Source organism: Ischnura elegans, chromosome 3, assembly GCF_921293095.1.
Source record: "Ischnura elegans chromosome 3, ioIscEleg1.1, whole genome shotgun sequence".
NCBI lineage: Eukaryota > Metazoa > Arthropoda > Insecta > Odonata > Coenagrionidae > Ischnura > Ischnura elegans.
The window spans coordinates 116,932,601-116,999,671 of record NC_060248.1 but is presented as its reverse complement, the minus strand read 5'-3'; the positions used below and the strand labels follow the sequence as shown (position 1 = coordinate 116,999,671).

General features: G+C 39.1%; 1 protein-coding gene across 1 annotated transcript; it reads right to left on the bottom strand.

Moving 5' to 3' along the window:
• Positions 1-11,834: 11,834 nt before the first annotated feature.
• On the bottom strand, positions 11,835-49,204 carry LOC124156415 (glucose dehydrogenase [FAD, quinone]-like). The gene is made up of 4 exons (XM_046530959.1): positions 48,976-49,204; positions 16,265-17,921; positions 13,854-14,080; positions 11,835-12,788 (listed from the first exon to the last, which is right to left on the bottom strand). Exons 2-4 carry the CDS (start codon positions 17,588-17,590, stop codon positions 12,383-12,385), a joined length of 1,959 nt encoding a protein of 652 aa, XP_046386915.1. The 5' UTR covers positions 17,591-17,921; positions 48,976-49,204; the 3' UTR covers positions 11,835-12,382.
• Positions 49,205-67,071: the final 17,867 nt, after the last annotated feature.

Genomic DNA, 67,071 nt, shown 5'->3' with positions numbered 1-67,071 from the left:
AGTAACTATTGCAGTTGCTCCTTGTCTTGATATGATCTTATAGTATTCTTAATGATGTAAATGCGTCTAAAATATGGTGTTTAAGTGTCTGTCAAGCCATGGCCGCCATGCCATGGGGAAAATTGCATGAATTGCCTTTGAGAAACAAAAATGTTTCGGAGAAATTCATAAAATATATTTGATAATTTTCTTCGATTTAATGTGATCTCCTAATGATTCTGAGCTGCTTTTCGGAGAAAAGAATTTGTTTGAGGGGAAATACGCCGACAATAATAGGGAGAATGGGATAAATTCTCCTCCGTGCTATTCTTACGGTAGCGCAATGATATCTATATATTTAACTTCATCGAGCAGGCATTGAGTGCATTCTTCTCGAATTTACTCTTGAGATTATCATTTTCGCCGACAAGGTTTCAAAAAGCGCATCGACATCAGAAACGTCCTCGGTATTTTTTGACCCCTTGGAAGCGGAATTCCCAGGAGGAATTTACTCGGTAATTATCAGGGCTTGCCTATAAATAACCCGTATGAATATTCGGAGGTGCCGCTGAACCAAGCCCCCACCGGAAACAACAACGACGCTTTTGGATGATCGGACAGATTGAGTACTCCAAATGATTACAGTAAAAATTTACTATGCTTTTAATTTTAATCATCAATTTCCGAGAGAATAGGGCAAAAAGATATTTTGCTTAAATTTTTACGTAACTCTTTGCTTTGATTTGGTGAAAACGTTACTGTCTGGCTGCATTAGCCAATAAGCCCCTAGGCAGGTGAATTTAGGCTTCTATATGCTGGGGTATTGTTCAATATTTATGCACTTTTCTATGCAGAACAAGGCTGCGGTACCAGCATCATTCCCTAGAGAACGTGTCGTACATCGAAACGTCGGACATAATGTATTTTCTCATCCGGTTGGAAACCCGTGTGCACTCCTTCCGATCAATACGCCAGGAAAGCCTAAAAAGTTCTCAGAAAACCAGTTCTTCTAAGTGTTGGGTACATGAAAAAGAAACAGCAGTCATAGGGAGAATTCTTTCATATCGTTATATGATATTTAAATTCCTTCTTAATATCACACCAGCCGCCTTCACTCGCTCAATGGTTTGACCCGAATGTTTGTTTGGAAAGGTGAGTCTAGAGCTCACCTCGAACCAAGCCACAGGCGTGAGCATATCGCACATTCCGGGTAGGGGGGCAGTTCCTTGCCATTGGCCAAATCACACTTCTATTGTTGGATTCACAGGAGTTTTGTTTCGAGGTGTATGAAATCCTCACCGGGGATATAAACCGTGGACCTCTCGATTAGCAGCCAAGCGCTCTACCCACTAATCTACCACGCTCTTTATCGGCTTCAGTATCTATCCATTTTTCTTTACTTACCTGTCTAATGCCATCCGTTTCTGAGGCATTATATCTATTGCTCTCTGTTTTCTCTTCCACGAAGTGATTTCCGGTAGGATACAGTTTTAGGCTGGCTACGATTTTTCCTTCTTTTTCTAAGGTCTAATTATTTAATTATTACCGTTATTGTAACTGAAATGGTAATTTTTGGTAATTTATTGCGTCGCTCTGCTGCACCGCTCTAGAAATTCACATTTGCGTTGTTGTTTGTTTCCGTGGCAACCATGTTATTTACTCTTGTGTATGCGGTGGAAATTATCCCGTTATGCACTTCAGGATTTAGAGAAATTCCATTTAAATTCGCTCTGAAATAGCCGGTATCTGGGATGGACTTTTTTCTTATTGCCTCTTGATGATCTGCATTCTCGTTATCCTGGTGGTCAAAGAATGGAACATAGTTGAGTATTGTATGTATTGCATATCAATAATGGTTATTTCAGCCACAAAAATGAACGGAGTTCTAACATTTTTTTTATTATTCTCTGAATCACAAATAATAATCACTAGTTGTGCAGTGCATTCAACCATGCGATCTGCAGACTTTACTTATACTTACTTGCTGCTGTCCACCGTGTACCTGGCCTTCCTTCATTTCTCCATTTCATGCAATTTTATAGCTCGTGGCTATCTCCAGCGTCTTCCTTCTTTCTTAGATCTTATATCACTCCATTATGTACGAAACTTGTCTCTTTTTCTCTCTTTTGTGTGTCTGAAGGTATAGGTAGTTGATTTATACGTGGGTGTAGAGGGTTTTCCATGCGGGGTATTTTCTGAGTCCTCTTGATTTTTTGTGCCTCAACTAATGGAACAAGTTTCTCTTCCAGAATGACATTGGTTTCCTTCTTACTTCTTTCCTTGCTTGCCTTCAGGCATGCTCTACCGTCCATCTATATCTTTGAATTTCAATGTTTCCCATAGATTTTCTCATGATATTACCGTTCATGTACATTTTTATGTTAAGTACTTCGATGATTTTAATGACATGAGCTAATTATCGGCGTAATAATCTCGATTTATTTCGGATAATTTTGTGTTAAATCGTTTATTTTTTATGGGCACAATTGAACCAAGTTTCCACGAAATACCTGATCGCATAACAGTTTAATATGTAAATGAATAGTTTAATATTTATACTCGTCATTTGATGGATTTCACTTCATTTTCAGCGGTATTCCCTCTTCCGTCCGTCATTTTCTCACAACGAATTAATATTAAATATTCTCTCGACGAACGCTTTTCTCTGGGTTGAGTCATGGCTTCACCGTCGAACTTTACTTAAAGGGTTAGCAATTTGGTGGGGTGCATTATTTCTCGCTATATTCGCAGGCGAGCGATATCGTAATTATCACTTCCATTGTGATTTTACCGTTTTGGAAAGCGCTCTAGAAATTCACATTTGCGTTGTGGTTTGTTTCCGTAGCAACCATGTTATTTACTCTTGTGCATGCGATGGAAATTTTCCCGTTATGCTCTTCAGGTTTGGAGAAATTGCATTTAAATCCGCTCTGAAATAACCGGTATCTGGGATGGAATTTTTTTTCTTTATGCCTCTTGATGATCTGCCTTCTCGTTATTCTGGTGGTCAGAGAGTGTGAGAGGATTTTTACCAATCCAGTTTTACCTGCTTTTCGACCTATTGATCCGATTTTCGCTTTTCTTGTCGTCATTTTCCGAATGTGATACGGATAAAACCTCCCCTCTTCGCTCCCCACCCCGTTTTCCACCCCCTCCCTCTCTCCTCCTCATTCCTTTCGCGATTAAAAATTCACTCACCACTTTCACACGCGAGCACGATTCCGAGTCTGCACCACGGTCCCTACTCTGATTCCTCATTTCTCTCCCGTTCTTCTCCGGGATCCATCCTCGGGTATTGAGCAACGTCCGCGTCAATATACCTTCGTGGCCTCCTCACCTTTCTGCTCACGAATTTACGTCGTCGTTTGGGTAGGAATTTCCGCGAGACTGCTCGGCGAATATTAATCTCTCCGAAAAAATTAATATTCTCCGCGCCTCGATCTTTTTTCTCGTCGCTGAAATAGCTGTTGAGACACCTCTCTCGCTGGCTGCGGTGCAGATAAGGAAAGTCAATAAAGTGATATCGATATGATCGATATTGCCTCTTTTCTTATTTTCACTATTCTAATAAAAGAGTTCTCAAACCATGGATATTCTCTGCTCTTAATTATCGTAGCTATCTCTTAAAATCAAATATATACTTAAATATTTTTAATTATTCAATTTATTTCCAATGAAATAGTAATTGACTAGTAGCTGATGCATATAATCGATTTGTTCTGCTGACGGAGCAAAGTGGGTATTTTTCCATGCACTCTGTGAAAAAATCTCTTCGATCCCGAATAAAATTCCAATAGTATGGTATTTGTGCTTAGCTTCTAATTATACGTATCAATTTTACGTAGTCAAGTATAAATAAAGCCTCTGAAATGAATGATTTAACATATACATAATGCATCCCCTCTTTGTCCTCTAATTTGAAAATTTATATTGGTGCGCATTGGTTTGTTCGTGAGCATTGAATAGAGTTCGTTATTTGCATCTTACAGTTAAGTGATAAATTTAATTCACTCTGCCTCCTTTTTGTCCTGTTCATTAGAGTGTGTTTTGGCGCTAAACATTCTCTCTATATGAGCTCTTTCACCCAATTCCACTATAGTTAATCCTGGTATTAGTTTATTTGCTTGTTAATTATGTTTTTGAATTTCATTACAATGTATTTATCTTCCACGACTTAATGATTATTTACTTTGCGCTCATGATTCGTATTGTTTTATATGGTGCTATTTAGTTGTGCTCCTATTTTTTTAAAACTAACTTCTTTGATTTATTTTGTAGTGATTCATATTCGTATGAAAAAGTCCTCCTGTGAAGCTAACAGACTAAAAGCCGGCGAGACTGGAATAAAAATGATTCATATCCAGTATAACCTCTTAATTGCAAGATATCATTGCCTCAACTCATCAAGATATTTTGCGGCTACGTGAATTTATCGCTCCCATATTTAACGTGAATTTATCGCTCCCACACAAAAACCCGGGTGCGTACGAGGAGTAAGTGGCTCTTCTTTAGCTTCCGGAGTTCTCTCCTGCTTCACATATATTTCTTTCGCCTGGGTACTAGTTCTCGTGTGAGAGAAAGGGAGCATTTGAGATGCAGTGGTTGAAAATTGTCGGTCAAGTGCAAGGTCAGACATCTCGGAGAAGCTTTGGTTGTCTTGGATATGCTATGAAATGTAGAGAGATCGGGCTGGTCTTTTTAACGAAATGTGGACGTGACGCGTGTCAAATTAAGTTTGAAATTTTTTCGTGTGCTTAAATATGTCAAATCTTTTTTTTCCCCTGGAACACGCTTGTCATCCTAGACGAGCTTTCACTAATAGTAATAATTATTCCCTTCTCCATTTTTGCGAAAGACTTTTGTTTTGAATTGCGAACTAAAAGGTTTACTTCGAGCGCCATGACGAGAATGAATAGGCAGTGAGTGCAAGCATTGTGTGTAGTACGATGACCTTGACTTGTTTTACATTAAGGGTCTTCCTCAGAAAGAAATGCTGGAGAGTACACTCATGCGAAAGGTGTATGTGCGATAGCTTATCATGCGAGATCTTTCTGTCGGGGTATACTGCCTAATATCTTTATGGCTAAATCAATGAGTTGGTTCTTGCTTGATTTTTTGTTTGTTCTAGTGGGTCGTACACTTCAATGGGATGGGAACCTATGGTAGAGGGACGGGGAGAATATCAAGATATGCTCAAGGGCTAATATGAAGACCATTTGTTTGCGGTAAATTTTGCCATGTTCTCTAATTTTCAAAAATGACCTTACTTATAGTAAAACCGTTCTGTAAAACCAAATATTTCAACTATTTATAAGTACATCTTGGTTTTATCGAGAAGGCTCATTTTTTTATTGAATTTATGGGATATGTGAAAGTTGACTGTGAGCTCCAGGAATTAGGAATTTTAACAAAGTTCTGGTGCTTCTCCGGCGAGTAGACTCGATGAGGTTTTCTCACATTTCCAGGGTGAGAGTATCAATTTTCTCCAACGTTTCGAGGTCCATCTCGTTCGTCATCATGAGGGAATGTTGGTAATTCAATTGATTCATGATAATCGTTCCCTGATGATAAGGAACCTGTCGGTCCTCGAAACGTTGGAGACAATGGACACTCTCACACGGCTGAAAACCCGAGAAAATCTTATTCGTTCGGAAAGTTGGCTTGCATGTTACCTTCACTTCTCTCCCTACGGAGCACATTCTCTCACACGCGCGCGCACCCTCCCCCTGTGGTATCACGCATCGCCTTTCTTTCGCCTGATTTGGGAGGTCGCCACTTTCACCCCGTTTCACTTTCACACCCGCGTGTCCTTGCCTTGTCATCCACCCGGAAATCGCGCTCAGCCACCCGAAGACGCCCCCCGCTGCTCTTGAGCTGCATTTTGACTTTTCATCCACTCACCTTGGAGGGGTTGTGGGAGGGGAAGGGGTTGTGGGAGGGGATGTTGAAAATGATGTTAGAGGGTAGAATGTTAGGGAAACGAGGGGGGGGGGGGGGAGGAAAAGAATAGGGTTATTAGATAGATTGAAAGGGATTAGGTCTTACAGTCCTCGTCGTCATCCCATCCTCGTCGCCAGAAAAACGTGGGCTCACACTTGCGTCTGTAACGTAAGACGATTAATTTTCAGAACCTTTTTTATTTCCTTCAATTCTCTCCACAATACTCCACAAAACCTCTCCTTTTTACATCTCACTCAACAATCCCCTCTCCCCAAACAAACCCTTCACAACCAAAATAACAACTTTCAAAAATCAGACGTTACAGAATTAAAGAAGGCAGTGCTGGAAGGAAAAGGAGGCTCCCAGATCACTTCTTGAATACTCCATGGAAACCTACCTTAATCGGTTGAATACTATAATAATAATAATCCACTCACCTTAGGTGTGCTAGCGCTGGTGGAAGCTCCCACCTATCTTACACTATTGGTAGCCTCAACTGCTGCTGGTTTTCCCGAGTAATGCGCAGAATGTCGGCGTATGGATGACTAAAATGCAATTTTTCAAAATGCATTTCAATTGCATCGTTTTCAAATGAATTTTATTCCGTGAGAAATATTATTTCTTCTGGGTTGATTATTTTTTTTTAAGGTTTCATTTATTCTTACACCACCGAATTCTGCTCATGTTGGCCACTTCACGTTGGGGTGTTCATCAACTTTAATAATTATTCGTATGTGCACAACCATGCCATGGAAAGGGGAAACCGGGGAAACCTACCCAGGTGAGACTGGAACCCGTGAACTCTTGTTTTCAACCCACCCAGGCGAGGACTTTACTCCATCGCCACCGAGGTTGATGTTAACTGTGCTATTGAAATCGTTTCAGCCATGAAGCCTGAGAAAAAGGAAAGTGTTATTTTCTGTGGTTTTTTTATCTGATCCCGTAAAATGGAAACAAGCGTTTCCGTTATTAATATTTTTTAAGGTTCTTTGTTGTGTATGAAATTTGAATACAATATGTGGGTAGGTAATGATAGCGGGAATTAACGGAATATTACGAATACCTTATTAGAATCATTTTACAGTCGATTCGTATTTATCTTTGAGGCGTAATTTGTTTACACGTATTAGCGGAACTTAGCTGGGTTTTCTTTTGGGTTTTCATCGTTTTCAAATATTAATGGGGGTGGAAGCATATCTTATGGGTTAAGGAACGAAGGAGCAGATAGCTGATCAAGATGTGACTTTCTCATAGGCAGCTTGGATGCAGTACCATGTCGCTCGGCTCCCACTCCCACGAGTTTACGGCCCATCAACTAGTATCATGGCACTTATTTATTTGAAAATTATCGTAGCTTGTCATCGCTATTGTGCATTCCTTAGTATCATTATTTTCTTGGCGTTTTTTTATTTGTTAATGCGTTGATTCCAGGGGTTGCTGTTGAAAATGCTCCCGGAGTATACCCATGCATTTGAACCGAAGATGTTTGACGGGCGCCACGACATAGATTCTTTTCGATTACTACTTTTCATTTGTTTTTTTTTTGGCGTATATTTATGAAGTGACCCTAGATGAGTTTTTTTTAGAAGTTTAATTGAGGTCCCTAGAAGACAAGGGTTGTTGCAATTTTTATAACTTTGAAGATAAGTGCAGATAATGGTTGATGGGGTACACAATATTGTTGTGGCAACGGTATAATAATGAATCATTGATAAGTGTATGTATATTTTTTTCAATTGTTGTCATGCATCACTTTTTGATTAGCTTTGCCATATCATTGTTGCCAAAAAATGAAACGTGAATTCGGTAATACACTTGATACAGTGACTTTTAACTCTCTCCCATATTCAGTCTTCATTATCTCCGCGAAAGTTTTTGAATGGTTTGGACGTGGTCATGCAACCTGTTACCAGGTAATTGGTTTCGTTGAATCTCCTGCTGGAGATTTTGAAGTGATTGTATGCTTATTATTTCCATATAATTTTCGAAAGTTTGGAAAGAGTTTCACGGGTCGCCATTTAAAAAAATATTGAATTGCATCAAGTACATGGACGCGCCAAAAATCCTGTTGCTGAATTTATGCAAAATTGAAAAGGGAATTTGATAATTGGAATATAAATATTGATATATTTTGCTTTGCGGAATTCCAATTAGAAATTTCCCCTGCCTTCGGAAAGAGCTGTGATGAAATGTGTTGGAATGGTAACAAAAGAGGAAGTCTACCCTATGGTTGGCGGGCAGGACAGAAAGACAAATAGCTCAAAGGATGGAGCATTTATAGGCATCGGAAAGGTATGGAATTTGATCAAAGCGTAAAACATTGTTCAAAGTTGCGGTAATGATTAAGGGCACACCCAACGTGGGCGTTCAGAAACTTGGTTGGTTGATCCTCTTTTTGAAATTCGGGCCAAGTTAAATGCAAACACTGGAATGAGACAGGGGTTTTGAAAAATTGTTTTCTGGCTACGATAAATATCTAAGTTGGAATGGCGATGATGCTGAGAAGTAGCTAGATAGTGTTTCCAAGCATTGCAAATAACTAATACTTAAATTTCATTGTGTTTTTAATTGTATGACCAATCGGACCTTGAAAAAAAGACCTTTGAATATCGCTCTGCAGGTATATGCTGGTACACCTGCTCAGGAGCTTACTTAGATGGCTGAAAACATGTGGTAACTCAATTTCGTAAGCATGGTCATTATTATTTCGGTTCTTCAAAATATGTTACTTGTAATAATTAAGCCATTTTTATCGACTTTCGGTGTTTATGTTCAGAAGATATGTTTAATTTCCTAGAAATTGCAGTGTTCGTGCATAAGAAGAATGGCAACTCTGATGTTAAGATTCATTGAATGGATTAGATTAAATATTATTTATTTACAAATATAATAATCCACAAGTATGACATTTAAAATCCACATCAAGCGATGAATAAAGTTGAAAATTTCACATTCCTTTTGATTGATAGGAGCCCTGGGGGCTTGAGAGTGAAAACTCGCTTACACAAGGAAGAAAGGGGCTTTCCTTCAGCCACATATCCCGGTTGCCTGTGAAGAAATTTTGCATTTCTTCGGAGTTTGCACATTTAGAAACCTCGCTGAAGTCTTATATCCGTCTTCCTTGGTTTGTTGTGGTGATGCCGACGCACTTATAGTCAAGTGTGGCGCGTTGTGTCATCGCATACAACCCTTTGTTCGAGTCTCCGTTATTCACACGATCATTTACTCTTCTCTGGGTTATCACAGGGATGGTTTTCCCCATTCGCTTTGGCATGCAGTCTCACACACATTTACTGCCTGGGAGAAACCAACTCACTCATTCTCTCCTCTTTTCCTTTCCCTGTACGTCGTACATTTGTTGAAATTTCCATTGCTTTTGAACGTATGGGAAGCATTCTTGCCATAAGTTGTATTCTTTTCGCTGTATATTACAGTTTTTTAATAAGTGGATGATTGTTTCGGTTAGAGCGAGTTGTAAAATATTACATTCATGCTTGCAATGGTTATGGTGGGTGGTATTTCAAATTATTCGCTATAATTTTTATGCATGTACTTCATGATAAGAGCGTGGCGATAGACTCCAATTTATTCCTTCCATTTTTTGTGCTAACAAATTCTTTGATTATCTTTTTAAATTAAATGAAACGAGATCTCGAATTTTTTGGCACTTATTATTGAAAGTAATTTAAAAATTCATAGCGAGATGTCAGTTGGAGGATGACCAGCTGTTTTTTTTCAGTTTTGGCATATTGCATTGGAAATGCTGGTTTTGTTATTTGGTCTATTTTTTGAAAGTCAAAGGAAAAGCTTTCAGTTTCATCTTGTTTCATGCTTCACTGTTTTTCTTTCATTTTCCTAAATTACGGGTATAAGTTCCTAAACTTATAGAGGAAATTTATACTAAGGATGACGAGGCAGGACTCGAGTTTCAAGAAATAATATTATCCGAATATCAATATATAAGAATCCATAGGGAAGGGATACATGTAGTCCTTATTTTACCGTAATTTATAAGATGGAAATAAGTTCCCTTACGCTCCTTAAATCGACTCTTTCTCTTACTCCTCTGCACCACCGTTGGTCTTCCATCATTCTGCTATGCCTTTCAAGTTTGTTGACCTTACGCTGAACGGAAGGGGTCGCGAATTTTGGAGCGTTGCAGTTGCATTTGAAAGTTCTCTCGACTCGTTTTCCTTCAATCTGTTCAGATCGGGACGTAACCGTGAAAACACCCCCACGGCCTCCCCTGCTTTCGTTTCCTCCATGCTCTCCGCCGCTTTCCCCGGTTTCTTTCGAAAGGGAAATAAGATATTCGCCGCGGATTCGCCACCACCGGAGAAATCCTCATGGCACCCGGCGCTCTTTAAATTGCACGCTTCCTTATCGCTGAAATGGAGGTTGTCGACATATCCAGATCCTCACAGGTAAGGCTGCTATGGGAAGATGATTCCTGTGGGGTGAGGTGCGTTATTTCCGGCGAGATTACAAGGAGGCTATAGAATTTAAGGAGGGTTGATCGCGATAGACACACTTATCTCAAAACAGTGGAATGCTTTTCGCTATACACCGTCCACGGGATCAGTTGAATTCTAGCCGAAGCCGGTCCAGGATCTCTCAGCATGGCCGAATGTAATTCATTTTGGATTGGTTTGGTTTCGTTTGGATTTGGTTGGGATAGTGAGCAGAATTCGAGAACAAAGATGGTATTTTGAGGCGCAAAAGCAATTCAATTAGGTCGTATTAATTTATCTCCAAAGTTTAAATCAAACCCGAAAAGTATGAGCGGAGAAAATATTTTCAATCTCGTAATTTCCCGTGCATTTAAATGGAGGGCAGTTTTCTAGACGCCCTCTTGGGCTTCCCTGGGGGAATGGAAGCGGGGGAAGGGGCAACATTTCGTTTCATTGATTGAAGTGGTTAGAATGCACGCAATGTTCGCTTTGTGAGCGTTGTGGTGTGTCAAAAAAGAACAATTTTTCGAAATGAAACACGAAATCCTTATTATTCCTCTTTTTTTCAAAATTTCGTCTCAGGTTTCGACAAATATGTTATTCAGATTCCTTTTCGAGAGATTATTTAACTATGAGGCGTGGTAGCCTTGAATGTTGGCCCGATATTAGTTTTACGATTACATTTTTCGGTTTGAAGCATATTGTCCCTATATTTGTGGCGCGGCGCCATGTGGACGGTATAGTGCGCTTGGATTAGGCAAACTAGAATGGGGTCTAACTAGACTATCTCTCTCCACATTTGGTCGGATACTTCCTCTTCCTTTGAAGCACTTAGTGTGTTCTTTTCGCGACGCAAGAAAAAACTCATCCAGTTGGAAGATGGGAGAGTTACCCATAACCACATGCAGACTTTTTGCTGACGCCGACAGGCCGCCAGGGCGTCTGTAAACACATATGTAGCACCACTATTTCACTGCCTTTGCACATGCTATTTGAGACTCACTTCTCGAAGCCTTGTTCCGTGAGGATTTTAAGTTCGTTCTAATGAATACAGTCATTCACACAGTCCAACTTGCTCGAGGAAAAATAGGACGGGAACCGGTACGAATTATTGCATTGGTGCATATCTTGTCTAAAAATGTTGCTCTGCAAGATGCAACATGTCCTGCGCCTCGGTAGGTACAGTTTGCAATAACACCTGGTGAATTAATTGGAGGGATTTAAAAGTACATGAATATGCAGGTCTTCCGGGAGTTACTCTACGTTAGTGTATCCTTACGACGACTGTTTCGCCGGTTTTCCGGTCGGCCTCTTTAGTGAAATGCAGTCGACTGCAACGCCGACGAAACTTCGTCGAAAGGAAGGTGGAGCAAGGCGGAATGAAGCCCGGAAGGCTTGTATCTTCATATCCATCAACCCGCGGAAGCTGAAGTCTAAATCACACGACTAATTTTCTCGTACAAGTATAGAGTGATCATTTCAGCCATGCTTTTCGAAGAAAATGTTGACTTGCGCCAGCATTTTATGTGTCACACGATCATTTTAGGCGTCTTTGATGTTCACTACCTATGTTCCTTATCATTAAACTCAATTTTGTCGCGTCTATGTGTGTTTAATCTCGTGCTGCTTTATTTCTCGCACGTGTTCATTGTTAGGTAACGCGATTGCAATAAACGATGGAAAAAGGGACGGTGATACCTATTGTAGCTGCCATCCCTGAAAATAAAGTCGTCCGGCCATCATCATTGGATCTCTCATTATCACCATCCCTGAACTTGTACGTGAAAATTATCTCGTGATTCAGACTTTATATAGGGACTTCATCGCACGCCCTAACGCATGTAGTCACTAGCACCGTCCATCATGTCTGAGAAGAATTATAACGTGAAATATTCTTGCTCACACCAATGAAATGGGGGATTTTCAGTCTAAATTCAATATGTGCACTTGGAGTTGGACAATGCATTAAAATCCCCAATGGTATTCCTCTCGTGTCGGGGAAATGCCTCTCCTTAAGCCCTGCCGCGCTCCGACGAGACGGTCCCTGTCTCCCAGTGCACCCTGGCCTTGTTGTATTCCCTTTTCTTGCGCCTCTTCCTTCGCGTCAGCTCGAGCCACGTGTCCTTGATGAGGTCGGCGCCCTTCTCCCCGATCATGATGACGGGCGCGTTGATGTTGCCGCTCGTGATGTTGGGCATGACGGAGGCGTCGATGACGCGGAGGCCCGCCACGCCGCGCACCCTCAGCTGCGGGTCCAGCACCGCATCCACGTCCCCGTCTGGGCCCATGCGCGCCGTGCAGCACTGGTGGTAGATGGTCATGGTGTACTGGCGCACCACGCACTCCCAATATGGGTCCGTGAACATCTCGTACTGCTTGCAGCCCTGCACGTGGGCGCGGTGGAAGCGGGCGCCATACCTGAGAACATAACGCGGGAGTCAGTCAAAGCCATTGGGAAATGATTTTAATCAAAATTAGGATGCAATATCAGCAATGGGAGAAAGGATTGTCCATGAGCAACTCACCAAACTAAAATGAAATGAGAGTAATAATTATGTTTTTGGAAAACGTCGAAAAAAAAGCAAATCAAAACGATATTTGCACAAAAAGCATATTCATGACTGGGTAACTTGGTGCTCCTTTCGTATGCAGCCATCGAAGTCATAAATTATAATTCATAAATGTCATTCAATTAAGTCTTAAAGTATAAGCCATAAAATTATATTTTTTGCTAAAATATATGGCCTCAAAACCTCTAATCTTCCATAGCATTAATATATTTCGAGTCACATTTTAGGTGCCGATGTATTACTACTTCGCGCAAATTTAACCGTTAATAGTCACAGACAGCTATACAACTTTTTTCCCAGTATCATTCCGTGTATGAATGAGTATGTGACGACGCATGTTTATGCAATGGAAATATTGGAGGTTAATATAGCGTTAAATCAGAAGCGAAGACTTCTGTCATCTGCATCTTTAACTATGTACATTAAATAAATTAGGATAAAAGGTAACATTTTTGCTTACATTATATAATTAAATTTTTTAACTAAAGGTAGCTCTTTAAACCATAAAAATTTCGCGGTCCATGTTTGTCAATATATTGGCATTTGAGGTAAACCTCGTCAAGATTTTAAGTGGCGAACGTTTCCTCTTCTCTGCCTGACAAGGGCTCATCAGGGCTAAATGCCCTAACTGAATCAAGATTTGAAATGTTAGCCATTTGAAATCATGACGTGGGCTACCCCAAAAGCCGCTAATGCTGACTTACAATTGGCTCTGTTTTAGCCTAATTCTCTAATTCTGGCCACATTGGTTGGGGATTTATATATTAGCAGTAATTATTATTAAAAATAATGTTCATCGTATGGCGTAAAAAGTTGTTTTTAGCTATCTTTTGAATTTCCGGAAGAGGTAGGCTGCATTAGATTTTGACTTAGACTCGTGCGAATAGGTTAAGGCGTACGCTGGAATTCCCACCTTTTCATTGACTGGGTCTCTCCGAGGGCGATGGCCGTCTTCACGCCCTCCCGCATGACGGCCACGTCCAAGGGGTCGGTCAGGTAGTTGTGGTAGAAGAGCGGGTGGTGGAGGGGGTTCTTGCTCCTCAGCCGGATGTAGCCCTTGCTCCGCGGGCGCAGGATCATCGGGAAGATGCCGAACAGGTCACGGTTGTTGATGTTGCCGTACACTTCGTTGTAGAAGTCCTGTGTGAACCCAAGAGGAGAAAATAGGGTAGTTTCCTTCATCAAAGAAAACGAAAGGCATTGATTGCGATTCGTTACCCACGATTAGTGTATTCATAATATACAAATTATTTGGTTTTAGAAATCCCAGTTCAGACGAATGGCAATGGTCAATTTTAACCACATTTGAAAAAGGCCAGATTGGCGCCCATGCGATGCCACTCCACGTGACGTCACAGGAACCTAGTTTCTATACGAGTAGATAGGAGTTTTACATCGTCTGAGATTACCAATGCATGCATGAGGCACAGAGCTCAGGGAAACATATCTTAATAATCACCTATTAAAACTACCAAAGGTCGGAAAGTTTCCCTCGTTTGATAGGGTATAAATAATCCTAATTTAAGCCGAGCGCTACCTATTCGAAATCTTCTTTACAATTCAAGCGAACGTAACGTGAAGGATTGCAGTGAATGACTTTAAAGCTATGTAAGCTGACAAAAACGATAGTTTAAAAAGTTTTCAAATAAAAGTCAAATGACTGCATGTTCCAAAAAATGTAACTTATAAAGTTCGATCTCATTCATCCTTCTGTACGAGTTCAGAGTCGTTTTCGTATTGAGTAATTTAATTTTTGGTTTATTTTTTGTTAATCCTCGGTAGTTGTCTGAGTTTTAAAACATAGTGCATTCTGAAAATGTACACATTATTTTCGAAATGTGTCATCATAAATAGCCTTTGATTTTAAACGTGGTTTTTTACTCTCCCCACTCTGTTTTTCCATTAATTTAATATTTGTCGTGTAGATTTCCTTCTTACATTTTAATAATGCAAAGCAGTACATATCTTTAAGTATTTCACTGAATTCCACAGACTTAGCATTGATTGACACGATGAAAAAAAACACAATTTCTCCCGACAGAAAGAGAGAGTGTATTTTCACACGAATAATAAAATAGCACCTTCATGACAGCAAATATTTTAACCCACTTTCTGAGTGGAACTTGCTATTACGTGGCGTTGTATATGTGAACAGTGTCGACTCCCGCGTGACATTATTTCGACGCACGTTGGCCGTAATGGAAAGCACTGGGCGCCTAATTGAACTGTCGAGGTTCGATTCCACATCGTTGCTAATTGTTTTAGTCTCAGGAAAATTCGCGTTAATATGACGCCCATGATTAGTTTTTGGGTTCTCTTGTAATTTCGTATCACTAATGTTTTTGCTCATTGCGCATCTGGGGGTATTTTGCTAGCCTTCTCCAGGGAAATTGTTACTCAAATGATCTCGGAACTTATATCGGGACTTATCGGGATAGGGATCTAGACCCTTTGGGCATGATATCATTATATTATATCACTTAAATTTCATAGAATATCTGTTTGTATTTGGAGTAAAATATCCATTTACTTGTAATCTAATTTTTCAAAGCTATATTTATGATTTTTTGGCATTTTTGTGCGAACTAAATTACAGAAAGTGTGGCAAATGTGGTTAAATGTGTAAAGAAAGATTTTAGTGGCAATTTTATGAGTATTATTCGTAATGATACATTATTGTCTTTGATTAAGAGGCTGGGTATCCATGATACACTCTTTTTGCAAAGTTTCAAAAGTGCTCTTGAAGTATTTCTGATTCATAGAAATTGATCTGTGCAGAGGAGGACAGCACGTTGTGTAAAATATGTTTGGTATAACTGGGACTAACTAGGTTACCGTTGAAAAATCACAAAAATAAATAGCCACTGGAGTTATATTTATGGTCATGCCAAGGCGACTGTTGAGGCATTTTGTTGCGCAAATGTAAAACATGAGGCATAAATTTATGACCGTATCAGATTCCAGAAAAATAAATTTTTAAAAACTCCATGGCTTCCGATTTTATGACCGTTGAAACTATTGCTGAGATTTTTGTTAATTTGAAATGAGATTCTATTGTTAACGCTTTATCTTTCGAATAAGGAGGAAATTCCATTCAACTATTTACTTAAGGCAACCGTATATGCTTCAATTTTTTCTTTGGTGGTAAAAAATTATTTTGGATTTTTGAAGCACCTGTTGTGGATAGGTAGGAATTTGACTTTTTAAAATTTAATTCGGAACACAATTGGACGACAAGTTACCCTTACGCTTCGACTGTTAATTTTCCCATTCTTTTCTGCTTTTATTATTCCCATTTTAATCCTATTTTGGGTTAGTACTCACGTCTCTCAAACCGTGGGCCTTCTTCACGTGAGTCCCACCGTCCGACGGCGTTGACGAGGAAGTCAACATGAACTCGATGTCTGGCCAGTCGTCGTTGGGATCTGCATACTTGGTGTTTATGAACCCCACAGCCTCCAGTCCCACGTTGGAAGTCAGTGGGCCGTCTTCTGTGATGGCGTACCTCAGCGCCGTGTTCAGATTAATCAGACGGTTGATCACCAAACTTATCGGCTGATCCACAAGGAAAGCCAGACCTCCCGTCGCAATGTGATCTTGGAGGTTGGTCCCTACTCCGGGTAAATCCTGCACTACGTCGATTCCCAGGTCCTGCAGGTGTTCCTTCGGTCCGATACCGGACAGCATGAGGAGCTGGGGCGAGTTGAGCGCCCCAGCAGAGAGGATGACTTCCTTCCTGGCCATGACAGTGTGCTTGACCCCGTCTCTTATGTACTGGACGCCGTAGGCGCGACGCGTCGCTTTGTCGATCAGGACCTTAGTCACGTGGGCGTGCAGGGCCACGTGAAGGTTCTTCCGGAGCCTTACCGGACGAAGGAACGCCTTGGCCGTGCTGCATCGCGTTCCCCTCCTCATCGTGAACTGCCAGAGGCTGAACCCTGTCTGTTTCTCCCCGTTGATGTCCCTGTGCTCGTAGCCCAGCTCCTCCCCCGCCTGGACCATGGCTATCCCCAACGGGCTGTTCCAGGGAGCGTCCTGTATCGTCAAATACCCTCCGGTGGCATGGTACGGGCTCCTGGCAAGGTAGGGATTCCTCTGGTCCTCGGACTTTTTGAAGTAAGGCAGTATCTCGTCGTAGCTCCAACCCTCGTTCCCACCAGCTGCCCACTGGTCGAAGTCCCTCCGGTTCCCTCTTATGTAGAGCATCGTGTTGAGGACGGAAGACCCGCCGATGACTTTCCCTCGAGTCCAGCAACATCTCCTGTCCTTCATCGCCCCGCAAGCCGTGTCGGAAGGCTGCGTTCTGTATTTCCAGTCGAGAGCACTCTTGTGGAGGTACAGGGATAATATGGGCACGTCGGATATCTCCGTCTCCTGTCCCCCGGCTTCCAGGAGCAGTACGCTCCACTCCGGTACTTCGGACAGTCTGTTGGCGACAACGGCTCCAGCTGACCCGCCTCCAACCACTATGAAGTCGTACTCTGCGTTGAGATGGCGCACGTTGATTGGTTTGTTTTCGGGGTCGAACAGGTCGTAGTGGTAGTACGCCAGGGCGAGGAAGAAGGTCGGTAGGAACCAGAAGTTGAGCCCGGCGAAGGTGGTCGCCGTTTTGATAGCGCTGAAGATCACTGCGGCGACTGGTATGGCCATTTTGAATTCGGGTGTGATGAAGTACTAATAAAAAAAATCTTTCGAAATTACTATTCCCATACACTTCCTTTCCGTCAGGACACCTTACTATTTCTTTGGACTAAATTAGCCAGAAAGAAAGCACTTTTACAAGTCTGAATCATGTTTATTCATCAGGGACTATACATCTTGAGTCGATCCATCCGAGTTTTAACTACACCATTTAAATTCACGTGTCGTACCAATGTAGCACTTGTCACTTACACATCACTGGTGCATGGGGATGTCGATTTCGATTCGAGTGAATGGAAGGTGTGCAGTTTTGAAGTCCTTCTCGACGGGAGTGTGAAACCTGAAAAAAATAAATGATTATTGTTATTTAATTATGTTGAGGGAAACTTTTTTTTGGTTTAGCGTTTTATTTAAATATTATTAAAGTTTCAGAAAGTGAAAAGCACGATCTTTTCATAAATTTATTACAAATTATCGCTATAATAGAGAGAATTCATTGAGCATATTATACTAATTCCTCGATTAATTGTATTTGAGTTTCCATTCTCCCCAATTCAATGTGTAAATATCCATTTACTTCTGATCTTTAAATTTTCTGCTGTAAGATATCACTGTTAAATAAATCATCTGTCAGATGTGTGCATAATATACGAGACCATAGTATAGAATAACTAGGTGCTTAATGTATTATTCTTCACCGACTATCGGTGGCGCCAATATATTAAATTGAGGACCTTGTCTCATATTTATTTGAATCACGAAGTTTATTGTATTACTATCCAGTCGTAGGAATAGGGATAAATTGTAATTGCTCTAATTGCTTCTAGATCTTATCGTTAACGAGCCAGATATTTTATGAATTTTTGTAAGAAGATCCAGATAAAATGGTAAATATGATTCAGTAATTAATTTCAATTTAATTACAAGTCTTAACCCAAGTAACCAAGTATAAAAAAGTGCTATCTAGTGGTGTATGAACGAAATTTTCTGTTAAAGGAATAGAAAGCTAAGGCTCCAAGGATTTTTTATTCGACCTCTGTTTGGTACCACCAGGTGAAAAAATCCTTGGTAGTCTATGTCACGAAGAAAGGTATAAGTTTGCTACATACTTTCTATTCTGGTAACCAAGTTTTCTTTTTTATTTGAATTTCAATCAGAAGTTGAGATGTGTGAGCGTAGAAATATTTCCTGCCATCGTGTGACGAAGTCTTACCTAAAAAGATTGCACCGAATGTCTCATTTGGTGGAATGTTGATATAAGTTAGATAGATCATAGCGATGATTCAAATCACCCGTCTGAGTTCAGCATCACGCTTTTAAGATTATAATCACCAAGGATGAAATTCCCTATGTGAAAATATTTTTGGCGCATTCTGAGATTCGCATTGGAAAAAGAAGTTTTGGTGGTGTAAATGGTTGCGTTCAGAAAATCGAGAGATCCAGGTTCGAATCCCAGCGAAGTTATATAGTTTTCTATGGCGATTTTCATCCTTGGTGTTATATAGTTTCACATACGTGCGTGTGACTGCGTACGAAGTTACTTTTTTCATGCTCTGCTTTGAGTTTATCATGATTTGGGTAATGGGTGCGAAATGAACGTTTTTACTAGAATTTTTTGGCTTTTGTATTCGGCTCTTAATTAATTTCCATTGTTGGCAATAGCACTTCAATTTTTTCCAATAAAAATTACCGTAAGGGGATCAATTATTAAGTATGATCCTCTCCAATAGAGAAAATGTTACTTTTGTCACCGGGTTGAACTATCGTTACCTCCCCCTCCTGAGTAGACTTTTTTATTCCATCATTGTTTTCTATCATTGTTTTTGTATTAAGCCCATATTTTTGTATTAAGCGCAAATATTTTCTTTAAATTTTAACAAAACTCCCCCTTAGCCAATCCTCATTTATTTCTCTAAAAATTTTCTCTAAAAGAGTTTCTCTAAAAAAGAGTTTCTCTAAAATTCTGGCCAAGAATATTTGGAAAAGTATTTATGCTAAATTTGCTCGATTCTTTTAGGGATTACAATTGAGAATTATTTTCCCAATCCGAAGGAAGCCAAAGAATACTTATTCATAAATTATTTTTAAGGAATACTTTTCCTGTAATGTATACGTTTTTTGAGATGTCTATATCTTTTTGAACTCTACGTACTCTATCCCTCTGTTTTTTTATTTGGCCCTCCCACTACCGTATAGTTAGAGCCTAATGCGCTATTTATAAAAAACGGTAGGTGCTGGTGCGTTAATAATTCTCTACGTTATCACAATGACGGAATTTTTTGTTGATTAATCGGTTGATGGAAAGCAGTACCGATATCTTGAAGGTTGTTCCTAAAAAATTGCAAATAAAATTGTCGATTCGACTTTTTCCCATCCTTCGGCATTAACCCTTATCCATTAAGCATTTTTCGCAACTTCACGTCTGTGTATAACGTCTGCTCCTAATTACATGCAGCCCCGCAATCGCTAGCTTAGTTTTAGCTTTCTCCGAGTCGGCTTGCCTGAATTGATGTGCCCCCTCCCGTTGCTCACGCAATCCGTCGCTTTCTTGTTATTTGCCTTGTCTGTTCTCTCTAGATTGGGATCCTGCGCCTTGCTTCGTACGCGACCCGGAAGATGCGCTCTGGTGGCCTCGAAGGAGTTTATCCGGATCTTTTCAGGAAACTGCATTCCGTTCCATACCCTCGCAGACGAGTGGGTTGATGGACACGATTTGAAAATGCTCGGATCGACTGCGTGTAGCAAGTTGGTGCTACCGTTTCTTAAGGCCGTTTTACACGGTACACGGAGTTGCGCAATCTGACGTACGTGCGAAGGCGCAATCAAAATTGCGTCGTGTAAAGCGGTGAATTGCCAGAACACATGCGAGAATGCGTGGACGCGAGACGGCAAAATAGCCCATGTTCTAATTTCGTTCATGCATTCGCGCAATTCCACGCCATTTTAGAAATTAATGCAGCTCTAACCTGCGCAATTCCGTGTACCGTGTAAAACGGCCTTAACTCTTGTTATGCTGATGATTGGGCGAATTCAGAGAGTTTTGCGAGATATTCCAGGACGCATTCGATATTTCGATAGTAATTGATTCTGAGGTTAATACGCTACACTTTGTTGCTATCATTTTTTCAGGTTTCCACCGCGTTGTTTGATGTCTAAAGACGACAGTTTTGATAGTATCTTCTGGTCAGAAGTGAAATATGACGCAAAATGGACCGCAATTCATTCATAGCTGTGATTGCAGTCTTTTTTCAGTCAGATTTACCAAAGAATGACCGCGGTTACCACCACTCTTACGCGTATATACGGCCCCCATTCTGCTTTTAACTCCGCTTTTAACCTGATGATGGCGAGATTGCCGTCAAAACTGTCGCATCAGGTATAAAAATACGTGGTGAACTCCCGGAATACATTAGTAAATCTACCACCCAGCAATAACGATAATTTTATTCATAATTAATCCCTTATCCTATTCTTTACGACCATCTTTAAATTTAGTCGTGTCTGTTCTTTCCATGTTCTCAGAGAAATAACTAATTAAAGCCCGTATGACACTTGCCAATTTATTGGCCAATCCATTGGATATTGGATTGTGTACCCACTGACACACGCCAATTTCTAGCCCAATCTCAGTTTCACAATATTGGGCACAATTTCTTGGCCAATCTACAATTTAGAACAGGTTCTATTTTCTCGAGGCCAATCTCCAATCAGAACTCAGTCTTGTCGACTCCTAGTGGCCAAAACTAGAAGCTCTTTGCAAAACATTTCACCTCGGAATTTTAATATCATATATAAAAACTTTACAAGCATAGCAACCCATAAAATAGCTCAAATAATTAATGTGTACTTTGAGAGAATATAAATTCACAAACATCAACTGTCTAAAGTGGGTAATTCGGAAATAACATTTGGGATATTTAATGAATAAAAACGTCGTGTTTCTCCACGATAGCGTCTATATTTTGTTTATTTTACAATTATTAAACTATTTTTCATGATTTGAGCGCTAAAGTTTCGGGTGAAAGTCCCAATTGATGACACAATCTCTGTTTATTCGATGAACATATTCCAGCCAAAACGAGCCGCTACGTTATCTTGGCTCACCTATGAGATCACCATATTGCCTATCTCTCATCATTCAAGGAACTCACCCGAATGAAATTTCGAGCAATTCGAGAATATCTTTGCAGCCCCTCGAAATAGTTATTAAATTTACAATTATTATGCCACCTCCCATTCTGTAGCTCATTGTCAGTGGCAATTAACCTGCGTCTTGAGATGCTCTTTTGTCATTTTGTGTTATGTGGCGTTCTCTAGTGGGGTATTAGAACACTATAACGGCCAATATTGGTGTAAATATTGGTACGTGTCATACGATGCGTAAAGCCCAATATTTTTACCAATATTGGGCCAATTTATTGGCCAATATATTGGCCAATAAATTGGCAAGTGTCATACGGGCTTAAGTGTAGCATAATGACTTAAGCTGCTATTTTCGTGGAAGAGGTGAAATCTATCTGATTGTGGCTCCTTTAGATACGCCCTCTGCGCCGTAAGAATCGCTGCAAAGTAAATTTTCCACGAGATGTTGTAGAAGGGCTGTCTCTAATGACACGGCCGGTACATAAGCACACATTCAAGTAATCGCCAAAAGCCGGAAAGTGGTAGAGTCTTTTAAGAAATTCAACGGTAGAAAGTAACTTTTCCCTTCAACTTGATTGCTGCGAAATTATTGAGGACTTTCAAATGGCTTTAATTGCTGAGACTTGCATTGGCTGGCATTTAAACGAGAGTATGAGATAAGCCAGTTCAAAGTTATATGAGTGGGTGAAAAGCCAAGGGGTATATGTGATTATTTTTCTAAACAGAGTTAGGTAGAGAAATTGATAGAATCATTTTAGAAAAACTAGGCGGCCAAGGGATACAAGAGAGTCTCTTTTCTGCGCTGACATCGAGTGAAAAAAATGCACTACTAAATATGTAATTAATCTCGCTTGTTTTCTTTTCCTAACTTCTGTAACTAACTATCTCCTTTTAGAAAAAATCACTTGTACCCCTCGGCTTCTAACTCCCTCATATGTAATGTAAATTACACTATTATATAATTTGTACTACACATATGTTTTTATGAGCTGCTGTAATATTACGTATGTATGAATAAAATTCACTGTTCCATAAAGTTATGTACAGTATTGAGTTTGCGATTCCGTTATGAACAGTCAGTTGATTTTAGTCATTAAATTTCAGTACTCACGCTTTGTCAAACTTGTGCGCTGTAGTAAGTTTGTATCTAAATTAATCTTAGAAGTGATTTGCCCGTTTGGGTATTGTTCATTTTTTTAAAGCCACATCTCCTCTTAGACCTCCACATTACGTACTATTCTTCAACCTACTGCGAACTTTGGTGTAAGTTCGCATCTGGTTAATTGATAAATTCACTTATTCTCTCTCTTCATATTTCTTCTATGTAGTACGATTGTCGAGCACTTCGTCCGTGCAAACATTGAAATTCCGACATTTCTTTAAAGTTTAACAAAATTCCCCCGTAGTAAATCATTTCCTTTGTGGAACACCTCAACTACATCTACCTACCTCCCCGCAAACCGCCTCATTAGGCGGGGGTATTAGAACATCAGACGTTGAAACAAAGGGAATACTCAACCGAATTTTCGTCAGGTATTTATTAAAATCTTTTAGTGTTCGGGGAAAAAGAATTTCCATACCTTCCCTTCGGAAAAATGTCTGCCTTAATTTATCGTTTCTGTCGGACCTGGAAATATTGTGGGCTTTTAATTTTATGTTTACCGTGTCGCCGTGAAAGATATCTGAACGCTTTCTGTACAGCCGTAGTAGTTTATGACGAATCGCGCAGTTCATAAGTTCACAAATTAAGTCTGTTTGCGCCGAATCCCATATGCTCCCTGTTTGTTCAAGGTGTAGTTAATAGAACCCCGTGAGAGTCCTCTTTTTTAATCCTTATATTTTTTTTGAATCAACTTGATTTGACTTGACTTATGCTCAAGAAATTGTATTTATCTTGTCATTCAAATATATTTGGTCCCTATTATTTTTAAGTGAAGAAATGGTGTGGGTGGAACGAGAGATAAAATTGTAAATATCGTATGGATACAGATATTGTGGGTGTAATAAACTTTTCTGAGTGACGTGGTTCACATTCGCATATTACATTAATTCAATGTGTTCCATTCGTCTGCAAAACATTTTGGAGAAGCTTTCATTAGTTATTCCGGGATGAATCCACAAAATTATTCGGCGGTGATTAACTAGCAAATGATAGCTGTTAGCCTGGGCGGAAGGACCACCCAGGAGTATAGCTTTCTTTGAGTTGCATTTGAGGTATCGGATATCATCTATGACTTGATTGGGAAATTAAATGTTGAGAAAACATTTCCAAACTCTTCCAAATTAACACCTTTGTTTGGAGACAAAGTGAAAACGATGGCTTTTAAAAATTCCTTTTAAAAGCCATCTATGATTTTTCATTTTTTTCTCTCTTTTCCGTTGACGGACACTCATTAAGGTTTTATCTGAGGTTTTGTCTGATGAACAGCCGTTAAACGGACTTGCGTACTTTTTTTCGAATGCTAAAGGATGAACACTTGGTTATTATTTTTTAATGGTCTTATTTCAACTGTCGTGTCTTTCCGCGTCTTTGGTCGGCGTGATACATGTGCCCGTAAGACACCTATGCTATGCTGTCGGACTGGTTTTCCCAGATGGTGTTGTAATCGGTGATTATGCCTTTGGCGGCATAGAAAGGGACCTCGCCGTGGGTAGGTGTACAATATCACCTACGTCACTGCCAGAATTGGTCGGGGCGCAGTGGCTGAGGAGGTTGCGGCGAAAGGAGCAGGTCGTGATTAAGTAGCTTTGTGACGTCAAATCCATAGCTACCGTTTTCACTCTTGTGCGGAACTGGCTTGGTTTTTTGGGCTCTCACGATGCCAGTATGCTGGCTCATCATTTTAAGTATATTGACTTTATCATTAAGGAACCCAGGATTCTTTAACTTTATTATATAATTCTATTATTAAGGAAGTTTGCCCATGTTGAATTTTTATGGTTATGAAATGTATTCTAGCAGTTACGGTAGGTATGCATGGAAAATTTTTCTATCACCCTGATCGACTGGCCCCATTGCACAATAAACTTCCCTCTTGGATTAGCAGTATTAAAACCTTTTTTTTCATTTCCTCAATCAAAACCTTTCAACATCAAAACCCTTCATTCTATCAATGAACCCTGTCTTCTTTTTCCTCCTTCACTGCCTACCTAAAATTTTCACTCTCTTGCTGTATTCAGCATCCTCTCCCCGCTACTAATCGCTTCATCCACCTCCCCTTCACATAGTTATTTTTGCATTATAATATGTTTTTAACGAGTGATGAGAAAATTTTGGAATTCTCGACCTTGAATTTGTCTCGAAAGAATGTTTTATTAAAATTGTTTTCTTTCGTAATGTATTTAAAAGGAAATTGAATAAACAAGAAGCTTATGGGCTAGAAAATACCAGATTTAGAGGAAATTCAAATGCTGTAACGGCATCTTTGGGAAATTACGCTTCACGTTTCTCTGTGATATATTCACGTTGTAATTTTACCAAGTGATGTTGCGTTTCCCATTTAAGCAAAAGTCGACAACTTAAGTGGGGAAATTTAATTTTCGTACAGTTTTTCTTTATCCTATGAAAGTTGTTAGGTACGAGGAGGGATTTTGAGTTGAAGCCACCATAGGGCACCATACCCCAAACAAGAGTAGGTACGTTGATTTGGAGGGGATATTAGAAACAGTTACACATGGTTATAATAATGGACACCAAAACTGAAGAAAAAGTTCCCTGGTCAAGACCAAGAGACAAGTATTTTTTGGGCAAGTTGAGAAAGATAGGGATAGAAAACCATAAGAAAACAAAGAAAATGGAATTGGTTTGGGATAAATGGAGTTCAGCTGCAGGTATAAAGTTTTTGTGTAATCAGTTTCGTTACATAAATTCAATGAACTTCGTTCCGAGTACTTTTCATCCGTTTTTATGCGTTATGCATGTTGTCTTTGATATATTTCCGTAGATTGCTCCTCTCACATTCCTCACTTATTTTTGATGAGAGTGTGGAAAGGAAAGGGTTATTTTCGTGTTTCATGTGTCTTTTGAACGTACAGTCTTGTGGTATTTTCCAATCGCGTATTTTTTCATCACCGAGAGGCTTCAATCAGAAGGATCCGTGTCCCTTTTATAATATCATGTATCGAGGCGCTTAATGGCTGAAAGGTACTCTGTTATTTGTCCAAATGGAATGCCAGCGTTTCCGCAAAGCTACTCCACATGTGATACAAGATGGTTTCCACAGACTTTTTTTGTTACTTATGCAGTCAGTCCATCTGATGAAAAATTGTGACGAATATGTTTCTGGTAATTGTGATATGGCCATGATATAAGGAATTGTGAAAAAAAGATTAGTTTGCATTCCATCTAGTCTCTGAAAATTTCCTTCTCCCTTCTGATCATTATTTCATTTAAGTATGAGGTCTAGATTCTTGTTAGCTTGCTCGATGTGTCGAGTTTTTTTCAACAGTGCACCAAGTCTTGTTTTTTAAAGTAATAATATCATGTTTACAACGATTTTAAGCTTGCCCTCGCTATGTTACATCATTCAATATTTTTTCTGTCGTGAAAGGTAACGCATATATGATTTCCTTACTGCTGCGTAATATTTCTACCTACTAGGTTGTTTCATATTCATCCCATTTAATCGGCTCTGCGCTGGCGATTGCATCAGGAAATACATGCAAAATGTATGCCTAGCAGGTAGTTGGATGAAAAACAGGTGCGGTAAATGAGGTTGTTCACTTCATTCCTCGAGGGATAGTTTGTAATTACTTCTCTCTCGTGTGACTTGTTCTTCAACGATGACTTCCATTTCTAAATAATGGTTTCGTAGTGAAAACTCTTACTCAGGCACTTTTGACGTTCTTTTGTAGCCTGATGTACTTGTGTCGATTCCACTGTGTGTCTAGGCAGAAAAAAAATCCTAGGAAGCCCCCTAGTTTGCTTAATAGGCTCAATTTGACCTCAATAACGCCAAAGGGCAGTTGCCGCGCGGAAGGGTATGATGCAATGATAGGGAAGATCTAGCGTAATTTATCTTAGACCGTCAGTCTTTCCTTTGATCTATTTCTTTCGCTTGGTTAATTACTCTCGCTTTCAAAGTTATTACACTTAGCTTATACTATTCCATGGTAATATTCCGGTCTCGGTGGCGGCGGGGTAACGTTCTCGCCTGCGAAGCAAGAGGTCGCGGGTTCGAGTCCCGCCAGGGTAGGTTTCCCCGGTCCAGGGCATGGTCGTCTGTGTTCGTTTACTTGTTACATTTGTTGAACACCCCGGTGTAAAATGGCCAATAAGAGCTGTATACGGTGGTTTGAGAATAAAATAAAAATAAAAATTCCGGCTTTTAATCTCTTCTCTCGACAATATGGGTAATGAAATATGATTTGAAGATTTTCCGGCGAATACTGTGGGTAATCTCTTCTCGGGATTTCCACCGGGTTAATTTTTCCTTTATAGCCGACGTTTCAAGCTCAGACTTGGGGCTCATCCTCAGGGCTGCTAAGGACGAGCCCCGAGTCTCAGCTTGAAACGTTGGCTATTATGGATAAATTAACCCAGTGGAAATCCCGAGAAGAGTTTACCCACAGTATGGTTAATCTTTATAATATTATGTGAATGACGTTTATAAATTACATGTCACGGGACCTCGCAGCTACTAAAATAACATCTCATCATGAATTAAGTGTCTTTTAATTTCATGAAAACTGCAAGAGATGCCGTTATATACTTGCATTTCCTCGAAATTTACGATTTTCTAGTACGTATATTTTTCTACATGATTTCCGTCCCCATGCATTATCAAAGATAAAAGCTTACCAGGAAAATTCAAGGTCGAGGACTCCAAAATTTTCTCAGCGTTAAAAATCGTATTACGAGGCAAGCATTAAATATAAATAGGAGAAGAAGAGGTGGATTACGCGATTACTTAAGGTGAGGGGATGCTGAAAACAGCGATATAGGGTAGGATGTTAGGTAAGCGGTGAAGAGGTAAACAATGATACAGATTATTTATACAATGGAAGGAAAAACCATTTTAATATTGCCAAGTCAAGAGGGAAGTTTAAAATAGAACTATTGGTTCCTTAATGAAAAAGGCAAAGCATGTACCTAAAATGATGAGGCAACATACATCCCTGCATACGAGTTGTGTTCAGAATATAAAGGGAATTTCAGCTTTTAGAAAGAAATATTTATTAATTACTCTGCATTATTGCTGTCGCTTTCAAATAGATCCCATTAGATGTTCATTAGGTTAGACGTTCGTAACCATTTCTTTCACTTTTTCCACGCTTTCATCAGTTGTTTATGTGCTGGGGCGTCATCTTTAACGTTTTTACATTCATATTCAAAACGTTTACACCCGTAAATTCGTGTTTTACTCGTAGGAGACTCACCTTGGCCGTTGCTAACATTTGAGTCACCTTGTAAAACTTTATTTGTGGTTATTTCTTTAGTTTTCAATCATTATTTCATCCTTTTCTTTTAACAAATGAAGATCTCTGAGCTCTTAAAAACACGTTTAACTTTAGGGGCTGCTACGGACGGAGTAAAAAATGAAAATAGCTGAAAATTCTATGATACTTCAGGAAAATGTGTACCAAAATAATTGTTTTTTGATAAATGGGCACGCTAACTTTTAAAATTCCCGTTTTTTCTTGACAACACTCGTATGACTACTATGCCATTAATCCGGGAAATTTAAAGTAATTCGGACTGGAAATCAGTGAATAGTCAAAGAAATAGATAATAGAAATGTAGATATGATCCCTGAATCGAAAATTCCGCCATCACCGATATCACCTCTCACCAAACTAGCCATCGCCGAGTTTGTGACGGCTAGCTTGGAGAGGGACGATGGTTATGTCATCATCTTTCTGAAGACAGCCACGGAGGCAACTATAATGGAAAGCATGAGTCCGAAAGGTTACTCATGGAAGAGATGATCAGTAGACATCCAATATGTATCCGCAGAATTAGCGCTTCGAAAAACTTAGCAGTAAATTACGACCCATGAAGTAGGAGAATGGTGGATCAGAATGAATGTGAATATCCTTATTAACTGAGTCGATCCCAGATGGCAGTAAGAAGCCTTGTCATAAGTGTTTTTTCCGCATTCTTCGATTTTTTCAATTGAAAAGAATTCTGTGATAAAGTCATTTACATTTTTTTACGTTCTATGCTTGTTTTGAAAGAAATTAGAACGGTTTCCGTATTCCGCGTGTCCTCGATGAACCCTTGGCTTTAAATAAAAAAAATATTTAATGCCTCTATTATTAACGTATCTGTAGAGCAATTTATTGCAATTTTATAAAATCTGCATTTATGGCTCTTGAAAGCATTTTATTTTAATTTATGTGTAGCAGCTTTATCATATTTACATGTCAATGCTCGGGGGGCCACATGATCAATTCTCTCATTCTGCCATTATTTTATGTCCGTGCTGGTGTAACTTTGCTAAAAGAATTGATTACATATTTTTTAGCTGCCACTTTTTATGCCTTGTCCATTTCTTATTTTATAAATGAAGGCTCTATTTCTCTTAAAAGTTGAAGTTCCAATATTAAAATCTCCATTAATAGCTTTAAAAGCGTAATGTGTTACGAGGCAAATTTGTATGTTGAAACTCTTGCGAAAATATTCGTCCAATAAAGCAAGTATACAGTGCTAAATATTTTGACCTCTGGTTTCAATTATTAATTTTATAGTATTGTGCTTTTATTGTGATAAGCAATCAATTTCAATGCATTCATTACTATTGTATCTTTTTGTACCCGAAACGCCTAGAAACTGAGAATTTTGCCCTCGAGATATTCATTTGGCGATTTTCAGCATGTTTTTTTTTGTATGAATTCAGGTGCGTACTGGCTGCGATCCGTCGTTAGGATGAAATAACATACCTACGTAATGATTATCACTAGTATCGATTGACATAGGTGGGTTGTATTTTCCATGCTCTGCTCTAATTTTAGCGTTTTTTTATATAAATAGTAAATAGTATTCCTTGTATCCCAGAGCCACACATTAAATGGTAATTACGGGTCTCACCCGTCTGTCGGAGACGATTTCAAATGCATGCATGCGTGGTGTCGCTTGGTTTTGTTTTTGTGTCACTCATAGAGGTGACCTTTTGTTTACGTGACCATCGGATGAACCTGCGATGTGGGCGCGCCATGCGGACGTGCCGCGAATTGAACGTTTTTCAAAACCACGAGTAATTTCTGTGACGCGACGGATATGAAAGTTTTCTTGTCGGATCCGTGAAAGTGGTGACGCAACAATGAATTCCTCCATGCCCACCATTGAGTCACTATGGTCGTCCACCCGTTTTTCCAGGGAAGAGGATGGGAAGAATGCTCGAGATTATCGTTTGTAGGGCACTGCCGGCGGATGCCTTAGTCTGCGAAAGGTTTATTCCTTCTTTTATATCTTTTGGACTAAATAGTTTTTGCTGGTAGTGAAAAAAGAAATTTCTTCATTTAATCTTCGTTGTAATTTAATTATAGTGGATACTCTTGTATACTTTCTTGCGAATCCTAGTTCTTCCTCGTAACGTGGAAACGGGCTTTAGCCCTTTACCCCTTACAAAGTAATTACATTAATAAAGGCGTATTTGTCTATTTTATTTCCCTTTCCAATTCCATGATGCTACTCTCCATCATCATCACCGTGTCTCTTTCTCTGTGTTGCCACAGAGTTATTTCGGGGTTGGTATACCCTCGTACACTTGTCCCCCATGTCTACTCGCTAGCTTCCTGCTAGGTTTTCTTAATTTTTAATAAATCGGCTTCGCTGTTTCCATATTTACTTCAGAGCGCGAGGGAACGAATCTCTTCGAACTCGCTCGATAGTAATGCTTTGTTGTAATTGTCAATCTGATTTTTTATTACGTCGATTATTGGTTGTAGTCCACTTATTCTATAGACGTCTTCATTTTTAACGTAGTTTCTTATTTGGAAGATAGTTCGAAGGCATTTTCTTTCGTTAACTTCCAGTTTTTTGATTGCTTCCTTTTTTAGACGGCCAAACCATGCTGCCGCCGCATACAGTACTATCGGTCTTATGTATGTCGTGTACATTTGTGCTTTTATTTCTTTAGGCGTCTCTTGACTTGTTATTATTCCGGCGAGGTTTGCTCTCGTTACGAAGGTTTTCATAGTGACATGGTTAATATGTTCAGTCATGTTTAGCCTCCCATCAATTTTTACTCCAAGATATTTGGCGCTAGTTTGCCATTCAATGGGTTGTTGCCCGATTCTCAATCCCCTGCCTAGATCGATTTTTGTTTGCCTGTGGAAGGCGACTACTTGAGTCTTTGCCTGATTTAGTTCAAGCCTCCATTTTTTGTACCATTTCGTGGCCTCGTCGATTGAATCCTGTGCATATTCTTTTGCCAGTTTCCAGCTCTTGCTCCTGGCTAAAAGGCATACATCGTCGGCGTAAAGTGCCCGATTTGTCATCCAGTTCCCATCTACTGGGAAGTCTGCCATGTACATGTTAAAAAGCGTGGGGCCCAAGACAGATCCCTGCGGGACACCTGCCTCTATGTCTTTTTCTTCGCTTAATATCCCATTCCAGTTTACTTGGAACGTTCTGTTTTTGAGGTATGCGTCAATAAAGAGAAGTCCCCACCTGGGGAAACTCGTCTTTTCTAATTTATGCAGCAGTCCGTCATGCCATACCTTGTCAAAAGCCTTGCTTACATCAAGGAATATTCCTATTGTCACTAATTTTCTCGTAAAGGATTCTTCAACATATTGAATGACCCTTTGGACCTGATGCGTAGTGGATCTCCCTTTTCTAAATCCAAATTGATCTTTTGGGATTAGGTTTATTTCCTCTATGGCTGAGGTTATATGCGTAGCTACGCATCTTTCTAATAGTTTGCCCAGGTTTGAGATTAAGGAGATGGGGCGGAAGTCACTGGCTTTGATTTTCTTGCCTCCTTTCTTTGGGATACACTTAATTACGGATTTTTTCCATATTTTTGGAAAATACCCAATTTTTATCGACCAGTTGACTATTCCCGCTTGGTGAATACCCTTTTATATGCTTTAAATTACTGTAATATGAGGCTTAATTTCATTTTATTTTCATTTCAATTTTTTTTGCGGAAGAATGGATGAGCGAATTGATGGACACAGTTCCTTTGTTTAAAAAAAGATTACTTGTTTCCTCTTCGAATTTGCATGAGACATGACGGTGGTTTCTTTCTTCATTTTTTCTTGAATAAAGGTTCTTGAATATTTATTACGTCAAGATATACGTGGTGAAATTATTTATCGCTGAATCGATGATAGACATCAAAATTCTGTTTCGTTTCTTCAAAATATTTTTCGTAAATAATAATATCCGTAATATTTTTGGGTAATTTTTTTTACTCAGTGTTGGTTTTCATAAAATATCATGGAACAAATTTGGCTCTTCATCGAAATTATATTTCGCCTAGTTGTGAGTTCACTTGATTTATCTATGTTTTCGTTTAAACTGCTTCGCTAACTAAGTTCTTATAATTTTGGACTGCCTTGGTAATATTATTATATATATCCTTATTCGAAAGTAAGTATTTTTTGTTCATGTGAAAATTTAATGTGTTGTTCCGCTTTTTCAAAACCATGAACGATCTCTCACGAATATTATATAATATCCGTGGTAGTTTTGCAAAGGGTACGTTCTCGCCGTGCATAACGCTTCTGGAGTTCTTTGACCATTTTTGCATTTAAAGCCGCGTTCATTAGAGCGAAGCAGTACAATCGCTAGGGAAAGTTGTATAAACATTTAGCAAGGTATCGGTCGTCTCTTTTTTCCCCTTCCCTCACCTCAGCCAGCGTTCAACCACTCCGTTGATGGTATCTCTAAAAAAAGCTTTTTCATTCCCTTTCAATTTTTCAAGCGTGGTAATTGAATTGCATTAAATTTTGCTCATTTCTTGGCCTTTCCACCATTCTAACCTCTCATATATATCGCTTTCCTTACGTTTTATTCATCATACGAAGCCATTTCGACCCTAGAGGAGATGAAAATCTTTTCTATCTTTTTTTGGAATACCTCTTGCTCGCATGTGGTTTCAACTTAGCTTATGGTTTCAATTAACTTCTGTAGGTATACACTGTTTATGCTCAGAAAATTATTGCAACTTTGAATATTTATCCGTTGATTAAAATTCGCGTATTTTCTAATATCCATAACTTCTCTATTTTGATTCTATTCAGCTGAAGTATCTTTGGGAATTAAAACAAATAAACTTGCTGATGTCGGTAGCATTGTCGACCGGTAATTGGTACATCCGTGTTCGAATATCTTTAATGTCTAACCATTATTTTCAGTGTCTATTAAAAGTATTCCAGTGACTCGGTTTTTTGAGCAGAGAACATATCAAGTTTTGTGGCATATCTAAAGTCGTTAGCTGCCAATAGAATGGTCACAATTCAGTGCAGCACGAGCAGTTAGTTTCTCCGTACGCATAAATTCCCCTTCCCACGGCCGTTTAAGCCAGCGAAAGTGCCAAACAGTCCCACTGCATGCCAGGTTTTTCTTCTAAGGCTAACCCGACTAAACCGGTGAAAGGTGGTTTTTATTACAATTTTTTTTATTAATTATTTAATGGTTTGAAAATTCCCTTCAATTACTCAAGTATTTTAATTGTATTTTTTTGTATCTTCCTCAGTTTTTTTGTGTAGAGGTCTATGGGAGTTAAAGCCACCCATTCATGACGTAAAAGCTCGTTCGGTTGAGTTTGCATCATTCCCGACTACTTTTGAAATCATTGAAACAAACTTATCTTTTTCCGATTCCGATAACTTTGAAGACCCTTACGTGATAACGCTGCAGTTATGCCGGAAGTGAGTCCGGCGATCATTTTAACGGACGAGCAAGCGAAAGAACACATTCCTCTCCCTCCAACGGGAGCTCTCGAGTGAAAAGTAAGGCTAGGATGACTGGCATTTTATACAAACGGACCTTCTTTGCATTTAGAATTATCGTGTGACTTCGATTAATATGCGATTCTTTGCGCACTGGCAGCAAAAAGTTGGTGTGCGGGCGACGAATTTCGGTATAATATTAAAGCATTAATAAAAATTACTGTAGGCATTTATTTATATTTGCTGCGATCAACTTAGAATCACTCTATGCAAATGTGTGGCTAGTGACCGCCGCCCAGCGTCTATAGAGGTCGCGTTTGCAGTAGTATGTAGCTTTGGAAGTAGCTGTTAGTTTTATGTCGCATATTTTTCGTTGGTTACCGGCCATGTGACTCCAGTCATTACATGAAAAGACTCGTGATATTAACTATTCGATAGCAGCAAGTTCTAAGATACCTAGTAATATAGCGATTGACATCAATTTACCAACCTCTCACTGTGGCCAACACGATAATATTTTAACCATTGTTGTTGTACGTATTGAGAGGCCGTGTGCATTCCCTCCCCCAGTTAAATCGTCCGTGCTCCGCGAAATAATATTGCGCACTCGCTCGATACTTTAATTTTCCAGGAGACTGCTCACATAACTTATCTGGTCCGCACTGCGTTATTGTACGTTATTATTAGTACTAAATAGGTGGTCGCGGTCATCGCTCTTTTTGACAGGAAATCATCTGATTTGTATTAGATTTGCGCATCTTTTTTTGTACCTTTAAGTTTTCATATCATGGCATTTCTTTTTTTTTAACTTGAAAGTATTGAATAGAATAAAATTCACTTTTCTATATTTTTTTCGATTCGGTGACTTTGGCTACAGAATTAGACTAGGCTTTTAGCATGTTTGCTATTCTGGGTGACATTTTTGCCCGTAGGTTACTCAATCATTTATTAATTTTATTTAAATCGAAACTTGAAGTACGTAAGTGGTGGAAGAGTTCCATATTGATAATGAAAGACACTTTATTTCTTCCACAAGTTTAAATATAAATTATAAAAAATAATATAAATGTTTATAAAATTGTGTAAGAAACAAAGTGTGTTTAATTATTTATATTGTTTTATTTAAGCATTTCTTTCGCTTGTACACAGAATTATTTCGTATAACGTTTATTTAAATGCTCTTTCCTTAGTACATGCCTCATTGTTTTAAGAGAATCATTCGATTTTACCTTAATCATACCTTTAATTCACATGAGTATTTTCTTCTAGAAAAGAATTTCACTCGAATGAAATTTTATATATCAGCACACGGATCTCTCACTGCTCATTGAATTCGGTCAATCAGATTTCTCCTTCGCCTGTCGTTAATCTTTAGTTAAAATCGTGTTCATTTCCGTTTCATGCGATTTAAATGGAACTTCTTCCTCTTTTCTGTAATTACTGATCGGAGAGACTTCGGAAATCCACGGCTAATTACTTACAAAGATCCTAATCCTGATTCTGAGGTCTCTCCCGAAAGTTTGAAAAATGCTTCAATAGCAAGACCTAAGTACTACTTGTACCGCATTGATGGTCATGCTTCTCTTGCATTGTGACCAGCGCAGCTATAGGATGCGGAAAATCGTGTTGAATTTCCCTAGACGATTGTCGTGTTCTTTATTGTGTGCGAATTAACTGTATAGATTGTTTCCACAACGAGCCACTGAGTGCTCATTAGTACCGCGCCTACTCACCATCAGTTGGAAAAGCGGCCTTCTTTTTTGGAGGAACCGGTTGGCAGAACTTATGAGGGCAATGTGACTACAAGGGCTTCCACGGTGTTGGGATTTCAATTTGCGTAAAACCGGCTACAACCGCGTCGGTTGCTATGTGACGTTGCTATGACGGCAACAATTTCCCAGGAAAGAGTGCCAGCGAAATTATTGTCGCGGTAGAAACTGGAAAATGGAGAAATTGGAATTATGGTGGTAATGTTTGCGCTTGAGCAGAATTTGGTCATTTATTCCACCGAATGATGCAAAGCATTCTCTTAGAATATCTGTTATAATTAATCTTTGGCACGCTTAACTCTTAAATGTGCTTCCTTTTATCTACATTGGTTGGATTTGTGGAAATTTTACTGAAAAGGACGTTAAGGTCAGTAGCTCTAATAAGATTCAGGTACCCATTTTTAGTTTTACCCACCCGTCGCTGCCAAAAGTGAATAGTTTTGTAACATTTCTTGGAAAAGCGTAAAGAAAGTGCTGTGTCGTAGCCTGATAGCAGTAGGAATTTTTAAATTAACACCGTGCGTTTGAAATTGGGGTGAAGACGGGGATTAAAAAGGTGAAATGGGTAGAAAGAAGCAAAAATGAAGATGAAGTGGGTGAGAAAACTGATGGATGAGGTTCAGAGTAGACAAAGGTATAGTTGGAACAGCGTAATCTAGGGTGAGGAATTACTGAAAGCCATTATCTAGGGTGGGTGTTTAGTCATCACGGAAAATAGGATAGGGAATAAATAGTTAGCAGATGGGATATAGATGGATACTGTTGCGTGTTCTGGGTTGAAGGAGTGAATAGTATTGGATAAAAGTTACTTGCAGCTGTGAAATACGAATTGCTTTGCTGCCTTTCATGTGAAACTGCTGTGGCCAGTGGAATATTCTTATTATAGCGAAAGGTATTCTGCTGGTTATGAATGGTGTAAAAGAAGCTGGTACTAAAATTTTAGCCCTCATTGCTGATTACCCCTTTGACCTGATAATATACCTTTCATTATTACTCTTTAATTTACGCCTGATTTCTTCTCAATATACTCCATTGTTCTTCTTTCCCTCCTGATATTGGTTACTAATGCCAACGTCACCTCACTCCTCACTTTCACCGACATCCACGTTTTTTTGTTACTTCGCTTACCCTGTTTCTTTACCAACACTCCATATCAAGACCTTCTTATATTTTTTCTTGTGGCTCTTGATGAATACTCATGTCATCAACTCATCGGAATATTAACTGTCGACAGCACTAATCTTTCGAAATTTAGGCTCTGTTGGGAATTTTTTTTACCAGATCGCGATATAGTGGCCTACGTAATGCGGCAATGTCCATGCCGATATTTGCTCCTCTGTGATTGCAAATTATGCACAGTGCATTAATTAAACACCGTATCTTGAGCGTTTATTCTTGTTTTGTTAACGTTATGGGCTAGCTAGAGCAAACATTAGATGATCATGATGAAAAAAATTCTACAGTCTTTGAGATATTCTTTAATTTATTCGCTAACTTGAGTCAGGGACCACTAATAATACCACAAGTATAAACCTAATCCTGAAGCTTGTTGGCGATGGACCATTTCGTAGTCAGCAAATTTGATCTGCTATGTGGAAGACTGTGTACTTTCTTATGACTCCGATAATGCTCACCAGACCATCTGATTGGTTGCCCTTACGATTTATATATTATTGCTAGGTAAAGTCACGGAGAAATGTATTATGATTAACTAAGGAAACGGTGGATTGAGTAATATTGTTTTTAAAAAAATGAACACCTTGAGGCGTAGTTGGGTAATTTCGGGTAATTGAATTTCTATGAAAATAAATCATTTGATTCCCAATCAATCTTCCGACTATTTCGCTTCTATTTGTAGTTCGTTAGATTTCATTCTAAATTCGCGTAAATGAATCGTGAATGCTTGATCCGATTTGTCAACTCGGGTCGGGCCGCCTTTAATATTACGTATTCACCGTTTAAATCGCATCAGTTGGTTTACAACTGATGTCCATGGAGAGTAAACATAAGTACCTATTACTTGGAGGTTAAAATGTTTTTACCTCGCTGCTGATAATGCCTATAATGCGCCCCTAATTGTTCCACTGTTATTTTCCAAAATATTTACATCTACATAATACCCCACAAGCCACCTAAAAAGCGTGTGGCAGGGGGTGTTAGGACACCAGCCGTTTACTCATAAAAATGAAGTGCTGTAACGAAGTTGGGACTAGCGTTTATTAAAGTCCTTTATGGTTCGGGGGAAAAACGAATTCCCATATCTATCAGTTCGGAAAAAAAATCTCTCTTAATTCATCGCTTCTATCGGACCTGGAAATGTAGTGTGGCTTTAATATTATGTACTCCGTGTCGCTCTGAAAGATATCCATTCTCAATTGTCCAAGCAATCTAAGCCTAGCGCGCAGCCTCCGAGTCTCCAGCGGCTCACAGCCTAATTCGCTTAACATCTTTATTCGCTTTATTGCCATGGTTTGGTCTCATCTCATCAGCCAAGTTCATCATTTATGAGTGGCTGTGGAAATGAGAGTGAAAGGTGTGGTGGACACTATGCGGTCGTAGTCTGCTGACTATGACCTACTTCTACAACTTCGCGCGCGGCTGACGCCTGACCACTCCCGTCTCCGGAGACTTTCTCGCGGGAATAGAACGCCATGGGACGCGTGCCGTCCTCCGCGTCAACAACGCGACCAGCTGAGTTGAGACAAAGAGGCTTTTAGTGGAGATTGAACGTTGATGTTTGTCCTCTAGACAGGTGATAGCGTACATCCTCTGCTTCGAGTGAGAATCATGCATGTGTTAACGGAATCGGTCTACTGCTTTTCCGTGCTTCCGCGTGTCCTCTCTTAGCGGCCTCTTTGTCTTCTTGTCGCGCCCGAATGCCTCCGAGCCTCACGTTCGCCTTTCCGTCCCCGCGGAATACGTGACTCTGGGTTGCAATGGAGGAATTCCTTGCCTGGAAACATGTCGGTATCTCTGTCCATTCGAGTGGATTTCTGAAAATTAGCTGTTAAAGTTGCTTTAATCGACGACGATTAGACACTGTTACCGCCTGATGCCTGTCTGTCATCGCTAATAGCGCATTTAACCCTACCTTCTCACTTTGTAATTAACTTCGCTTTCAGTTTAATCCGAATCTACTTGATCAGGTAAGCGTTATTAAGGCATGGAATCTTCATTTTGAGGAGACTTTTTGGGAAGGGAAAGCAGATTATGGCAGAGGATACTCATACAACTTTTATTATTATTTTTATCGTGTTGATTCTCAAAAGTATATTGCTCTAACTTATAATATTGTATACGTTAAAAATTGCTATGGTGAAGATGTTTAAAGTGGACATAGTAATTAGAAATGCTGGTCTCATTGGGGATCTATATCGATTTAAGCGTCAATGCACACTAAACTTATAACTTTCCATGGTTTGTTATGAAGTATAGGATTCATTAAAATAATTTATAGGATTTTTTGGGGCATATCTTTTTTTCTCGTACCTGTTTTATATTTAAATTGGCAGCAGTTGTGGGTGAAATATCTACACACCAAACTTGTGTATTGAAATCGATTTTAGTTTTAACCTCAATGCGTTAACCTTCCCTTCCGAAATTCTCCATGAAATTGCGTATTTTTTTTCGTCCCGTGTAGTGTTTTTTATATTATTTTATCACTTTCTTCAGGTAATTGAATTCGGTATATTTTCATTTTGTGCCTTCGGCGGCTTGTTCTGATTCAAACTTCCAAATTGGGTAATGGCTATGACGACGCCTTGAAAAAAGATTGGATTGATTCGTCGCGAGGTAATGGACGTGAGTGAAAGTGGTTTTGGTGAGTGATTTCAGACGCAAATGCTTCTCTTTTGCGTTTCCTTAAACCTCGTACATTAGCGTATGGATGGGTGGCAATCTGTAAGTACACGAGATCGATTTCACGTTTCTCATGGCTGTTTATTTTGACGCTATAGCCCTAAAGACAAAGTGATGGGTTGGGTATTAAATTAGACTATTAAGAAAATGCCGACTTTCAAAATATTTCACGGGGAATGACTGTGGTGTGAATTCCCTGATTTGGACATGGAGATAAAGAACTCCTTTTGACAACCATCAAATGCAAACGCACTTGTTATACCATTGTGAAAATCTTGGATCGGGCAATTTCTTACTTCCGTTATAGGTTTTCTAGTAGTTTTGTTTTTATGCTTAAATGCGGTAACTCATGATGCTTATAGTCGTAATCACTGACGTAATATATACTACACTAAGGCTTGCGAGTTATTTTTGGAGTTCAGCTGCAACGAAACCTTACTTTTGTTTTTGCTTCTAATGCCATGCTGGTAATTCTGCAGTTTATGCCACACATTGAATTGTTCTTGTTCCTTTAATATTGATGTTCAAAATTCATAATAATATATACATAATTGTCGCTAAAGCTATACGTTTTCACTTTGCTTTTTCAGTGATTCCTGCAATGACAATTAATCTCTTTGAGATAAACTCAAATAATGTAAATATTTATAATACGGGAATGCAGTGTTTATTTTTTTGACGCTGTAAAACTGGTGCTTTGCTTTACTTTTAGGTTACTGGTTTTGAATTAATTTAGCTCCAATATATTTATATAAATTCTGATATAAATCATTGATGGGCGCAGTTGCCTAGGAGGATTTGCTGCCATTATAATGTGTAATTCTACTGTTTTTCGACCTAAGCTGTTTCTCATCATGTGTGCTATATTTTTATGGCGATCTTACGCAACTAATCGTAAAACTGTTTGCCAACGAGCTGTAACCGACTCCTGTGGGAAGATTTTATTTCGCTCTGCGGCTGAGTGCTATGGTTGACATGGATGAATGAGAGGGACTTAGAGTCCGCGTAATGGAGCGCGGAGCTCCTTGGTTAGCCATCGGCCTTACATCGAGGTCCCGGCCGAGACTCATGTCGCTGCCCTTCGCCGTCTCGAGTCGGTGGTCGTGTCATCACCCGGGGTTGTCATAAACCTCGCCCTCCAATGTTCCCTCTGCTCGCCTCCCTCTGCACCGAGGGAGCGTGTCAATTGAAGGACTATGAGGAGAGCGACTGCCAGTGTGCTGATCAGCATCAAATAAGCTTGGACCAGACTTTTAACCCATTAAGGCATTGTATTTAATATATACTGAAGTTTTTTTCAATAGTAAAAAATGAGCTACAAAAATAGAATGGAAATTAGGGTTAATAATAGGGATGGTCGGATCGGATACCTCGGATCCAAATATCCGCGGATATTGCCCTTAACCTAAATAGATGAATAGGCTACATTTTTAATCATGTTTGAGACGCCTTGCAACAATCCGCTGTTTGTCATTTTATACTCTAAGCGATATAAGTACATTGAGTTTCAAATCCGATTTTAATCTTTATTTTTAAAGGGTGATAATGATATTAAGTTTTGTTTCAACGCTGCCCTCAGATTCAGCTGCCTTAAGTACTCATCAGATCATATTTACTCTTAAGAAGAACTCTCTGCCGCCATATGCCGTCGAAGAAAGGAACTCGAACAAGCTGTAGGAATGTCATCTACATCTACATAATACCCCGCAAGCCGCCTAAAAGGCGTGTGGCAGGGGGTGTTAGGACACCAGCCGTTTACAGCTATTAAAAAAAAAAAGAAGTGCTCTAACGAGGTTGGGGCAAGCGTTTATTAAAGTCCTTTATTGTTCGGGGGAAAAACGAATTCCCTTATCTATCCGTTCGGCAAAAAATCTCTCTTAATTTATCGCTTCTGTCGGACCTGGAAATATAGTGTGGCTCTAAGATTATGTTCTCTGTATCGCTCTTAAAGATATCCATTCTTAATTGTTCAAGCAATCTAAGCCTAGCGCGCAGCCTCCGAGTCTCCAACGGCTCCCAGCCTAATTCGCTTAACATCTGGGTAACACTGTCTGTACGCCCGTAGCGGTTTTTGACGAAACGCGCAGCCTTCCTCTGTATCTTATTCAGCTCGCGGATTAAGTCTTTCTGCACTGGATCCCATAAACTCGCTGCATATTCAAGGTGCGGTAGGACGAGAGCTAAATAGCACCTTTATTTTACTTTCTCATCCGAAAATCTTCCCACAATACGCTTGACGAATCCTAATTTCTTCAGGGCTATGCCGCAAATATTCTTTATATGTGTTCCCCACGTGAGGTTCGAGGTTATCGTAACTCCCAGGTACTTCACTTCGTCTGTTGCCTTTATGTTAATGCCATCTACTGCATAAACATTGTTAGTGTTGGACGAATTCCGCAAAAAATGTACCGCCATGCATTTGCTCAAGTTAAGTTCAAGTCCCCACTCTTGACTCCACAAATGAACGTTGTTTAAGTCCGATGATAGATTTCCATAGTCAGAGTGATCACTAATTTCGCGATAGATGACAGCGTCGTCAGCAAATAAACGTATTTTACTGCTAATGCGGGAGCAGAGATCGTTAATGTATATAATGAACAACAGGGGGCCGATTACGCTTCCTTGTGGAACACCTGATGTAACTTTTACAACATCAGAGCTAATTCCGTCAAGAACTACTTTTTGTTTACGATCTCTGAGGAAGTCGCGTATCCAGTTTACAACTGTTTCGTTTAATCCGCATGACTGTAATTTGTATAAAAGTTTGTTGTGAGGTACAGTGTCGAAAGCTTTCTTAAAATCTAGAAATAGTGCGTCAACTTGTCTTTTCGATTCACCAGATTTAATAACGTCGTGAAGAAAGAGCGCGAGCTGTGTTTCGCAGGATCTATTTTTTCGGAATCCGTGCTGACAGTCATGGAGGAAGTTACGTCTGTCCAAGAAAGTCATGATATTACTAACAACGATATGTTCAAGTATCTTGCCTATAATTGATGTCAGGGAAATTGGACGGTAGTTGCCTGGGTCATTTCTGTTTCCCTTTTTGAAAATGGGTGTAACACTTGCAATTTTCCAGTCGGGCGGTAACTTCCCTTCGGAGAGTGACTTCTTGAATTTGATCTCTAAGTAAGGCGCGATCTGTGGAATTAGACCACGATACCAAAACATTAGCTGTGAGCTAGCGAGACAACTCCTAGCGATCCGTAAATCTTTTGCTAAAAATAATTCTGGAAGAGCTCGGAGAGGGTGAATTAAGTTTCCATAAAGAATTTTTCCATTCTCAGCCGTCATTGGCCTCATCAGAAGAATGAAATTAATCTTCTGTTCTGATAAAATGTGCAAATGTACAATTCACAATATATTTGAAAGTTGAAACGCTCTTATGCTTGCCATAATTAGAATTTCAACCGTAGCGGTCTAGCAGTCTTCGTTTAGCTTTGACTGGTCATCAGCGCTACTTACAAAAGATAATTAGGCTAAATTTGTGATCATGGTTGAGGCGCCTTCCAATTATCTGCTGTTTGTCGTTTTATTCTGTAATAAATATTAGTATATGGGGTTACAAATCCGCTTATCGGTTAAACCTAATGGATTGATGACTTTACAACCATTGATATAGGTAAGAGGGATGGACGATAAATGGTCAATAAAATAGTAGCAGAGCGGAGTTCATGATCTAGGTGAAGAGAAAGATTTGTGTTTGCTTACCTTAATGAAAAAAATAGTAGCATTTGGGTATAGAATTGCACATTTATGGAGACTGATTAATATAGACCGACTGCCATGTCAACATGCCGGATCTTAAGTACAGGCGAAATTCAAGCGTAAATCTTGAATCTATAAAATAAAAGTGAAGCTTCATTAGGTATTTAAACTTGGTTTGCAAATTTGACATAATAGGTCACCTCCAGTTAGTTCCATTTTCGAAAGCCTTTTCTCTTGAGTGATAAATTTCCGTCCAATAACCATGCACGCGGGCGTAAATGACTTCCATTTTCAATTTTTGCACGCCTTAAGGTGCATTTGCGTAGATATAAAGAATACATTTTCTTCGGGTTACAACAACTAAGTATTTAAGTCCTCTCAGTCAGGGCACCGGTTTTTAAGAATCAACAGGTCGTGGATAATTCTTGAAAGTCTATGTAGTTCCATATGTTGCATTCAATACTTTATGGTGAATTACAGTACGCGTTACTTGTTGCAGAATTTACTCTAATTCGTCTAGGTGTGGAATATTCCTAATTTCGCTAAACTGCGATAAGGCATTCCAGTTTTACATAATTGAAAATTAAACTAAGGAAATCAGAGACTTTCCTTTGTGAAAAATGTTAAAAGGAAGCAAGAAAAATATTAAGATGGATGATTTATTTACTTGACTTTACATTTATATACCTGTTTCATCAATCAGTCTTAGCTCGGTGTTATACATTTCTCCATTCGCGTCCCCTAGCGGCGCCTGACTTTTCGTCAGTGGATTGCGGAAGTGAGATTAGAGTGCTCTAACCTAACACTTTATTATGCTGTAGCAAGATTTATAACACTGGTTAGCAATTCCTAACAGGACCGTTAGTGTTAAATTTAAGGCTTACCTTATTAGAAAATGGTGTGTGCCCCAGTAGGTGTTGCGAAAGTGTTCCTTCAATTAGGTATCGTGTTAATGGAAAAGCGTGTTGTATATAAATTTAATACATTTTCCTTTGCTTTCCTAGGTTACCACATAGTTATGAGTTATGATGGCATCTTCCCTCATCAATGTAATATTTGCCCTTCTCTATTTTAGAATAGAAAAAAATTCTCCTCCGTGGTTTCAATTAGGTTACTGCATACAAGTCTGAACGTCAACTGGCCACAATGCACAGACTTGCCAATTACTGCCGTTTTCTCCCGTCTCGCCAAGCGCAAATCGATTGCGGAAAATATACCTGAGGAACAGGTCTTACTGGCTGCTGATCACTGATCCGCTTCCGACTGGTTCAGGGAAATATGCCAGTGGGGCCGTATGCTTCCACTCCTTGGAGGCGTAATGGCTGTATCCCTCAGTCTATCATGAATAACCTCAAACGAATTCATCCTTGCCATCAATTTTCATTTAAAATTAGTTGTTTGTGATTGTTGTTTTATTTGGAGCAGCATAATAATTAGTTACTTTATTCTTGATTATCAGGTATGTGTGTCTAAAGAAGTGTATCCTATAATAATCCAAATGCAGTGTATTTTATAAATGAGAAAGAAATAGTTTTTTTACTTCAGAGGTTATCCTTTTTAATTGAGCTCTCATGTTTTGTATTTCACATCTAGTTGCATATATGTTAGGTTAGATTAGGTTGCATACTTATATTAAGTTGACGTTCCGGCATTTTAAATGGAAAATGTTAAATGTTCTCGTTTATCAGTGTAGCTTTCTTTTTCCTTTTTGGCGATCATTGTCCATTGACGCATCGGATGCTCGTTCATGCTGTTATGGAGTCGATTGAACTAGGAAATGCATTGGATGCAATATTTCCCTGATTCCAGAAGCCTGCGTTTTCGCTAATGAAGCTGTAATTCTCTTTCATCGACTACCTTTACCGGCCTCATAAAAGAGTCCATTTGGGTTTCTGTATAAGGATTCTCACCGTAAACGCTTGTCAATTTTTTTCGCGTTAAGAATCTCACGCATATTGTTAGCGGTTTTGATTGTAAGGTGTCTCTTGTGGATTCCTTCCTTTCATCTTGTTGGGAACTCTTCAATCTTCCAATTCTCCTTCTACAGATTTAATGTCATTATCGAAATGCGTTACCTGAAACATAAAATTAGCATCTGAAATAGGGTAATTCCAATTTCGACGGGATTAACTGTCGTATATATGGGTTATCCCTTTCGTGCTGAACTTACTTTCAGCCATGATATTGCTGTCCTGCACCTTTTCTGCCTTATAAAATAACCGCGTGTTTCGGTTTATCAGCGCAGAGAAAAGATACAACGCGTTCGGTTCCGCGAAGTCATGTTTAAAAAAAAAGGACTTGTTCGAACTGACCTATCCACATAGCGGCGCTTTCTGCCTTTCTCTTCCCCGCCTCGCCTCCTGACGTTGAATTTCGAGCCTTCTCTTCCCGATCATTTTTCTTCCCCGAATCTAGCCTCTGAACTACTATAGATCGGAAATTAATCGTCCTCTTTTCAGTAAAGAAATTTAAGTGGTTTTTTAAAAAAATCGAATTTCGAGCTTGTTGAGAAAAGTTGAATGTCGAGCCTTCCCTTCCTCATCATTTTTCTTCCCCGAATCTAGCCTCGGAACTACTACAGATTGGGAATCAATCGTCCTCTTTGTCATTAAAAAAATTGAAGTGGTATTATTTTCAAATCCACGATATATATTTGGCATTTTTGTTGCCCGTGAGGATGGCTCACTTATCCGGTGTTAATGTGATAATTTATATTTTTTTCTTTTAATTATGGCGAAAATCGCAAAAAATGCGTCGCAAACATTTTTCTTTGACTTAAATCTTTATAGCTGTTTGCGATTCCATCTTCCAATATCGTGTAACATTGCTACTAACATTTTTGGATTTAATTCTGGTGTTAAATTTTCACGAGACGAAGCATATGTGGTTATTATCCAAAATCTAAATTTTGAAATTATGCTTAAACTTTTATGCCTGGAGATAGTGAAATTGTGTGCACCTGAGATTATGTGGCCAGTTCTATGTATGTTTCGTATTTCCCTTCTGTCACTTTTGTCGCGATTGTGGGATGAAAATACTTTATGGCAAGGTGATACCGTTTAGGAATGCGGTAGTTGCCTGATTTCCCGCTTTTTTTTCACCGCATGGGAGTCGTGGAGGCAATAGGTTAGCCATGGGAGAAGCCAAGCGCGGCGCCACTTTCGCGTTTGGTGAAAACGAGCGACGGTCACGTTGCCTAGCGTTCTTTCAAAAATTCTCGCCAGAGAACACTTCTGGACCTTCGGGGAGTGCTTTTGAAGGACTTTTTGGTTGGCAAACACGTTTTTGGAGTTGGTGATATTTACACCTCTCTGGAAACGTTTCGTCAGAAGCTGTTACGAGACACTATTGCGTCGGTTTGTTCCACTAATTATGTTGCACAGATTCGCACGTTTTGTTCCGGAAGTAACGAATCCAAGCCGTTCTTAGCGATAAATTGGGCTCGTATTCTTGGCTGATTGTGACCAATTATTCCAACCTTACTGTAGCTAAAAAAGATGTCTTAACTGTTTAATTTTTGGCTTATTTTTTTGCAAGTGAACATGAAAATAGGATTTCCTCGTCCATATTTCTCTGATAGTTCTGATCCCTACCCTTTAATATTTTTTCTGTTTTTGTTTTAGACTTTTGAGTAAATGTTTACTTCCTCCTGCGTCCCCGTCAGCTTTAGTTCTCTGTCAAATTTCGTGCAAAATATATCCTACGTACGCGAGCATTGTATATTCTTTGAATTAATTTTCATTTATTTATTTTTATGATAACCGCGGAATAGCCAGCGGTTTTCCCCAGATTCACCCGCAAGTGAACGCTAGATGTGAAAATTCCTTCAGGAAAAAGTCATTCATATATTCCTAATACTACCAGCTTGTCAAAATGTGTAATCCATAAATCTAACGAAACAAGGATTTACCTCAGAGGTATTCATTAACATGTTTCATTAACATGTTTTATGTCCTATTAACATGTTTCACGCGACGTACGGGTTTTCGTATCATCAAGTTCATGGAAACCTGAAAAAATAGCTCAAAATTCCGAGTCTATGGGCTCTTTTATTCATGAATGAATGTAAAATTAGCAACTTTCTGATGGACATTCTTAATTACTTTAGAGAGATATTTTTTTTTAATAATGGCGACGTGTTTTTTTTGGCAAAATCAAGGATTTATTTTCCACGTTGTATTTATAACGTAAATGTAGTACCATAATTTTTATTAAAAGACAATAGTACTACCGGAGAACCTAGCTCACAAATAAGTGTTGAGAATGCAATGCAAGTCTCCTGAACTAGTGGAAAAGTTAATGAGTTCTTTGCCACCCTTGCTATTGACAGGAAAGGCCGGTATTCCCATTCGTATGACATGCGTCATGCAAATTGTCGAGCAGTAAAAATTATGTTTTCAGTGTGAAATAGTTGTAAATCGTTAACAGGTTAATGTCGCCACTGTACGCCACCAAAATAAACTCCTCAAAAGGCTTCTTTCGGAGCGGACCTTACAATTAGGAGACTTTCTCTAGGTTAGGTTATTGGGACTTGACGTAGATCGAGATTTTTCTGTGAACGAAAACTGCTCTGTTCCCTAGTATTTTATTATTAATTTATTTTATATATGTATATTAAGATTATAATACCTTGTAGCGGGCGTCACCTCGATCAATTTTCAAGGACAACATTACCTGGCCGAGTAGTTACTAACATGCGCACGAATTATTGGCGATATTCTGCAATCTGTCAAGAAAAAAGAAAAGTGAGGAACGAATAGTGATCCATGCAGCTCCTCTAATACTTTTCAGCGGATCTGGAGTGACGCTGTCGCATTCTGAACTCTGTTGAGGAAGGCGACGGCGGCGAAGTACCGTTGCAATGTATTTCTTTAGAAAACGTTATATTTACGATCCATAAGGGAAGCCCATCGCCATGAAAGTTTTATGTATGGAGGAACGTTGGGCATCTTCGTGAAAGAAAGAAAGTTTCCACCGTACTCTTTGGAATATGGAGGTCGCACCGATGAATGGAGCACGTAATTACTGTCGGAGAGATGTCCAAGGCCGTCAGTGTGCGTAGAATTCAGGTTCAGTGGAACTTATGGGAAAGAAAAGCTTAGTATTTTGGAAACAGTGAAGATAATACTGAGCAATGATGGTAGTTATGGAGAATGAACGTACTATGAGGCTAGTGGTTGGAGGAGTAACCTTTGAAAACCTTCTCAATCCGTCAGAGCAATAAATTATCATTGTAACTGTATGATGAGGTATTACCATTACCCGAAAGTAATCGAAAAGTGTCACTTTTATCGATGAAAACTCTTATTTCGTGCAACGGTGAACTCATGGGGCAATGCTCTAATGCACCGATAATTCATATTCTATTTGGAATCAAAATAAATGAATTTTCTACATGATTCCAGGAAAGGACTTTTCCTCATTGCCCCCCGATTCCCATACGATGACTTAAGTTTAGCGCTGATGGTCCCTGGTAAAATTTGGATTGCTTACATTCACAGTATACCGCAGTGCTCTTGTACTCTGTCTGAAGGCAGGTTATCATGGGACAGGCAAAATTGATCTATTAATTATATAGATATAGTGGGACTCCCCATGAGAAATACCCCAAAAATGCTATCTACTTGGTGAATTATTCCTTTCAACAAGAAATATATTCGCGGAAGTAAAGCCTTCAGCTATTGAGATTAGATATATTTCAGAGTGGAACTTAGAATATCATATTAAAACCGCACTATAATTCCTGGTCCGACTGAAACGATGAATTAAGAGAGATATTTATCCGGACAGGTATGGGAATTCATTTTTCCCCCAACAATGAAGGACTTTCATGAATGGTTGACGGAAAATCGTTAGAGCATTTCCTTTTTTATTAGTTAACGACTGCTATCCTAACACTCCTGCCACACGCCTATTGATGCGGCTTGCGGAGTAGTATGCAGATGTAGGGAAAGCACGTCCGACCCAAGAAATGCGACGGACGGAACGTGAAGTGTCTGCTCAACGGTAATATAACACTGGTCTTTTTGCGATACGGGGTTGGCACCGGTAAACTTGAATGCTGAAGATTCTTACCTTTTCGTATGCTCCTTGGTTGTTTGCTCCGCGGCCACCGTCAGCTCTAGATGCACCGAACACAAATCCTTTATGGCAACACCACCGGCACAATGCTAGTTATGACGTCGTCGGCACAGTGTCTTGGAGGCAACTGGCTCCTCCGTTTCGCCGCCCTGACACACTCACTTGTTCTCACACACTCTCGCCCCCATCCCCCGAAATATCCTCTCACGTGAAACACGGGTTCCTCCCCCTTCCTCCCACCCAATATGATACAGCGCCCCCCCCCTTCCGCCCTGCTTATCCAAAAAAAATATATGAATAGCGGTCGGCGCAGTCCGCGGGTCTCTTCTGCTTCTGCGTGTTGCCCACGGAGGCTCTAGTGTGTTGGTGAGGAGGCTGTTTGTCTGGTTACCTAACCCGCGGGACACACTCCCTCCTCCCGGAGAAAGTCACTCTGTGGTTCCCCCATTCGAGCTAAAGGGCCCTCCTCATCTTCCCCTCCTACCGACGACTCCCCCTACCCCCCCCCCCCCACTCACTCCGCCAACTCTCTCTCCTCCTCCCACCTCTTCAACCTTTCCCTCCACCCACTCCCCTCTTTCACCTGATCGCCATAGCATTTACCTTCCCTTTCTATTGGGAACGTATACCGTTTACTTTTCGTGCCCATGCTGCCTAATGCTATGCGATGGAAGGCTATCTGCGCCTAGAAGAATTTGCATTGATTTTTGTGTTCACTGTCTTTTATCCTATCGCCTGAGCATCCACCCTGCTTTTTACACGAAAACCATTTCACTTATAAGATTCTGTTGTTCATGGAATACTAGGCCTTATGCCAGAAAGTATTTAGGGAAATTCGATGAAGAGAGAAAGACGGGCTATCATAGTTTGAAGCAGAAAATTTTGTTTAAGTCTACGTAATCCTGTAGATCTGGTAACATCATCATCATAAGTCAACAATCCTAAGATTGATTTGACGCAGCTCTCCATTTCTCTCTCCCATCCGCTAGCCTTTTCATAGCGACGTATTTCTTCTTTTTTACATCCTTTATAACGTTTCTATAAAACTCATTCGGGGCCGTCCCTTGCCCTTCTTCCTTCCACCTGTCCTTCTGAGATAGTCTTCATCAGGCCATCGTGCATCATAATGTGGCCAACGAAGTTGTCCCGTCTTCTGCTTTAGGTTTTTAGGAGGCTTCTCTTTTCTCCCACTCTTATTCCACTACCTCGTCATATACACGGTCAATCCATTTTATCTTCATCATTCTTCGGTAACACCACATTTTGAATTCTTCTGCTCTTGCCTTCTCTGCACCTGTCAACGTCCAAACCTCGCTACCATGTATAATATAAGATCCGGTAGTGATGTCAACAAAGACCTCTTTAAGTTAATGGCTGAAAAAATATCACATGGGTTCCATTTTATGTTGGAAATACCTCTTTGATTCTTGTATGTTGACGCATCTTCTTTGTCATCGCCAGCATTTCGCTTTCCTACATCCCTCCGCCCACTCGTCTGTTCCAGCTGATCGCAGTTGCATTTATCTTTCCTTTCTATTGGGATCGTATTGTTTACTTTACGTTTCCATGGTCTCTAAGCATTAGCGAAAGAAATGTATCCTCATCCGGAAGTTCCCGGCAGATGATGCTATTCTTTCGCTTTTTTATGTACTATTTTTACTAGAGTGTGTAGTAAATTGGAAATTGCTGTTAACCGACAACTTTACCGGAGGCATTCATTATTTTTACTCTCTACTACTCTAGTGACTCTAGTACTCTCGTCAGAAAGCCTGGTTACTCTAAACAGGAATTGTATTACTTCTTACCGAAAAATGCCTTCTACGTTGTGTGGCATTATTTAACAGTTTTCGATATGGCTCATTTTTTACTACTCTGTTTTTTACACATTGCGAGGATTTTACGTATTCTGAGTAGAATATTTTATTGCCTACTTCATTTGTATTGTAGCGTTTCGTGTTTTTCACCAATTACGTTTATTTTCCTATACTGTCCTTTCCGATCACTCTTATTATTCTCTCTTAGATCATTTTAGTCCTTATGCCTAGTAGAAAATTGTAAGAGGGGAGAAAGAAAGATAGAGGCAATTAGCAATATTTTTTCATGTTAGTCCGCCTTATACAGTAGATACGGTGGCAATATAATGATGCCACTTTTAGTCGATACTTGTATACATAAATTTGAGGAATTTATTTTCTGCTGCTAGCAGCCCTTTGATTTTTGTATACCAATGTTTCTTTTTTCTACTTTTTTAACTTTCCGTGTTTTCTACCGATCCTGCCACTCTTCCACCTGACACCTTTCTCTTGGACCACATATCGCTACATTCCCGTGACCTCTAAGCGTCAGCGAAACGTATCTTCTGATGGAAGTATATGTTTTGATGTTTCGTCTTTTTCATCATCGAATTTTCCCTCTCTTCCGTCTGTCCTACACATTTCTTTCACCTGATCGATTATTATATTCCCTTTCTGTTAAATCGTATTACTTTTATTTTCGTGATCTTATAGTAAAAGCCACAGATATACCTAGTAAGTTGAAGAAGGAATTTCAAATCATTTCGTGTCCTCTCTCCCCCCACCTACTTTCTTTCAGCTGATAGCCATAGGCATTTACCTTCCCTTTGTATTGGATCCCATATCATTAACTTTTTGTACCTTTGCTCTGAAAGACTATAAGTCACTCCAGAAAGCATAACTTAAGACGCACTTGTTATGCTTTCTGCTGTACTGCTTTTACCATATTGAGTGGTAAATTTTTATAACTGAGAAATTTCCGCACGAGACAGCCTTATTTCTTTTACCGGAGGGTTTTTGTCATTTTATGAGCTTGATGCTCACCCGCCTGTGGCCTAGTCCGGGGCGGCCTCTACCCTCACCTAACCAAACCAACCTTCGGGTTGAATCACTGAGTGAGTGACTATTACCAGAAAGTGTGATATATCATAAGGAAAACTTCCACGACATGCGATATATTGTGGTATTGTTAACCAGATTTCGACTTGGTCCACATTTTACCGCAGTTTGTAGTAAATATTTCCGTGATACTTGATATTTTAGGTGTAATCAAATCCTTGATTGTGTAATTTATTTTACATTGTGATGTTTCATCTATTTTTCATAAACTCTTAATCTTCATTGTTTTTCATCTATTCTTTCACTTTTTTTCACCCGATGGCCCCCTTTCTTTGTTTTGGATCCCATTACGCTTATTTTTCTCGTTCATATTGTAATAGGACTCATGTCAAATTAAAAGAAGAAATTGAAGGAAGGAAGACAAGCGGGGATTATAAGTAGCATTTTTCGTTTGCACTCATGTTCTCCTTCAGTAATGAAAGGAATCCTCTAAGTTAAAGCTTGGTAAACAAGAGAAAGTATTATGGTTTACATTAAAGATACCTCATTTTTGTATGGTAATGTTTCGACTTTCTCGCGATCAATCTATACCTTAAGCTCCATCCACTCTCGTTCTTCCTTTCGCCTGATCGTCACAATATATGCCTTCACTTTCTATTCCATCCTGTACCTTACTTCCTATGTGCCAATAAGCCTAAGCGTCTTCTAATGCTGGAAGTTTATTTATTTGCATTAAATCCAAAAACTGCTCATAAGACCAGCTTAAGGTTGGATGGCGATATTTGGTGGAACTTGTTCGCAGGAAACATAATGAAATACACTTTTGTATGTTCCACAAGAGTTTTTTAATCCCGACCTAGGTTTCGGCAGTACACACTGTCATTATCAAGGTGAATATACAAACATTTTGCGAGCTTATATAGCTTAGGGAGAGGGGGGTTAAGGCAGGGAGGAGGTGGTGATGGTGGGAGGGGAAAGCTAACGAGGAATAGTTTCCTCAAGGTCAGTAGGTTTACTTGCCGAGTCCAGCAGAACTGATAATAAAGGGGAGGAGTTGGAGGGGTACAAAAGGTCGTTAACCACCCTTACATTTTTGTTTCGACATGCTCTTAAAATTTCCAACTGCTCAAGAAAATCCATCTTTTTACCTTTACACACATTGTGGAGAACCTTGACATTGAAATCACTGCTATGGTTGCAGTCTAACAGATGTTTGGCAAAATTAGAGGTTGAATCGCCTCTTACCCAACACTTCATATGTTCATTTGTCCTAGTTTTTATGGCACGTCCGGTCTGACCAATATACACAGAATTACAATTAGGCTTATTGCAATACAATTTATACACACCGCTTTGGTCCTTGTCAATAAATTTTGGTTTTGAGTTAAATAAAAAATTGCCAACAGTTGTCATATTATAAAATGTTAATCTTAATTTATCTTTCGGGAACATACTAGTCACTCGATAAGATAGGGGGCCAAGGAATGGTATTTTCCCCCAAGATGTTTCAGGTCTATCACTGTTATGGGATGTTGAGGGTAACGTTGTGACGGTCTTCATTGCGTGCTTTTTAAGTTTCTTATTAAGGATTTTGTCAATGGTAACAGATTTATACCCGTTTTGAACAGCAATTAACTTAATAGTGGATAGTTCTTTTTTAAAATTTTCATTTGACATGGGAATAGCGACCAAGCGGTGTATTAAGGAGTGAAATGCCGACATTTTATGCGTGTGATGATGGCACGAATCGTTGGGTATGACAACATCACTGTAAGTAGGCTTCCTAAAAATTGAAAAATCATGTGTACCGGAGTTAATATCTATGGTCAAGTCTAAAAAATTCAGCGTATTGCCCCCAATTTCCATAGAGAAATGAATGGAATCGTGAAGGCTATTCAAGAGGTCTAAAAATCTGTCTAGTTGTCGGAAACTACCAGTCCACAAGCATAAAATGTCGTCAACATAACGATACCAGTAACAAACATTTTTTATTAACACGTCATTGGATTTAAAAAGATTATCTTCCAAGAAGTCCATAAAAATCTCTGCTAATACAGGTGAAATTGGTGATCCCATAGCCAAACCATGATTTGATTTATAGAATTTGTTGTCAAAAATAAAATAGTTTTGTGAAATACATAGAAAAGAAAAACTTGCTCAATGCAGTAGCCTGATAAATTCTTCTGATAAGTGGAGATTTATAAATATGAATCCGTTACCCCCCAGACTCTATGGACTACCGAAAACCCATAAAGAAAATGTTCCTGTGCGACCAATAGTATCACATGTCACTGCCCCTACACACAAACTTGCCACAAAATTAAATATTATCTTAAGAGATTTATCTGGTTTTAAATCTAAAAGGAGTATCATCAATTCTGTTGACCTTACCGAGAAATTATCTCATTTGACTGTTCCGCCCAATGGCAAACTGATATCCTTCGATGTCTCCAATCTGTTTACCTCTGTACCCGCTAAAGAAGCCACTCGCATTGCAGTGGATTTGGTTAAAGCCCGCTCCGGTGATACCAGATTATCTGTTGAACTGAACATGCTTTTAAATCTATGTATTTCACAAAACTATTTTATTTTTGACAACAAATTCTATAAATCAAATCATGGTTTGGCTATGGGATCACCAATTTCACCTGTATTAGCAGAGATTTTTATGGACTTCTTGGAAGATAATCTTTTTAAATCCAATGACGTGTTAATAAAAAATGTTTGTTACTGGTATCGTTATGTTGACGACATTTTATGCTTGTGGACTGGTAGTTTCCGACAACTAGACAGATTTTTAGACCTCTTGAATAGCCTTCACGATTCCATTCATTTCTCTATGGAAATTGGGGGCAATACGCTGAATTTTTTAGACTTGACCATAGATATTAACTCCGGTACACATGATTTTTCAATTTTTAGGAAGCCTACTTACAGTGATGTTGTCATACCCAACGATTCGTGCCATCATCACACGCATAAAATGTCGGCATTTCACTCCTTAATACACCGCTTGGTCGCTATTCCCATGTCAAATGAAAATTTTAAAAAAGAACTATCCACTATTAAGTTAATTGCTGTTCAAAACGGGTATAAATCTGTTACCATTGACAAAATCCTTAATAAGAAACTTAAAAAGCACGCAATGAAGACCGTCACAACGTTACCCTCAACATCCCATAACAGTGATAGACCTGAAACATCTTGGGGGAAAATACCATTCCTTGGCCCCCTATCTTATCGAGTGACTAGTATGTTCCCGAAAGATAAATTAAGATTAACATTTTATAATATGACAACTGTTGGCAATTTTTTATTTAACTCAAAACCAAAATTTATTGACAAGGACCAAAGCGGTGTGTATAAATTGTATTGCAATAAGCCTAATTGTAATTCTGTGTATATTGGTCAGACCGGACGTGCCATAAAAACTAGGACAAATGAACATATGAAGTGTTGGGTAAGAGGCGATTCAACCTCTAATTTTGCCAAACATCTGTTAGACTGCAACCATAGCAGTGATTTCAATGTCAAGGTTCTCCACAATGTGTGTAAAGGTAAAAAGATGGATTTTCTTGAGCAGTTGGAAATTTTAAGAGCATGTCGAAACAAAAATGTAAGGGTGGTTAACGACCTTTTGTACCCCTCCAACTCCTCCCCTTTATTATCAGTTCTGCTGGACTCGGCAAGTAAACCTACTGACCTTGAGGAAACTATTCCTCGTTAGCTTTCCCCTCCCACCATCACCACCTCCTCCCTGCCTTAACCCCCCTCTCCCTAAGCTATATAAGCTCGCAAAATGTTTGTATATTCACCTTGATAATGACAGTGTGTACTGCCGAAACCTAGGTCGGGATTAAAAAACTCTTGTGGAACATACAAAAGTGTATTTCATTATGTTTCCTGCTCATAAGACCTTTTACATAGGATTTTTTAATGGTTAAATAATAAAGTGTTACAAGAAAAAACAAGAAAAAAACACGAATTAAATACACTCAGATATAATGTTATACTTCACTCGTATGAACGCCTCATCCGCTCATTTGTAATTTAGGAAGGGCGGAGAAAGAGAAGAGGGATTTAAAGAGGAAGTTTCCTGATTATTACTACAGTATAAGGTAGGTTTCCATGGAGTACTAAAGAAGTATTCTGGGAGCCTCCCTTTCCTTCCAGCGCTACCTTCTTCAATTCACTGTAAGGCCTACTCCCTTTCAATCTATCTAAAAATCCTATTCTTTTCCTTCCCCTCCCTCGTTTCCCTAACTTTCTAACACCATTACACCATTCCGTCTAACCCTCTAACACCATTTTCAACATCCCCTCCCCGCTAAGTATTAGCTCCATCCATACATTCTGTCTCCTCCGTACCTCATCTAAAAGCTGCCTCTCCTCACCCACCATCTCCAGCACTTCGTCGTTCCTTTTCCTCTCCCTCCACACCCTCTCCATTCGTCTCCATACCCACATCTCGAATGCCTCCAATCTTCTCACGTAGTCTTTCCTCAATGCCCACGTTTCCGCACTGATGGCGGTTGTAAATTCTGAAATTGATAATGTTATATCCACAGAAGGAGCTTTTATGGAATTGTAGGTAAGAGGTAGGTAAGGCATCTCTGAGTCACCGATAAACGGTGGTGAGGTAAATGGAAAAGAGACGAGTTCCGTGTTTTGCGGGAAAGTACATGGAGGGAGAACATTGAGAGAATGTCTTTAGACCTGAATTGGCCATTCATGATTCGGTGGAAAAACCTGATGTCACTGAGTGTACGTCGTTGTTGTAAGGAAACTATGTCAAGTTGAGAGAGGAGATCATCCGAAGTGAGATAACAGAGGGAGGTGTTACAATTTTTCACGACGTTAATGAAGAAATTAATAGGCCTATTAAGAGTTTTGAGATTTGAGGGACAGTCTGAGGACCGTAGGGGCGAACAATAATAAAAGTTCCCCTTGATTTTGACATTTTTGGAAGCTATTCAGCTTTTGCAACAGGTTTAATCGTCTTCTCGTCAAAGAATGAGTCACTCTTCATCCTCAGGAAATATTAAAGAAATACAAAATGATAAGCTCTTGTACAATCCTCCTTTAAAGTACTAGGTCATAACTGACATTTATATACAACTAGAAGTGCGAAAGGTATGAAATTATAGTATAGGCATAAAAGAAATTCAAGCCCAAGGTAAAAAGCATTCCTCACATATACAGCCTCGAAAGTTTTAATTAGTTTGGGAAATTTCTGTTGATTTGAACTCTCGGTTAGCAAAGAGAGAATTCTTCAAAAAAATCACCGCTAGTTATAATTCGGGAGTTTTTTCGATGATTATACGTATCAGAAGGCCTGAGAGTGAGTACGAAATTTTGAAGTGCTTTCGAATCGGTGAATGACCAGTTTGATGATCGCATTTGCATTTCCCTTTCAATGCACATATTTTCTGTGGGCATTCGACTGTTTTTCCTCATAGCACAGCATTTAACACGAATACAATAAGTAACAGGTGATATGCTTCCTTTCGTGTTGGTTGTTTATGGAGGACCATGCGTACAAAATCTTTCCTCCTCGATCCCATTGGCTAATGACGATTTGCCTCCATTCTCTCCTGAATCTCGCAGCTTTAATGATAAGGGTCTTTCACGTGTAAGCGTCTTCAAAGAAAAACGTAGTTTTGTGCCGTTTATAATGGAAATTCGAATTGCGGACGAATGAAATAGAAAGTTTGACTGGTGAAGATGTTCTTGCCTGACCGCTGGAGGAGTTAATGATATTGATAACATCAGTGCAGGAAGAGATAATGAACTCATTCAAGGTGAGCGGTATATGGAGCGAGTGATTATATCTGAGAATGTAAGGAGCGTATGAAAGAAATTTGAGAGCTTTTTCTTGAATTAAAATGTATACACGGCTTGAGCGCTTAATGAAGACTTAATTCAAGCTAGGGGGTCTTATTCTGAAAGTTCAGCGGCAATAGGTGCAACAGATGGGAAATGAAAGCTTCGGCCCAGACGGTCCACCGGCCAATCAAATTATGCCATTTACGGCGATGACTTCATTCTCCTTGGTGATGATACTCAACGTATCATTAACTTCCAGTGTTTATAGATTCGAGTAGACTAGCTATCCCTTCCCTCGTATCGAAGAGTAGTCTTCCAAGAGAAACCTCGTTATCTCCTTTGCTCAGAGATGAGGGTCACTCCATATCAACTGAACCACGCCATGCAACCCATCAGCTCGGATATTTATGAAACTTGTCGCACATGGTCAGTCAACATTTTTAATGACTGCTTTTAAATTTCAGACCTCTATTTTAAACAATTCCAGAACTAAAGAATCCTGGTTTTCTGCTTAAAACGTAAAAAAAAACGTATCCGCGGTTGTAGCGACTACAGTTATTGCTTAAAAACTAATTTGATTTATCCTAAAATTAAGTTAAATTAAAAATATAAATGAAAATGAGGTATTAGTGGGTGAAAACTTCTTCTCTTAGCCACACTTTATTATTTGCTGGTATTCTTTTTTTTTAATGTTGCATCGCAGTTCCATTAAGTGGATTTTCGACCAGTGCATTTATGCTCATTATAGCTTATCAGACGTAGATAGTTGTTATGATTATTTCATTTTCTTGCTTGTATCCTTGCCTCATGATCGCTTTACTAGCTCCTGTTTTTAGAAAGTGCCGCGAATAATCTCAGAGTGAAACAGAGAATCTGTAATTAAGCGCCCTTTGATCCGCGCCTTTGTTGACAGATATCATCGTCATCTCAAGTCGTAAAGACTCAATTAACGGATTGTGTATCCAAGCCGCTTACTGACGGCCAATTAAGGATCGCCTTTACGTCTGTACCCGTTTCATTTCATTGAAGTTGCAATGGAAGCGCATACTTCAATACCCTCGTTCTATAGAGCTTTTTGAGGTTTACTTGTTGCAGATAAAGTACTGCGAAGCAATTTTTTTAAATACCTTCGCTTTTGAACTCAATGAAGAGCGTGTGTTGCTTGTTGACCCTGCGAGCTATTGCGCCCTAAAATATTCGCATTAAATACGTCCATGTAAGCCTCGAGCTGCCATCTTGGGGAATATCTTTACTGTCTCTCTTCCATAGGTGGTGGTTTTTACTAGGCAAGCGCTATCGTTGTGGTTATTTCAATTTTACTTTTGCTAAAGAAAAAAAGCATAGTATTGCGCTGTATTTGAAAGTCTGCGACCAAAGAAAAGGGAAAACTGTGGTTATTTTGCGACCATACGTGCATTATAAGTACAGGTTAAGGTACTTATTTCCATTAAGGATATTTCTTGTGCATCCCAGATTTTCAAATTTTTATTAACGATATATTTTGTGTAATGGAGTGATATTTTTATTGCTAATTTTTAATTTCTATGTTCTCTTCTATGCTAATCTAATCTAATACAACATGGAGTAAATTCTATGCTAATTTAATTAGCATAGAATGTACTCCCTGTCGTGAAGTTTGCAATGCGTTGAATATGTAAATGATGAGGTTGGAAAATGGATGGGGTGGGATTGGCGTTGAAAAAGGGAAACTTGAGGTATAAGGTGAAGCTTCCTTCTTCCTGACGACCTAAATAAATGGTGATTCATCGGTGTTGCGGTAAAGTTGTAGTGCGTTTTGTTTAATATCCGTATACATTTCGGTGTTTGAAAATGAAAAGCAAAATGAAATGTTTTGCTGAAGGAGAAAATCATACTCAATTCTGTTGCCTCGGATAATATGGGACTCTTTATGGTATTATAATATGGGATTCAAGGGATTATAATATGGGATTCAAGGTATGCATGTCTATCGCGATAAACAAATTTAAACTTAGCTATTGCTTGGAAGCCTATCACTTCAGTATCACTATCACACTTCACTTCAGGTGGCCCATTCACTTTCTGGTGCAAGAAACATCTTAGCACGCATAAAATGGCGATTGTTCACAAATGAACATAACTTAAAAGTGAAATACAGGATTTTGTGATTGAAATCGCTTTTTTTTCAGAAAACTACTGCCAGATTGATTCAAAATGATACCTATACAATACGGAAAGTATTTCTTTGTGAAATACTTTTGACTTGTTTTAAAGCAATTGTGTGGCCAAGTAATGTTTAGCCAGAGAACTTATGACTGTGGACCGTGTGCGTTTCCAGCGATCACTATAGATCCTTATCGTTCCAAAGGGAACCAACAACAAGGAGTTGTAAAATTATATTTCTTTTAACCAAAAGAAATGGAGAAAGCTCCATCGTTATAGGCAAAAACATTTCTGACTTGTTCAGCATCGATTATGTTGACTTAGCGCTTTTTCCTTTACAATGATATTTGCCATCTCATATCCGTATCGTTGGCAAATCAGCATCTGTACGAGGAGAGCTAGAGAAACATTTTTTTATTTAGCTGCCTATTCATATCTCTTGAAGTGCCATTAGAAATATGCCACGTCATTTTCCCAAAACCTTGTATTTGCATTACGTTAGCTTTCTAATCTGGAAAATTTTCCGTGCTATCCTGAGAATTTAAACTATCATTATTGGGAACATTTCGTTACAGATACGTATGGTTTCGGCGTATGTTTTGTCTTGCACCTGTTTGCTCTTGAGGACAGCAACAATAGATCAAGCCACTCTCAGAGACTCTGTAAATTTTAAGTAATATATTAAATTAAATTCGACAAATTATGATTAGTTGTGTGATAATAAATTCTTTTCGTTGAAACTACACTGATCAATGTACAATGAAATTACCTCAGTGAGCACAATTTCTCGAGAAATAACAGTAATTAATAGTTCTGAATTTCGTGAATATTATCGTTTGTTCCATCTGTTAATTACTGAGGTAATTTTTGATTTTACCCGCACCTTTACCCTCCGTTACCGATTGTATCATCATTTTCCCAGTTCATTGCGATTATTCTCTCGTAAGAAGCATTAAATCCCTATTGATTTTTAACATGAGGTTAAGTACATGTAATTTGGATTCTCGAGATTTTATTGAGTTGATATTTTTTCATATACGAATTTTTGTCCAAACTAGGGCTGGTGGCGACCTATTGTTTCCTTCTCTTGAGAGTTATATAGCCGAATGCAATGATGAGTGATTAGAGAATTTAGAAAAACATGCAATATCCTGTTGATATTTTTCTCAAATGCTTTTTGGGTAATTACTTCTTCCTCTATTTGCTTCTTAATCGAATATATTTAATAGAAATGTCTACTATCTGTCTTCCTGTTTTCGCCTTCCTTCTCCATCAGTCAACATAGGCTATTCATTTTCATTTTTTGGTGAGACTGAAAATCTTCGGAATATTCGTACAAATATTCAATACGGACGACTCAGCAACTTTACGATTTTCAGCTCACTACAACAATTGGTGCCGAATCAGTTAGCCTACAATTTCCTTTATGTTTTGCGTTTACAGCCACAAAATCCTATATGCCACTTCGAAGTTATATTCATGTGTGAGCCAACACCATTTTTCACCTCCTGAGATTTGAGAGAGGAAGAAGGTTGTGTTTGAGATGAAAATGAGATTCGTGCCAGCTTCCACAATAGTGAAGTTTTTCTATTTAATTATACCGGGACTAGCACAAGTTTTTCTATCTTTTGAACGTGTCTTTATCCTCTCGTATTCAAATTTGTTTGCCCAATTCGTTTCCTCTCCTTAGTGTACCTTCTGCCACTAACCAGTTTCCTTGGCTGTCGCCTATTTCTGTGTATTCATTGAGAGCTGACGTATTGTTATGGGTAAATAATGGAGAGTCGTCTTCAAAGTACCACTAAATCTGTTGTTGAATCTTGCATTACGCTGATTCGCTCTTAACGACACCAGTCTAAACTCCCCATTTAATGGCATTTACACTCTGCGTTGGTTTCCCGTGTGGCGCCCGCTTACCCTGGACTCCTGAATGCCAGGTTACTTTCAGCATTGCTGCTAAGAAAGGTTGGGCCCGAGGAGGCTGGGATATTCTGGACGGAGCACGACATCCAACGAAATTATCGATGGATTTTTCTCCTAATTGAAAAATCTGCCAATTTCTTTGGCAAATCAAGTAATGGTCTCGCTTGTAGTGGGCCCCATGGTAACGCGGGTTTGTCCCTATACCCTTCCTTCCACTCCTATCCTCTCTCGGCGTCGACGGGCTCCTTCCTCCTCCCCGGGTGACTGGGAGTGTCAATAGGGTGGTTTCCTATTATTTTTCTATTGCCTAAATCGAAAGATTTCTTCCTGGAGTTCGTATTTCACGCATTTAGATTTTTAAATGACGATATCTATTTTTCGCGATTAAATGAAAAGTGAAAATTTTCAAGCGCGCGAAAACGCGACGGCTAAGTATGAATGCCGGGAAAACTCCGTGTGACATCGTTCTGGTTCCCGCTGCCGCAAGTGAGGTGACCTTGGGGCAAGGCTTTGAGTGCTGATACGACGCAGGATGCTAGCAGGTAGCGGAGTACCCTGCTAGCTGGTAGCGCTTGGCGTAAATAAGGATTATTAATACCTTATCAAACGAAGAAAACTTTCCGACCTTAGCCAGTTTTAATAAGTAATTATTAAGAGATGTTTCCCTGAGGTCTGTGACTCATTCATGCATTGGTAATCTCAGACGATGTAAAACTCCTATCTACTCGTATAGAAACTAGGTCCTTGTGACGTTACGTGGAGTGGCATCGCATGGGCGTCAATCTGGCCTTTTTCAAATGAGGTTAAAAATTGACCAATTCCATTCGTATAAACCGGTATTTCTAAAACCAAATAATTTGTATATTATGAATACACTAACGGTGGCTAACGAATCGCAATCAATGCCTTTCGTTTTCTTTGATGAAGGAAACTACCCTATTGGATTATCGGGTCTCGGCTCCGGTGTGTTTTATCTGTCAAAGAGCTCCCCTTGGGCCCTCTTTCTTGGGAGGGAGCACCACTGGTTCCGAGCGCGGTGCAGCGTGTAGTAGGAATGGGGGTACTTGGGTAGGATAAGCCATACCTAATTTAACCATAACATTGGCAATCTCATAAGGCTCAATGCATAATTTTTAGTGAAATTTTTTTGCCATAACTCATTAAAATACACTATCGAGCGCATAGTGTAAACATTTTTACTTGGTTTATTGGTTGGCTTCGCGAAGTTATGTCCCTAACATTTTTTCCCTGGGAAAAATTATTATCCATCGCCAGGGTTACGTTGTACAACTGGCTCAGCTGAAAATAAAATTTTACAAGTGTAAAATAGACATTTCCCTGCACTACTACTAGTGTTTAATTCGATTACAGACAATGTAAATCTAACGATCACGCCCCGGTCATAATTATAGTACAAAAGTATGTTCACGACGATATCCCCACCAGTGAAATGGTTAATAGGACAGTTTTTTTTCCAATTTATAGTTGTATTACGAATGATCCGAAAAATCCGATGAGTATCATCGGCTGAATGCGAGTGAATATGGCAGGCGTTCTCATTTAAAATAGTGCATTGGCAGAGCAAAACTTCTGGTTAGCCAACTCAAAATATCAGTCGGGGACTAAGTCCAAAAATTATCAAAATAAGTTTGCAGATTTCATGGTATTATATTTAAGATTTTATTTGTTTTATCGTCAGTTTTTCTCCTGTATCCCAAAAATAATTCCTCTTATCCGGATATAGGATGCATTTCCTTACCCCCCAAACGTAATTATTTTGGTTTCTAACTCCGTGAAATGATGCCATATCTGCTATAACTACTCAATATTTTATGTGTTGAATCTTTTTAGTTTCCACTTCATTGGCAGCCACTGTACTTAGTTTTCATATTGAAAATTTGTATTGGAACTTGTATTTGTATTAAATGTAATGCTCAGAAAGATGGAGAAGTATTAGAATTTTTTATAAAATCTATGTATTTGTATTCATCAGCTCACTTTTTCCAAAATCCTTTAGTAATATTAGGGAGCGTGGTGGCACAGCGGGTGGAGCATTGGACCGCTGATCGTAGGTTACCGGGTTCAAATCTCGGGTTAAGCCAACACCACTCTAGGTGGTGTTGGTTAAGCCAATCGGACACCTCAAAGAAAAATCCATGTTTGAGTGAATGTAATTTAGAGATGAAAAATGAAAAGGAGAGATGGTCGAGGGGAAGGAATGGCCTCTCCCCCCTGACTGTGTGATATTCTTACGCCTGTGGCTTAGTCTGAGGTGAACTCTACCCTCACCTAACGTTACCAATCCCGGGGTTGAGTCACTGAGTGAGAATGATAATACTGAAGTTGATGTTTGTATGTTTTCCTCGGCATTTTTGGTTTTATGGTAGCCTTCTTTTTCTCATTGGTCATTCTTCCGTCTTGGCGAGTCGTGCCGTATGGAAGGGATTCCTGCCTCGGCTAGGGTAACCTCGTGCACGTTATGGAAAAAATGGGACAGTTGAAGTGATTAGGAGAGCGCTGAGGAGCGTGCGGTGAGAACGCGCCTCTATGAAAGCGAGGTGAAAGTTGAGAACGACTCTAATCAAACAGAGATTACGTGCTTTTATTGACGTGGATGTCTTCTACCACGCCCGAGTGATATAGCATCAGCGATTTCGAAAAAATAGCGATTGCAGGACGAAAAAACCGTTATTTTTTTTGTTTTTTGAAATAATTTTTTGTGAGATATGAATCGGTTGCTACGCAATATTCCATCAATTTAATTTTGCCGTCCGTCGCTCTAATAATGTCACAAAAAGTCTCGATGCAGTGATGATAGTGGGTTGCTTTTTATGAATACTTTTTTACGAGGTTATTTTCAGCCCATGCTATTAAATAACAAATCTTTGACATAGTTATTGATGTATTATTGTTTCATCATTCATTTTATCCGTATAATTGGATATATTTTTACATTTACGCTAAATGTAGTAAATTTACCGAAAATGTAAAAATTGAATTAAAGTTAAATTTAGAGAAAGGGAAGTTATAATCGAACCTATGATAAAATCAGATGAATACGAAAAATAGGATTACTAATTTGGGGCCTAAGGACGCACATAGACAGATTTATTTTTTGGGATGCAAGTGAAATTATCTCCCCCGTATACTAGGGAAATGTTGTGTTTTAATAAATAATTTTGATGGTGAAACTTTTTATACGCGTGAATGTTAACACTTATGATAATTTTGAAAATTGATGTAATCTTCGATTCAAAGACATTTAAAAACCGGCGGGGGTTCGATAAGTTCATTCTGCGCTAAATATTTACGGCTCAGGAATTGTGAGATATGAAGAAATAGATGATTAGCATCTATTTTAGGCGCTTGATTTGATGACTGAAAATAAAGGTCACCCCAAAATTGGAGGTTGATTTGCGAATGTCGTACAATCGTTGCAAGGGGCGGTGTAACTTTCCTCCACCACCTCCTGAATTCTATCAAAAATTTATTAAATCAGAAGCTCTTATCCTTAAATTTTAAATGGGGATTCACAAAGGCGTATTCCTAATTTGACCCTTAGATCCTGATAACATACGCTAAGAGAGAAGGCAGTGAACCCCTTCTTGAACCCGTTATTTTTCGAATGAAAATGCCCCGAAAAGAATGGCTTGGAGACGCTTCGGGCAAACATTTATCGATTATTTTCGATCAAATTCTCGTTTAAGTACGTGTTATCCACCTTGCATCCAATCGTCTTCTATTTGAAATATTATTCACCAGGTTCTGTGAAGTAAATTTAGTCGTAGCGACGAGGCGAAATCTGTTGTGATCGCCAAAATTCAGATAAGAACTGGTTTCGTGTGCACAGTAAAGTGATACAAAGATGAACCGAAATGGATTTAAAATTCTCTTTGGTGGATTTATCCCAAGGGGGTGAATTTAGAATGAAAGTTTAGAAATCAGGGGACTCTTATTATAAATTTTACTTTCTAATGTGAGGAGCCATTTTATATGGAAAACGTTTGAGAAATACCGTGAGGAGTGAATCTCAAAGAGAGGGTATTTCCGAATATAAATATTGAAATTCAGTGTCGCAACTTCAGTCCGCTATGTGATCCCGATCAGATTTCTTCACTTTCGCCATCATAACCGAATCTGACTCTCCGAATTTACTTGATATCGAATTTTGTATGTATCGAGTATTGCGATCTGTGCATATATCACGTGACTATTGAATTTATAGTGTAAATATTGAGATTTTTGAGAAATATTGAAAAAAATCATGAACGTGCTATTGATGAAAGTGAAAGCTTGTATAAACACAAAAAGTTTTTGCGCTCCATTGTCGCAATGAATTTTATGAAAATACCGATTTTCTCAATGGTCGGCAGAGCTGCTGTTGTCCTGCGCTTTATTTTGAGGTGGTCGATTTCATGACCAGATACAAAGTCGAAGACCGTAAAAAAAATACTAAATTCACAATTGTTGTAGGACAAACTTCTACTTTTCAACCTATTCCCTATGTGTATAGAGTGCATATAATCTATTCAATCTATAATAAAAATTATTTTATTCTGAAGCTGACCCAATGTAAATAATACTGCTTATTTTTTAGACTATCCTTTGGAATTAGTAAAAAAGATCCTTAAGCAATATTTTTTTAAGTTTACATTTTCATCTTGAAGCTTTTGGAGGGTGTGTCAATTAAAGCTTTCTTTCGGATGGTGAATCAAGCCGTTTTTTCGGCGCCTTTTATGAAGGGTACAAATATAGCTTCAGCAGATTTTTTACAGTACATATATCTTCATTTTTCCCATTTGTCATTCAAATATTCCTTGGCCTACCCAATTTAGTTGGCGGAAGTGACCTTTTGGTCGATGTTATCCGTTTGAAATGGCAACCAAGCAGTTAATAGTGAGAAATGAGGTGAGATTTTTGGATCGTTTGAAAATCGTACTTGACAAGTGGTAGGCCTAGATTGTGTCGATTATTGCAATGGTCTCAAGTGATGATGAAATGAATCCCCTAACCAGTGGGAATAATGTAAGTTTGAAGTTACACCTGAGGCTTGTCTGGCGGAGTTTACTGTCTCCTATCTCAATTTATGTGTCTGTTTATGACGCATTCATGTTTTATTAGCATAAACACATTTGTTGAAACATCTACCATCTCACGAGTTTGACTGCTTTCTCCTCACTTCTCATTAGAATTGTATTACTATGTTATGGGCTTAGCTTATTTTAAAAACATTTCTGCCCTTAAGTCATGCTTTTGACTCGATGAGAATCGTCTTTTCCACATGTAGCGTAAGATCGTGGTGCTTAAATCATTGACTCTTCGTCTTGGAGTAAGCTTTTCTTTAATA

What these genes read in the sequence shown, in the direction of transcription:
- LOC124156415 (XM_046530959.1), bottom strand. Translation starts at nt 17,590, where the DNA reads ATGGCCATACCAGTCGCCGCAGTGATCTTCAGCGCTATCAAAACGGCG. An exon ending in AGGCCCACGGTTTGAGAGAC is followed by an intron (nt 14,081 to 16,264) that starts GTGAGTACTAAC and finishes GGGTTCACACAG; the next exon opens with GACTTCTACAACGAAGTGTA. An exon ending in GAGACCCAGTCAATGAAAAG is followed by an intron (nt 12,789 to 13,853) that starts GTGGGAATTCCA and finishes TTATGTTCTCAG; the next exon opens with GTATGGCGCCCGCTTCCACC.